Source organism: Triticum dicoccoides, chromosome 7A, assembly GCF_002162155.2.
Source record: "Triticum dicoccoides isolate Atlit2015 ecotype Zavitan chromosome 7A, WEW_v2.0, whole genome shotgun sequence".
NCBI classification, from domain to species: domain Eukaryota; kingdom Viridiplantae; phylum Streptophyta; class Magnoliopsida; order Poales; family Poaceae; genus Triticum; species Triticum dicoccoides.
This window is the reverse complement of record NC_041392.1, coordinates 661,824,772-661,882,359: the sequence shown is the minus strand read 5'-3', so window position 1 is coordinate 661,882,359 and position 57,588 is coordinate 661,824,772. Positions and strand designations below refer to the sequence as shown.

Sequence of the window (57,588 nt, the reverse complement as noted above, 5' to 3'; positions counted from 1 at the left end):
AGTTGATCCACGTGATCATATTCTTAGTCGTGTGCGGTGCCCCCTTCCACCATAGTCCTCGATAATATTGTAGCGGTGCTTAGGCGAAGTCCTGCGACGGTAGTACATCAAGATCGTCACCACGCCGTCGTGCTGACGGAACTCTTCCCCGACACTTTGCTGGATCGGAGTCCGGGGATCATCATCGAGCTGAACGTGTGCTAGAACTCGGAGGTGCCGTAGTTTCGGTGCTTGATCGGTCGGGCCGTGGAGACGTATGACTACATCAACCAAGTTAACGCTTCTGTTGTCGATCTACAAGGGTACGTAGATCACACTCTCCCCCTCTCGTTGCTATGCATCACCATGATCTTGCGTGTGCGTAGGAATTTTTTTGAAATTACTACGAAACCCAACAGTGGCATCCGAGCCTAGGTTTTATGTGTTGATGTTATATGCACGAGTAGAACACAAGTGAGTTGTGGGTGATATAAGTCATACTGCTTACCAGCATGTCATACTTTGGTTCGGCGGTATTGTTGGACGAAGCGGCCCGGACCGACATTAGGCGTACGCTTACGCGAGACCGGTTCTCCCGACATGCTTTGCACAAAGGTGGCTAGCGGGTGACAGTTTCTCCAACTTTAGTTGAACCGAGTGTGGCTACGCCCGGTCCTTGCGAAGGTTAAAACAACACCAACTTGACAAACTATCTTGTGGTTTTGATGTGTAGGTAAGATTGGTTCTTGCTTAAGCCCGTAGCAGCCACGTAAAACTTGCAACAACAAAGTAGAGGACGTCTAACTTGTTTTTGCAGGGCATGTTGTGATGTGATATGGTCAAGACATGATGCTAAATTTTATTGTATGAGATGATCATGTTTTGTAACCGAGTTATCGGCAACTGGCGGGAGCCATATGGTTGTCGCTTTATTGTATGCAATGCAATCACGCTGTAATGCTTTACTTTATCACTAAGCGGTAGTGATAGTCATGGAAGCATGAGATTGGCGAGACGACAACGATGCTACGATGGAGATCAAGGTGTCGCGCCGGTGACGATGGTGATCACGACGGTGCTTCGAGGATGGAGATCACAAGCACAAGATGATGATGGCCATATCATATCACTTATATTGATTGCATGTGATGTTTATCTTTTATGCATCTTATCTTGCTTTGATTGACGGTAGCATTATAAGATGATCTCTCACTAATTATCAAGAAGTGTTCTCCCTGAGTATGCACCGTTGCGAAAGTTCTTCGTGCTGAGACACCACGTGATGATCGGGTGTGATAGGCTCCATGTTCAAATACAACGGGTGCAAAACAGTTGAACACGCAGAATACTCAGGTTATACTTGACGAGCCAAGCATATACAGATATGGCCTCGGAACACGGAGATCGAAAGGTCGAGCGTGAATCATATAGTAGATATGATCAACATAGTGATGTTCACCAATGAAACTACTCCATCTCACGTGATGATCGGACATGGTTTAGTTGACTTGGATCACGTAATCACTTAGAGGATTAGAGGGATGTCTATCTAAGTGGGAGTTCTTTAAGTAATATGATTAATTGAACCTAAATTTATCATGAACTTAGTACCTGATAGTATCTTGCTTATGTATGTTTGATTGTAGATAGATGGCCCGTGTTGTTGTTCCGTTGAATTTTAATGCGTTCCTTGAGAAAGCAAAGTTGAAAGATAATGGTAGCAATTACACGGACTGGGTCCGTAACTTGAGAATTATCCTCATTGCTGCACAGAAGAATTACGTCCTGGAAGCACCGCTGGGTGCCAGGCCTGCTGCTGGAGCAACACCAGATGTTATGAACGTCTGGCAGAGCAAAGCTGATGACTACTCGATAGTTCAATGTGCCATGCTTTACGGCTTAGAACCGGGACTTCAACGACGTTTTGAACGTCATGGGGCATATGAGATGTTCCAGGAGTTGAAGTTAATATTTCAAGAAAATGCCCGGATTGAGAGATATGAAGTCTCCAATAAGTTCTATAGCTGCAAGATGGAGGAGAACATTTCTGTCAGTGAGCATATACTCAAGATGTCTGGGTATTGTAATCACTTGATTCAACTGGGAGTTAATCTTCCGGATGATAGTGTCATTGACAGAATTCTCCAATCACTTCCACCAAGCTACAAGAGCTTCGTGATGAACTATAATATGCAAGGGATGAATAAGACTATTCCCGAGCTCTTCGCAATGCTGAAAGCTGCGGAGGTAGAAATCAAGAAGGAGCATCAAGTGTTGATGGTCAACAAGACCACTAGTTTCAAGAAAAAGGGCAAAGGGAAGAAGAAGGGGAACTTCAAGAAGAACAGCAAGCAAGTTGCTGCTCAAGAGAAGAAACCCAAGTCTGGACCTAAGCCTGAAACTGAGTGCTTCTACTACAAGCAGACTGGCCACTGGAAGCGGAACTGCCCCAAGTATTTGGCGGATAAGAAGGATGGCAAGGTGGACAAAGGTATATGTGATATACATGTTATTGATGTGTACCTTACTAATGCTCGTAGTAGCACCTGGGTATTTGATACTGATTCTGTTGCTAATATTTGCAACTCAAAACAGGGACTACGGATTAAGCGAAGATTGGCTAAGGACGAGGTGACGATGCGCGTGGGAAACGGTTCCAAAGTCGATGTGATCGCAGTCGGCGCGCTACCTCTACATCTACCTTCGGGATTAATATTAGACCTAAATAATTGTTATTTGGTGCCAGCGTTAAGCATGAACATTATATCTGGATCTTGTTTGATGCGAGACGGTTATTCATCTAAATCAGAGAATAATGGTTGTTCTATTTATATGAGTAATATCTTTTATGGTCATGCACCCTTGAAGAATGGTCTATTCTTATTGAATCTCGATAGTAGTGACACACATATTCATAATGTTGAAGCCAAAAGATGCAGAGTTGATAATGATAGTGCAACTTATTTGTGGCACTGCCGTTTAGGTCATATCGGTGTAAAGCGCATGAAGAAACTCCATACTGATGGACTTTTGGAACCACTTGATTATGAATCACTTGGTACTTGCGAACCGTGCCTCATGGGCAAGATGGCTAAAACGCCGTTCTCCGATACTATGGAGAGAGCAACGGATTTGTTGGAAATCATACATACAGATGTATGTGGTCCGATGAATATTGAGGCTCGTGGCGGATATCGTTATTTTCTCACCTTCACAGATGACTTAAGCAGATATGGGTATATCTACTTAATGAAACATAAGTCTGAAACGTTTGAAAAGTTCAAAGAATTTTAGAGTGAAGTTGAAAATTATCGTAACAAGAAAATAAAGTTTCTATGATCTGATCGTGGAGGAGAATATTTGAGTTATGAGTTTGGTGTACATTTGAAACAATGCGGAATAGTTTCGCAACTCACGCCACTCGGAACACCACAGCGTAATGGTGTGTCCGAACGTCGTAATCGTACTTTACTAGATATGGTGCGATCTATGATGTCTCTTACTGATTTACCGCTATCGTTTTGGGGTTATGCTTTGGAGACAGCCGCATTCACGTTAAATAGGGCACCATCAAAATCCGTTGAGACGACGCCTTATGAACTATGGTTTGGCAAGAAACCAAAGTTGTCGTTTCTGAAAGTTTGGGGCTGCGATGCTTATGTGAAAAAGCTTCAACCTGATAAGCTCGAACCCAAATCGGAGAAATGTGTCTTCATAGGATATCCAAAGGAGACTATTGGATACACCTTCTATCACAGATCCGAAGGCAAGACTTTTGTTGCTAAGTTCGGAAACTTTCTGGAGAAGGAGTTTCTCTTGAAAGAAGTGAGTGGGAGGAAAGTAGAACTTGACGAGGTAACTATACCTGCTCCCTTATTGGAAAGTAGTGCATCACAGAAAACTGTTTCTGTGACACCTACACCAATTAGTGAGGAAGCTAATGATAATGATCATGAAACTTCAGAACAAGACACTACTGAACCTCGTAGATCAACCAGAGTGAGATCCGCGCCGGAGTGGTACGGTAATCCTGTTCTGGAAGTCATGCTACTAGATCATGATGAACCTATGAACTATGAAGAAGCGATGGTGAGCCCAGATTCCGCAAAATGGCTTGAAGCCATGAAATCTGAGATGGGATCCATGTATGAGAACAAAGTGTGGACTTTGGTTGACTTGCCCAATGATCGACAAGAAATTGAGAATAAATGGATCTTCAAGAAGAAGACTGACGCCGACGGTAATATTGCTGTCTACAAAGCTCGACTTGTCGCAAAAGGGTTTCGGCAAGTTCAAGGGATTGACTACGATGAGACCTTCTCACCCGTAGCGATGCTTAAGTCTGTCCGAATCATGTTAGCAATTGCCGCATTTTATGATTATGAAATTTGGCAGATGGATGTCAAAACTGCATTCCTGAATGGATTTCTGGAAGAAGAGTTGTATATGATGCAACCAGAGGGTTTTGTCGATCCAAAGGGAGCTAACAAAGTGTGCAAGCTCTAGCGATCCATTTATGGACTGGTGCAAGCCTCTCAGAATTGGAATAAACGCTTTGATAGTGTGATCAAAGCATTTGGTTTTATACAGACTTTCGGAGAAGCCTGTATTTACAAGAAAGTGAGTGCGAGCTCTGTAGCATTTCTGATATTATATGTGGATGACATATTACTGATTGGAAATGATATAGAATTTCTGGATAGCATAAAGTGATACTTGAATAAGAGTTTTTCAATGAAATACCTCGGTGAAGCTGCTTACATATTAGGCATTAAGATCTATAGAGATAGATCAAGACGCTTAATTGGACTTTCACAAAGCACATACCTTGACAAAGTTTTGAAGAAGTTCAAAATGGATCAAGCAAAGAAAGGGTTCTTGCCTGTGTTACAAGGTGTGAAGTTGAGTCAGACTCAATGCCCGACCACTGCAGAAGATAGAGAGAAAATGAAAGATGTTCCCTATGCTTCAGCCATAGGCTCTATCATGTATGCAATGTTGTGTACCAGACCTCATGTGTGCCTTGCTATAAGTCTAGCAGGGAGGTACCAAAGTAATCCAGGAGTGGATCACTGGACAGCGGTCAAGAACATCCTGAAGTACCTTAAAAGGACTAAGGATATGTTTCTCGTATATGGAGGTGACAAAGAGCTCATCGTAAACGGTTACGTGGATGCAAGCTTTGACACTGATCCGGACGATTCTAAATCGCAAACCGGATACGTGTTTACATTAAACGGTGGAGCTGTCAGTTGGTGCAGTTCTAAATAAAGCGTCGTGGCGGGATCTACATGTGAAGCAGAGTACATAGCTGCTTCGGAAGCAGCAAACGAAGGAGTCTGGATGAAGGAGTTCATATCCGATCTAGGTGTCATACCTAGTGCTTCGGGTCCAATGAAAATCTTTTGTGACAATACTGGTGCAATTGCCTTGGCGAAGGAATCCAGATTTCACAAGAGAACCAAGCACATCAAGAGACGCTTCAATTCCATCCAGGATCTAGTCCAGGTGGGAGACATAGAGATTTGCAAGATACATACGGCTCTGAATGTAGCAGACCCGTTGACTAAGCCTCTTCCACGAGCAAAACATGATCAGCACCAAGGCTCCATGGGTGTTAGAATCATTACATTATAATCTAGATTATTGACTCTAGTGCAAATGGGAGACTGAAGGAAATATGCCCTAGAGGAAATATGCCCTAAGGTCGTCCTCCTCACCCTAGGGTTTCCCCGCGCCCTCCTGCCCCCCCCCCTCGCTCTCTCCCTCGCTCCTCCCACCTCTCCCGACTCGGCCATGGCGGCGCCCCCGTAGATCGCGTGGCCACCGTCCTCGCCTCGCCTCGTCTCCATGCCCGAGCAAGTCGCCACCCTCGACTACGTCGCCTATGACCCTCTGTTGGAGTTCGGAGCCGCTGCATTGTCCTCGACGAGCTCTTCTTCAACCTACGGCCACCGCGACCTCGTCGTCGATTTCGTCGCCGTCAAGCCGTCCCCGCGCCCATTTTGCTCGCCTACCGGCTCCCGGTGAGCTTGCGCCCATTTCCCCTCTCTCCCCATGCTCTTCTCCGTGCCGTACCCGCCACTGCCATCGCGCGCCCGTGCCCTCCTCCGCCGCATAGCTCGCCGCCGTCGATGTGGTCGACGTCGTGGTCGTCCGAGCCCGTAGACACGCTCAGTGCGTCCGCGCGAGCCCAACGCCGCCTCTGGTGTGCCTCGCCGTGCCCCGTAGCCACGCGCCCCCCATACACGAGCTCCGGCGTACGCCCCGCTCGTCACCGACGTCGCTTCCGGCCACACCATCGCCACCACTCGATGCGGCTCGGAGTGCTCGTTCGAATGCCGCGGGAAACGCCTGAATTGATGCCCTGTGGGCAAATCCCGAGCTCGCCAGAGCTCTCGGCCGCGTCCGGCGGCCGGCGCCGACGTGACCGCCGCGGGCTCCACCCTGGGTCACTTGCCAGTGGGCCCCTGGCCCCAGTTGACCAGTTGACCTGGTCAACTGTGCTGACTGGGCTACCCCCAGTCAATGACACACAGGCCCCATCCCAATTAAACATTTAACAAATAAGTAAACTATTAATTAAAAAGGTAATTAATTAGTTAGTTAATTAATCCCAAATTAGACACTGACTAGTGGGGCCCGCGCTCTAACTAATCTGTAATTAGTTTAGTTATCCTAATTAGGCTACTCTCTCACTGACCAGTGGGACCCACTGATCGGGTTTGACTTTGGTCAGCCCCTGTTGACTACTGACGTCAACGCTTCGTCATGATGATGTCATCGTACACTGTCTAGGATAATTTGAATTTAATTAAATAAATAAATTCTAGAAAATCATTGAAACTTTAGAAAATCACATCTTTTAAACCGTAACTCGGATTAAAATATTTTCAACATGAAAGTTGCTCAGAACGATGAATCCGAATATGCGGCCTGTTCGTCCGCCACGCATCCCTAGCGTAGCGAACACACAACTTTCCCCTTCCGGTTCATCAGCCCGAAAACATGAAACACCGGGGATACTTTCCCGGATGTTTCTCCCCTTTGCCGGTATCACTTAGTACCACGTTAGGTCACCTCTAGCACAGTGTATTGTCCTCTTATGCTTTGTGATACTTTGATTGCTCTTTTATTTATTGTATTCCCCCTCCATTACTTCTTTCCGGTAGACCCCGAGACTACCGGCGACCCCAGTTCGACTACGGTGTCGATGACCCCTCCTTCTTGCCAGAGCAACCAGGCAAGCAAACCCTCCTTGAGCATTCCGATATCGCCCATTTCTTTCTCTCTCATGCTTGCATTAGAACTGCTACTGCTTTCTGTATGATCCTACTCTGATGCATAGCATGTTGTTGTTACCTGTTTTCATACCTTACCTGCTTATCCTAAACTGCTTAGTATAGGTTGGTTAGTGATCCATCAATGACCCCCACCTTGTCCCAGTTGCCCTGCTTTATGTTCGATGACTCGATCAACGTGATCGACGTCCAGGCCCCGACACCGCACATCACCCCCCTAGTTTTACGACTCTGCAGAGTTACCATCGAGTGCCGAGGGTGGAACCTCTTACATCACTCCTGATGAGATCTCTGTAGTGTAGCTATATGGTCGAGGTCATCGAGGGTGATTTCCTCCTTAACCACTCCCGTTACGGCTCTATCGTGTAACCCCTCAAGTGTGAACCTCGAGGGTGGATCCTCTTACGTTCACCTTAATGATAACATCGAGTGGAATTCACTAGGGGTGATTCCTCGGGTTTCCCCCCTTGGTGTTAGACGCATAGTTACTATGGTTACTATGACTTTACCCTGAGCCATGTTACTAAAGACGGGTCGACCCTGAGGGGTATCCGCGCGAGCTTAATAGCGAGTGATGTGGAGTCGGGTTGACCTAGAAGGTGCCCACGAGATACTTATGAGGCGTGGCCGGGCATTCTTAGCCCTTGCCGCAAGTACTCGAGACGGGGCGACGGGGTCACATCGATCGTGAGTCTCTGCTCGTTACCGCGTGCTCCTAATCCACTACGATTTGGATATTTGATCCGAGGGGCCTCTGGCCTGATAGCACTAACCATCACATGGGCATTGTATGGGCGTTCTGCGTTGTATGCATCAGCCGAAGCTTAATAGACGTCAGCGACTGAGCGGCGCGCGCCGGGTTGGACTGCGTAAGCACCTGCCTTTTTGAAGGAGGTAGCTAGGTCTGCTCACCGGCCGCCCATGCAACATGTAGGAGTTCCCGGGCGATGGCCCATGACCCCTGGGGCATAGGTTTAGTCCGGCATGCTGGCCTCTCTATTAAGCCTAGGTCGGGTTGTGACGTATTGTTTAGCCGTGGCCGGGCATGACCCAGGAAAGTGTGTCCAGCCGGAGTTAATCGAGCGTGGTGGGTAAGTTGGTGCACCCCTGCAGGGAAGAAAACATCTATCGATAGCCTGTCCTACGGTAACGAACACTTGGAGTTGTATCCCGATCGATACAACTAGAACTGGATACTTGTGATGAGAAATGGATTGTGAATGAGAAATGGATAGTATGGCTCTGGGATTGCTTTCTCGCAGGGAGTCAAGAAAGGATCTCTGGCCGAGGTTGATAACACTACTACTACTTTACATTATGTTGATCTGTACTCTTCGATATGTTGCAAGATGCTTGAAGATGCTTGAAGATGCTAGTCTTCGATAGGCTAGGCTTTCCCCTTCCCTTCTGGCATTCTGCAGTTTAGTCCACAGATACAACCCATTCGTTTGATACACATGCATACTTAGTTAGATCGGATGTAAGTCTTGCGAGTACTTTGGATGAGTACTCACGGTTGCTTTGCTACCTCTTTTTCCCCCATACCCGATTGTTGCGACCAGATGACAGATCCCAGGAGCCAGACGACACCACTGATGATTACTACTACCCCAAGGGTGCCTACTACTACGTGACGACCACTGACGACCTGGAGTAGTTAGGAGGCTCCCAGGCAGGAGGCCTTGCCTTTTCGATTGATGTTGCTTTTGTGCTAGCCTTCTTAAGGCAAACTTGTTTAACTCATGTTTGTACTCAGATATTGTTGCTTCCACTGACTCTTGTGTATTCGAGCTTATGTATTCGAGCCCTCGAGGCCCCTGGCTTGTAATATAAAAGCTTGTATTATTTTATTTTGTGTCTAGAGTTGTGTTGTGATATCTTCCCATGAGTCCTTGATCTTGATCGTACACATTTGCATGTATGATTAGTGTACGATTGAATCGAGGGCGTCACAAAGGGCAACAAAGAAAGCTAAAACTACAAGGACTGCAACTTCTATTGCTGGTGTTGGTCCAAGTTCCTCTACTGCTGCTGGGCCAAGAGGAAGAAACAAGTTCATCCCCCAAGAGTTGTAGGTAGTGGAAGAGTGAGGAAGCCATCCTTTAAGATGTCTGAGTGGTTCAACTGTTCTCAAGGGAGCAGGTGAAGTTGTGTTAATTTGTGGTGAGATGATGATGTTCAAAACATCTGCATTTTGGTTGTGATGACACCTTTCATGTAAGGTACCTAGTGGACTTGTTGGGCTATGATGAAAACTTGTGTTGCTTCTGGTTAGCTGTTGATGTTCTAAACATCTTTATTCTGGTTGTCATGAGTACTTTCATGTAAGGTACCTAGTGGACTTGTTGGGCTGTGATGAAAACTTGGTGTTGCTTATGGTTAGTTGTTCATGTTCAAAACATCTTTATTTTGGTTGAGTACTTTCTGGTTAGTTGTGGCTCCTAATTTTCTTATTGTTTGCTAATAAGTGTGATGAATGTGGCTACTACTGTGATCCAAGATAACCTAATTTGATCATCTAGGGTGCCTCGACATCGACGAAATCCAAGATAACTAATTTGATCATCTAGGGTGCCTCGGCGTCGACGGCATCCAAGATAACCTAATTTGATCATCTAGGGTGCCTCGGCGTCGACATTATCCAAGATAACCTAATTTGATCATCTAGGGTGCCTCGGCGTCGACGGTATCCAAGATAACCTAATTTGATCATCTAGGGTGCCTCGGCATCGACAGTATCCAAGATAACCTAATTTGATCATCTAGGGTGCCTTGGCATCAACGACATCCAAGATAACCTAATTTGATCATCTAGGGTGCCTCGGCGTCGATGGTATCCAAGATAACCTAATTTGATCATCTAGGGTGCCTCGACGTCGACGGTATCCAACATATCCTCATTCCATCATTTAGGGTGCCATAGTTAACATCAATGACATAGTTAACATCATACTTAACAACTCTAGTCACTAACATAGTTAACATCATACTTAACAACTCTAGTCACTAACATAGTTAACATCATACTTAACAACTCTATTCAACAACATAGTTAACATCATGACACCATAGTTAACATCATACTTAACAACATAGTTAACATCATGACACCATAGTTCAAAGCTTACAAGACATAGTTCAAGGCTACACCCTACTTCAAATACTACAAATTGCCACTAGTTCACACATTACAAGCCATAGTTCAATGCTTGAAACTTAAGATAATGACCCACATGGTCAGATTACAAATCACTCTTCATCACAAATATCCTTGATGTCCTTCAGCTTTCTCTTGTTCTTGTCACTAGCTTTGACAAGATCAGCAATGTGAAACTCCAAATTCCTCCTCTCAGTGCTCAACTTTTCCTTCTCCTTCAAATGAGCAAACTTCAGATTCCTAATCACATTACCTGGGGCAACCTGAATGCTCTTCAACTGGACAACCTTTTGCTTCAGTTCTTTGTTCTCAGCATCCATTACACCCAGTTGTTCCTTCAAAGCTGAAATATTGTTGTCCAAAGGAGGAGTGATGTCCTCATGTTCACCTTGTTGGACTTCATTTTCCTTGGGAATATTGTCATGGGTATCAAGTAGGTTGTTCACATCCTCAACAAGCTTCTCATAAGTCTCATGTAGCTTGTTCTTCTGTGATGTGAGATTGTGTACAAGTGATGAATGTTCCAGACATGCCATCCTATTAGCACGCTGGCAATCCTCATACAAAAGCCATAGTTTGTGAAGAGCATTCTGCAAATGCTCTGGCTACTCCTCATCTACCCACTGAACAACACCACAACTACTTGCTTCCTGCAAAACAACAAGTACAAATGCATTTACTTCCTTTTTCACTTCACTTCTATTCAGTCCAATTCAAAACAACTATAGTATACTGCACATGCACAATTCAGCTCAATTCTGAATTTATATCTGAATTTTTAACAGCATACTACATTGATTTTACTTCATTTATACCTTAATTTTTAACAGCTAAATACAATTCAGTTCAATTTATTTACTTCATTTATATCTATGAACAATGCACTATGATACTTTTTAACAGCACAATTTACTTCACTCAGTCACTATGGATACCTTAATTTTATATCTATGTACTTAATTTTTAACAGCACAGTTTAATTCATTTACTTCATTTATATCACTATGGTGTTGTTCATTTATATGTATGAACAATTCATTTACTTCACTCAGTCACTATGGTATGGTACATGACAGTACCTTTAACTAAACTGCTAGGTGAACAGTGAACATGAACAATAAACAATGAACAATGAACAATGAACCGTGCATATGAACAATTGATAGTTTCTTCACAAAATAAGCAAACTACAGATTTTTGCTAGCACTCACATCAAGTCCACAGGCAATGAACCTCCTCCCAGTGCTAATCCCTTCGAAGCAAACATGCCTCTTCGCCGGCTGGCCATGCTCACACATCACCATCACCTCATCGTCAACACCAGAGTAGTTCGGGTCCTCGATTGTAGCCGGGATCTACATCAACAAAAGAAACGCACAAAATCCATCTCACGGGTTCAAATCGAGTAGGAAAAACAAAATCCCCAAATCGAAACCCTAGCTCAAAGAACCCTAGCTACGAGTACACATCACTGACCTTGATAGGGGAGCCGCCTGAAGAGTACTCCTAGCCCGATTCCTCGATGTCGTCGCTCCACAAAACCATGGCGGACGACGGCGAGCTGGCTTCTCACCGACGGCGACCAGAGCCAGAGAGAGGGGGAGACAGAGGAGAGGGGCGAGAGAGAGAGAGGGGGGGGGGCTGTCTGGCGAGCACTGACAGGACCGACCGACGCGGCGTCTTGACCGTTTTGTTCCTAACGGCGCCGTTTGCCTGTCCATCATGCCACGTCAGCGTTTTCGGGGCCCACCTATCGGAAAAGAGATCAAACGAGGCTAAACGGCTGTTCAGTGCTTTTTGCAACGGGTTAAGAGATTTTATGGTGTTTTTTGCAACAGATTAACGAGTTGGTAGTTTTCTACAAACCTAGCCATAAATGTGATGGTTTCTTGCAATTGACTCCTGCACAAATATCAAGAAGCCCGCAACTATAAAAAGAACACACAACCAGGCCCGTGGGAGGCCATCCAGCCTGCCGACCACCGCTGCTGCATTCCGAATCTGGAGGAGCCCGAGTTGAAATGCATGATCAGGTCAGGTCCCTCTTGTGCCTTCGAAAAGAAGAGAAATGCGCACAATAATAGTAGTAGCGGAGTATACAAGCAAAGCTATTTGCATTGAGGTCAGAGGTACTCTAGCAACAGCACAAATATCAATTAACACTTGATCATAACAGTAGAATTTCTAGTCGGCCCAAACAGTAAGTACTACTCCAGCAACAGCATAAATATCAAAGTAGGAGTAACACTGTTTTCTAGGGTGTAGGAGTAACACTTTGATCATGTCGACCACCCATCGAGAATAGGTACGATGCATGCACTGGTCTCACCACCACAATGCAAATCGTCTCGTGAGGAAGGCACGTGTCCTTGTCCCCCACAAATATCTCGATCGAGAGGCACGTGAGCGACGCGAGTGGAGCTCCCTGATCATCACTAGTAAGGCCGACACTTTAAATACCGCATCGGCGCCACTTTGCCTCCGCACCAGGCCAGCACCACGACGTAAACAAACACAGATCCACAGCTTCGGACGCCATTCTCACCTTTCAGCATGGGCGCGCCGGACACATCATGGGTGTTCGCCGACCTCGCCGTCGCGGACAGCTCCAGGTACAGCACCCGCTCGCGGCTACTGCTCACGGGGCTCTCCTTCGCCATTGGCATCGTCACCCTCCTCCTCTACCTCGCCGTCTCCTACGCCTGCAGCCGCCGCCGCCGTTGCCGCCGTCAGCGCGACAGCGGTGCTGGTGCGGACGACCAGGAGGCCGGCATGGGCGACGCGGCGATCGTGTACGAGCAGGCCGACACCCTGGCGGCGCCCATGGACTGCGCGGTGTGCCTCGGGCAGGTGGAGGCCGGCGAGAAGCTGCGTCGGCTCCCCAAGTGCGCGCATCTGTTCCACGCCGACTGCGTCCACGCCTGGCTGCAAGCGCACTCCACCTGCCCCATGTGCCGCGCCGCCGCCACTGGCACCACCCCGGCCGCGGCAGCGGTGCTGCCCCCTGGCGTGGTTGCAGTTGCAGGCACGCCGCCTGCCTTGGAACCGATGGATTGAATCGCACCGACCGGAGAATAGCCACAGTGATGGATCGACTAGCGACGCTGACTGGAGAATAGCCGTAGTGTGGTCATGGCTGCAGCCACAGTGCGTGTACAGGAGTATCTGTCATGTCGAGTGTGCTTGTATTGCTGGCTCCGTTTCATAGTGCGCATAGATTTTTTTTTTCGCAAGCAAAAAACCCTTCATAAATCTTGACGAAGTTTATAGAGGAAAATATCTATCTTTACAATATCAAATAAATATAATATGCCGAGCGGCTCCACTGGATGTCTCGAACCCGTTTCAGCCTGACCGCCGTCATGGCCGCGTCGCCGCCTGGCCTCCCGAAAGCCCGGTCCAAACGACGAGGTGAAAGGCGTATAAACAAGTGAATAGCTTCAGCGAATTGTTTGTTCAGCCTACAAAATAACCTCTTAGAAGGACAATAGACCACAAAATAGCCTCACTACCAGGCACTGAACCACAAAATAGAGCACAAGAGCCTCACGACGGCAGCGCTTGCGTGGCGGGGCGTCTTGAGGAAGAAGGCGCAGCGCGAGCCAATGGTGCGTGGCCCGCCGCCCCGCGAAGGAGCAGTGGTAGGAACAAAAGGGCGGTCATCACGGCAGTGGCGTGTGAGCCCGAATAGTCAGCGAAAGAAGTGGGTTTTTTTTTTTTTTGAGACAAGCGAAAGAAGTGGGTGATCCTGCCGGGTTAATCTTTTTCCCCGATGCAACAAACAGACTGGTTGGCCCAGGTTGTGCTGCATGTATCAGTCCAATACGCACATGACATGCTATGCTGCATCTATCACTCCTGTAAAGGCTGGTCATAGTGGGGAGTAACTTATACTAGTGATCATAGTGGGAGTAATTTAGAAGTTACTATCTTCATAGTGTAAAGTATCTTAGTAGTAGTGTCATAAATTGTTTTATTTATTGCCTTATAGACTCATTTTACCTCGGAAAGTGCTATGTTACAGTAACATATTATGTTACTCCAAACACCTCTCTCCTTATTAAATACTTGCCACATAAGCAAAAATGTCTTGGGATATGTTAAGTTACTACCTAAGTTACCCCCACTATGGCTAGCCTAATGCCAACTCTAGCGCGCGACCCGTCCTGTCCGGGTGTGTCCGTTTGGGGCAAAGTGGATAAACCAGACGGCCCAGCGCGCGGACGCAAACGGACTTTTGTCCGTTTTCTGTCCGCTTTTGAACCATCATCAGCTCAAATTTGCGTAGCTTTTGGGGTGAAACGGACAGCGTGCAGATGGGCGGGACGCGCGCGTTTGTCCTCCCCTGGCCCGCCCGTCGGTGGCACATAGCAAAAAAACCCCGCGTCCCATTTGGCGCCATTTTTCCCCAAACCCTCCCATGTCCCGTCCCCACCCTCCACCGTCCATGGCCGACGCCTAGCCGAATTCCGGCGGCCTGGCCGTCGACCCGCCCGGAAAGGTGAAGAAGAAGGCGGCCAAGGGTGCAAGGAAGGCGCGGTCGAAATGCACGTCGAGGGAGCTTGCCAAGTTGGACGCGGAATCGGCGAAGAGGAGGAACCGAAGGGCGGCCGTCAAGGGCAAGACCGTCGCGACCAAGTTCGCTGCTGAGCGATATGCGATGGAGGCCGCGTGGCGCAAGGCCGAGGTCGAGGAGAAGGAGGCCATCGTCAACAAAGCGTACACCCTCCTCATACTTGGCATTTGTCGTCCGACGGGTTTCTTTGCAGCGGCCGTCGGCCCGGCGAGCACATGCTCGTCGGTCGCCAGGCCTCCGCACTGCCAGTCGCGGACCACGCCTATGTCGCCTAGCTTTCCCCCGCCAAGGCATGATGGCCAGACCCGTTTTTCGGGGTCGTCACCGGACGTTGGCGTGATCGCGCCGTCCACCCCGCGCCCCTCGGCCGTCATCGACCTCAACGTCACGCCGGGGTACAGCAGCGGCGGCCGGTCGGCCTTCAAGTTGCAAAGAAAGCAAGCACGGCCACCGTTTACGGGCACCATGCCGTCCCCCCGCGTCCTATTCAACGGAATGTCAACACCAACGCCAACGGTCGACGACCCCTTCTACAACCAGTTCATGGAGGATGTGATCTACGAGGGTCGGCATGGCGGTGCCTACGATCCCGAGGGGACCCAAAGTCAGGATGGCCGCGCCCAGTACGTTGCTGATGAAGAGGCCACGACCGTGCTGACTATGACCATGGTGACTCGTGGCATGAATACGATGACATCTATTGCGAAGGTGATGGTGATGAAGAAGAAGGCAATGCCATTGATATTGGGGGCAAGTCATTGTTCATCGGCAAGCTCACCCAAAGAGCGGAAGCACAAAAGAGGAGGAAGAGCATTCGCACGGGTTCATATTCACAAGACAAGGACAAGTTGATTTGCCAATGTTGGATGGAGATTGGCCAAGCTCCGAGGACAGGCGCGCAACAAAAGGGCCTTGTTTTTTGGACGAGATTCCACAAAACATTCCATGAAAGAAAGATGTTTGAGCCCTACCAAATTACAAGCGACCGTGGCATCACCTCAATTCAAAAGAGGTGGTTGTTCATCCAACAAAAGTGCAACAAGTATTGTGCCGCACTTGAGAGCGTTGAAGCACGGACCATGAGTGGTCTCGGCATTGGGGACATGGTATGCTCTCCTCATCCTAGTTCTTTCGTTGCTACGGCCATGAGACTTCAGCCTTGTATATGTTTGCATGCTCAATTGTTGTTGATCATGTGGTGTAGGTAATTTCAATCTTTGGAAGCATTCAAGGCCTGATACAATTACAAGCCATTCACTCTTACGCATTGTGGGACGATCATCAACAAATGCCCTCAGTTCAAGGATCAATACCGTGAACTTCAAAGGAAGAGAGGCAAGAAGATGGCTGTGTTGGCCGGAGGTGGAGATGACGAGGCGTTGAAGAGGTTGAGGGGCAAGACCAACTCCAAGGTGGACGACATACGTGATGCCTCATACATGGCCTTGCATGAGACTTTGCATGGCATGATGTCTCAAAAGGATGTAAGGGACGAGAAGACGCGACAAAGCAATGATGAGCAAATGAAGCGATATCTAGAGCTTCAAAGGAAGAAACTTGAGATGGAGGAGGCGGCCAAGAAGAGGAAGATCGACCTGGAGGAGGCGTCTCGGCAAAGGCAGCTCGACGTCGAGGCCGCCAATGTCACAGCCAGGCAGAGGCAGCTTGACATCGAGGCCACCAATGCCCTAACCAAAGCAAAGGAGGTGCCCCTTGCGATCATGAGCGTGGACTTGACCAAGATGAGCTATAAGACGAGAAGCTGGTTCAAGGCCAGGCAGAAGGAGATGTTCGACGCCGACGGCCTGAACTAGGTCGTCTGATTGGCCGTGGCCGTTCTTTTTTGGAGGCTGGCATGGGTGTCGGCCGCTGGCTGTGTGCCGGCGAGAAACGCATTCATTTTGGAGGTTGGTTGTGTTGCCGGCCGTTGCTGTGTTGTCGGCGATCAAAACTATTCATTTTGGAGGCTGGTTGTGTTGCCGGCGAGGACGTGTAAGCCGTTGGCTCTGTTGCCAGGGTGAACTAGGGCCGCTGGCCTGAACTAGGGCGTGGTATTTTGAAACTTGTTGTTTGAAAATGGAGGCGGACAGGATGGGGCCAAAGGATGAGTCTGCGCGTTGGGTGCATGGCCACCGCATCCCAGAATAGGTCCGGACACGACCCCATTGTCCTACCCAAACAGACAGAATCCGGGCAAAACGGACGTCTGTTTGTGGTCGTGCGCTGGAGTTGGCCTAACAACACACTGCTTACAAAAAAAAGATGGCACTATCTATATTTAGCTCTAAACACAACGGTAAAACCCTATATGCTCTTTATTTCTAATTGTAGACATCAATTTCGATCAAACATATTCATGGTTAGCTGAATGAAATGAAAAACTGAAGAGAAGTGGTGACATGCAGATGTACCAAAACTGCACTTGTAAATGTGCTTTGTGAAGAAATCATTCAGATTCTATGAATAAAACAGGCACTGAACATTATTGTTTGACATGGCACTGAACAATATTCATGGTTAGCTGAATGAAATAAAGCCTTCCAAGAATTATCATCTATATTTTGTGGATATTTTCATGTTAGGGTCATACTTATACTAAACATTATTGTTTGACATGGCACTGAACCATTGATTTGTAGATCACACATTTTCAAAGGTCTATTTTTTCTACTATTACACTAGCTATGCACCAACGAATTTATCTACAATTTTTTTATGCCAAAATTTCAGGATATCGATCGGATGCATAATTTGGTATAGTAATTTACATGTTAATTTGACACTTAGGTTGGTCGATTGTGAGCTTGGATGTACCATTAACGGGCACGTGGAGCATGTTTCAGTGAGACGAAGATAATCGGTCGACCAAGAAAAAGAAGCAAAAGAATAAGAAGAGTGATTTATACAGGTAATAAACCAATAATAGGCCAACAATTCTTCTTGATGTGCATAAGGATACTAATCGTATATTTGAACATATATTTTTCACTGGATTTGTGTTGAACAGGTGAAATGTTTATGCTCCCGTTGCAACGCACGAGCAATTACCTAGTAACAGTCACAAGAATGACATTACAAACAGGACCACGTACGTGGGCCAGCGAGGGTTCATAATGCACGAGCAGAACAAGAAGGATGCTTAGCCCTCATCACATCTCTACTCCTAATGGAGCAGTTGGTAGTTTCGCTTCCAGGTTTTTTTTCGTCCCACCACTTTCGTCCGGTTTTTTTCGTAGGTTAACCGTCGTAGATTTTTTTCGATGCTGGTTTCTTATTCACCGGTTTGTTTACCCCTCAGCTCTTTCCTTGCAAATCAGCACTTTCCAAACGTGCACGCAATCACGGATCTAAATTTACTAACTTATCCAAATCAACCGATACCTTTCATTATTGCAAATTTCTTTAGGAAACAAATAATAGATTTTAAGGAAACAAATAAAAGATTTTAAAGACGCATCATACTTTACTAACGATCACTAAAAATCAAATCTAAATTAATTAACCTTACCTTAAATCACTCAATCACTTTAATTAGAAAACATTTCCTTTCCTAACTGCACCCCGCTTAGTGTGCACATAACAATCCGAAGTAATTAGAGTCACATGATTGAATCCATTTATTTAGAGCGACATGATTGAATTCATTTATTAACAATAATCCTCACCAAAAGTGCGTTTAGCAATTTTAGAGGGCGGACCAAAACTCTGCCATCCGCTCGCCCACGTTTGTTTAGGTACAGGAAAAAATGGCATAATATATGGAAACAACACGACCGGGGCGGCAGCGCAATCTTCGGGGATAGGGGATCGGAGGAGAAGGATTGGCCTGGCAGCATGATCGGGGTGCTTCCCCACGGCCGCGGCCGTCCTCGCGATGCCACCTACCCGAAATCAACGCTGCTCCCTGCCGTCAGCCGAGGCGACGCCGCCTGCGCTCCTACCCATGGTCCGCTGCCGCGTGCAGCTACGGCGGGAGGAGTAGCGACGGGGCTGAGGTCCTTCATGCGTTCCGGGATGGAGGCCATGATTTCGTCGAGGTCGTTGCTGCCTCCTACACTCTGGGTGTGTCGCCGAGATTGAGGCGAGCATGAGGAGCTGTGGCCACCGCCATGGTCACCCCATCGCAGGGGATGGAGCACGCCGTCGGCCTACAGCTTGTGGAGATCACCATTGCTCTTCAGGTCGCGTGGTGACCGGATCTTGCCGATGTGTCCCTCCCCAACGACCTCCTCTTCGCCCGGTTGGCCGGCATGGATCTCGCCACTGCTGCCCTCAACTTCTCTGCCTCGAGCTCGACGGTCAGCCACCATGGATCCCCCAGCTGGAGGGTCACGTGAACCAGGCGTCCTCCCATGCTGCAGCGGCGAGAAGGTTTCATGGCTCTCCGTACACGAAGAGTGGAGTTCAGTCAAGTACTTATATACTTGGCCTCCACTGCTGATCCATGTACATGAAGAAGAACAGACAACCGCTCATTCATGCTTCGTTCCACTCCTTTGCGCTACATTACTGGAGGTGACATTTTCCTATCTCTCTATGTTGTAACAAGCCTGCTGCCTGCATAGTTAATGGATTTTTTATTTAAATTTATCGCTGCTTAGTGCTTTGTTGCAATTGTTCACCCAAGATTCTTATATATAATCTGAGCGTATGTAGGCATACTTAGCTTTGCTATTCCATTTTTTCTGGCGCATAGAAATAAGAGTATTGTCCAGGTTAGTTATTCAATTGAGTATGGTATTTGGATTGCTATCAGAATGTCTTTTCTATGCATGTGATTTCTCACATCTGGTTATAATATTTGTGAAGACGTGCATTGCACGTGCACTTGGAAGCGGGCCCGTGGCCCGCACTGGACGGCGCCGACGCCGACCTGAGCCACCTCGTCCGCGTATTCTTGGAGCTGTGGCTGGTCGATTTACATGAAATTAATTCCCTCAGTTCTGGTGACAAATATAATACACATAATCCATATTGTTATGCACTAGCGTGTATGTGTGAAATAGATGAATTATGGTCCCGTACCCAATAAGATGGATATGTGTGTGTGTTAGAGAGAGAGGGAGAGGGGGATAGAGAGTGAGGAAGAGGAAGGGAGTGTGTGTCTATGTGTGTGAGGATTTGATGGTAAAAAAGATCGCCAATGTCGTAATATTGAACTCTTAAAGTTAATGTGGCCCCGTTGCAACGCACGGGCGTTCTTCTAGTGTGATTAACTCTCAAGTGATAGTCAACTTGATAGATCTAAGGCTTCTTCCCTCCTCCTTCAGAAAAGTCTTCTTCCGCCGGATTGTTTTGAGGAGCCTATGAATGATATTGTACCTTTTCTTATTAATGATGAAGCTGTTATTTCCAATTAATAAAGTTGATGCTTTTATAAAAAAGAAAGTCTTCTTCCGCTGGCGCCTCGAGCGGTCCATCCCGCCTCCGATGGCCTTTGGGCCATGAAGGTGCAGAGGATCTCGGCTCCCCACTGGCGGGGTCATTTTGTTAGGTTCAACGTCTTGTTTGAGGCTGTGTGGCGATGGGTGGCGATCTCTCTCAGTAAAAATAATGTCTCCCACGCCCGATCCCCGCCCCGGTAGTGCGTCTGGCATCGTCGGAGGGTGTGTGGAGGTGTGTCTTTGTTGGATCTCATGGGATTCGATTGGTGCTGGTCTTCGATGGATATATTTGGATCCAATTTTCATTCATATTTGTTCGTGTGGCTATAGTTTGATCATCTATGACTCTTCACCGAAGATGGTTGTTGCTCTGGTGCGCTGGTCCTTTGTGGCCTTAGCACGATGACTTCTCGATTGTGCTACAATCAGGTTTGCCCGGCTTCGAAGAGGGAGGGGTGCTGACGTCAGCGCGCCTTCGCCTCGCTCCAGTGCTTGTAGTTGTCGCTAGGTGGTCCATGAACCTGGTTGTAATTTTTATTACCTCTAGTCTTCTTTGTATTGCCATGATTGATAATGAGTAGATTGGAAAGTTCTCTCGCAAAAAAAATCTTAAGTGATAGCATCATGACACCCTTGACACCAGCACGAGGCCATAGGTGTGACTCCTCCTTGTGATAAGAAAATAGGTAGTTTTTCGATTAAATTAATCTATGAATAAATCATGAGCATGACATTGACAGTATTGATAACACACTGGTTACGATCTAACAGAGCATGTACTACGCATATAGTAGAAACATCTACGCATATCGCTAGTACTGCTACAACAGAAAGAAACATGAGAGGGATAAACGATGTATACCCTCCAATCGGCCATGCAGCAGCGGTGGCGGCGGCAGTAGCCGCGGCATCCTCGGCGGCCTTCTTGTCGGCCTCGGCCTTCTCAGCGGCGGCACGGTCGGCGTCAGTCGACATGGTGATGACAAAGGTGATGTGGACGTAGATGAACAGAAGCGAGCAGTCGCGTAGTCGCTACCCAAAAACCTAATCGCCCCTCTCCTGTACAAGATCCGGAGAGGCGGGGTTTCGGAGGCCTGCTCTCCCGTCAACCGTGTACGCGGTGAACGGGACGGAGTCACCGGCGGCAGTAGCAGCAGAGGAACGACGCGGGCGTGGAGGCGGAGATGCATTTTGTTTCGTGGCGGCTAGGGTTGGCAGCGCCCCACATATATATGTGCGGCTGCGCATGGAGAGACGTGGGCTGAATCCACGTCCAAGTCGGTAGCCCACGATCCAACGTCTCAGATCGTGGCCCCACTTGTCAAAGACTCTCCGTTCCTGACCGGCAAAAAGAAGCGCATAGGAGTGAGCTCGGCTCGGCTCAATCTCGTAACCCGCGGCGCGTCGTGGCGAGGCGTGGCGTGGCGTGGCGAGGCGAGCGGAGGAGGAGGAGTGCGCGAGGGCCTCATCTCTTCTCAAGCTCCAATAGCATGAGGAAGAGAATCCCTTATAAACCACTCCAACTCTCCTTCCACTTCCAGGGTAAATTATTTTTTGAAATATATAATATTTCCGAAATGTAAACAAAAGTAAAAAAACAAGAGGAAAAGAAGGAAAATCGAACGTACTTGGGCCGGCCAACTGTACGTTCGCTTGAGTCGAAGCTACGGCGGATGTGGCCATAAAACCTGGCCCAGTGGAACCCGCGCCACCCGGGTCGACCCGGCCCAAACCACGCGTACTCTCCACGGCGCACGTACCCGTCTCTCCCCTTCGCTGCCATTCCTCTCTCTCTCTCACTCGCTGGCCGTCCTTCCACCCCCGGCCCCTCCCCCCGTCCCTTCCTCGTCGCTTCCTCGGCGGAAGCAGAGCGCGACAGCGCGGGCGGCGACGACGGGGCCTCCCTCCCCGTCCCCTCCCGGAACCCGCCTCGAAGGACCCCGCTGCGCCGCGCCCGTCTCCTCCCCGTCCAACCCTACCCCGACGCAGGTGCGCGCTCGGAACCCCCCTCCCTCCTCCCCCCGATTCGGGCGCCGCGCCGTAGCCGCGATTCGGGCCTCGCACCAGCGCCGCCGCCGCTGCCGCCGTGATTCCCTCGCTTCGCGGAAGGGCCCTGTGCTTTTTATATTTTTATTCCTGCTCGCCCTGCGGATTGGATTCGTGCGCAAGTGGTAGGCAGGTTAGTCACGGGGCCGTGCTGGTGCCGTGACGCATTGCTTGGCTGAGAAATGCCAGTTTTGGAGCTAGATTTTTTTTATGTCCTGTGTTAGGTGGTATGCGATGTTTGCTGGCTCTTGATCGTCGGGTGGACGTCGTTTGGGGTTTGGAAACGAAATTGATTCTAGAAACAGGTGCCTGGGAATTGAGGAAGAAATTATATGGTGGTTGTAGGGCTCAATGTTATCTCTGGCCTGTGTTAGATGGTATGTGATGTTCGTTGGGCCGTGATCGTCCAGGGTGAACTTCGTTTGGAGTTTGAAATTTTGGATTCCATAAGCAGGTGCCTGGGAATAGAGGAAGAAATTATGGGAGGTTTAATGCCTTGCTTTGCCGGTCATTGGACGCGAAGGGATATTTGGTTGTTTGACACCCATGTAGAAGTTCAAAAAACGATTGGTTGTCTGGTAGTCTGTGCATGTGATTTTTGTTCAGGTTGGAGTATTTAGGGATCGTCCAGTTAGGTTTGGTCAGGTTAATGTCTTTGCGACCTTGTAAGCGCGCAATTTCCACATGTGTTTGTGTCGTGTGATTGTCAAGGCTGGTGCTCTCATCTTCTAAAGGAGCTGCCTCCCCTGATTTGGGTGCGCCGTAGCTGTGATTCGGCTTTGCACGGGTGCCAGCGCAGCTTTGATTTCCCGCTTCATGGAAGGGTCATGTGCTTTTCTTTCCGCTTGCCCTACAGATTTGGTTCGTGCGCGAGTACTTGGTAGGGAGGTTAGTCATGGGGCCGTGCTGGTGCTGTGATGCATTGCTTGGCTGAGAAATGTTGGTTTTGGAGCTCGATGTTTGTTGGGCCGTGATAGTCGCGTGAACATTGTCTGGAGTTTGGATAAATGATTCTAGAAACAGGTGCTTGGGAATCGAGGAAGAAATTATATGTTAGTTTTGGAGCTCAATTTTTTCTCTGGTCAACTTGAGATTGTATGCAATATTGTTGGTTCATGATCATCAAGTGAGTGCTGTTTGGAGTTTGAAAATTTGTATTCCAGAAACAGGTGCTTGGGAATAGAGGAAGAAATCATGGGAGGTTTAATGCCTTGCTTTACCGGTCCATTGGGAGCGAAAGACTATTTGATTGTTTGATACCCATGTAGAAGTTCAAACGTTGCTTGGTTGTCTGTGTAGCTGTGCATGTGATTTTTTTTTAGGTTAGACTCTTAAGGAACATCCAGTTTGGTTTCGTTAGGTTAACATGGTGATCTCATCTTGTATAGGAGGATCACGGGAGGAGAATATGCGAGATCCATTCGATGCCCCTGTTGATTTCATTGGCGCAGGTCATCGTCCAGGGAATGAGCTTACCAGCTTGTCTGTTAGGGACTATGGCTTGCAAAATGGTGATGCTAAACCCTTCATTCCGAACTCCGACACTCTAGTCAGGTCCTTTACTCGTGGGAAAGTTAACTATTCTAGGTGCATTATTAGATTGTATTCCATTTTCTGAGAAATGAGGCTATGTCGTGTGCTGGCAGGCATCCGCTCCAGGGCGCATCCCTCCGCAATGACTTAATTGCAGAAGATCCTAATACTCGTTTGATGGATCCTGAAACTAAGGTAACTGTGTGGGATCCTTCTATTTACCGCATCTTCTGAACTTGCTCCAATTTCTCAACCAGATGATGTTTTCTTGCAGGAGCTTTACATTAGATCACGGACACAGGAAGAAGAGATCCTGTTGCTTCGCAAACAAATTGCTGATGCATCTCTCAAGGTATGATGTTAAAGGTTATGAATCAGTTAACCATATTTGTAAGCAAAAGTGCCTTGTCCTTCCCTTTTGATTTACCACCTCTGTGTAACCCATAACTGCAGTTATTATTTTCTGTGTTGGTAGGAGCTGCAGCTGCTGAGCGAAAAACATATTCTGGAGAGGAAGCTTTCAGACTTGAGGATGGTCTATATGAATGATACGATTTACATTTGCTGCATGACCAATTTGTAAAGTCTTGTGCTAATAAAAGTATATTACTATGACAGGCTGTTGACGAGAGGCAGGAAGATGCTATATCTGGTGCTTTGAAGCAACTGAATGAGAAAAAAAACCACATTGAAGAAAATATGAGATTGGCAAATGAACTAAAAGTATGGTGCTATTGTACATTTCAAGAATGTATGCTCAAGCCTCTTTATGATATATCCATTTTTGCCACTACTACCACCAATATGCTTAGTCATCCAGGTGGCCCTTTTTATAAAGGGTTGGGTGTTGCGTGTAATTGACTATTTATTACTGTATTAAATACAGCATTATAAACATATAAATAATGTGGCAAAATTATACAAATGCGTGCATTACTTTCTTTAGATGCTGTAGCCCCTTTACTGTTGCTGTTGCATGATTGCATATCTTTAGTTGCATTGCATCCGACCAAAATATTTTGTGATCTAGATAAATGCTAAGTGGGTCCTGATTCCCTGGCCTGCATTTCAGGGAGTTGTTGAGTGGCATTTATTCTATGCAACTGACTTTACAGTGGCATATGCAGTGGTAGTCCTAGTTTGTTGCATGAGGCAACTTCAGTTCATTGTTATCTACCATTTAATATGAACTAGATTATGTAGTACATGATTTTTTATTGTCACTAAGAATTCAGAAACATACGGTTGAAACCTTGTAGGGTGAGGAAGAAGAGCTTTACTTGTTCACTTCTTCATTGCTTGGTATGTTAGCAGAATACGATGTTCGCCCACCTCAAATATATCCTTCAACCATTACAACGGTTACAAAGGTAACTCTTATTTGGTCAGTTACTTTTAAATTGTTCTTGCCAGGAAGTACATACATACTTTTGTATTTGCCCAAATTAGTTTCTTTGTTACTTGGATGGTAATAATAATGATTTGGTTCATAAGGATTGATTTACTTGTATGAGCTAGAGCTGTATTAGCTATGTTTTGCTAATGCCCAGTATAATGTATGATGTTTACTGGACATGGTAGGAAATATTATTGATGTCAATGCAGACTTAATATGGACATAACGGATCCACTCCTTATCAAAGGCTCGACAATAGATTCCCCCAAATTGTCTGATAGATACCTTCACATCTTTACATAAACTTTATCCAAGTTTTATCCCTTTTATTGAGTATAATGTACTGTCGACTTGAGACACAACAGGGTAATTAGTGGCTGCGTGCTATATTATTTACAAAAAATATTTTCATTACAAGGTTTGACTTTAAAGGCCTGTTTGTCGGTGAAGAATTCAGTTCTATCTGTTAAGCGTCAAGTGAAACATATTCTGCATCTTTGATATGTATGCGATTTTAACTGCCATCATAATAGCTCTATGGGACTGGAGTTTTATTTTGCTATCTTAGTTAAGATATCTGTTATACTACCATGTTTTTCTGGTTTGCTCAGTTATTTTTCAATTGCTTGATGCAGAATGCCTAGTCTAGTATTTATGATGGAGTCATTTACCAGTGTCTTTTTTAAACTCTGTGCCCAGTGGTTAACATGGATATGTAACATCTTTCTTTTGACCACAATTTTCAGCGCTTGTACCAACAGATGCAATGGAAGATCAGATCGTTAAATGTAAGTGACCTCAGCTCAGCTATGCATCTTCAAGCCGGTGAAGTATTCAACTCTGAATTATTTTGACTATTCGAAGTCCCGTGTTGGCACATATGGATTGTGTGTGTGTGTCACCAAGATTGCTAAAACTTCTCAAGTTTGGATAAGTTGGCACAAAAAACCCAGATTATAGTCAATACTACTTACATTTGAACAAATGCTTATTGAAGTATTTTGGTTTGCTGAATAGCTTTGTGTATGACTCTGCATGACTGAATATGTAGTTGTGTCTTTAATTGCTGATTATCACCAAAGAACTAGCTATGGACAGGGGTGTGTGGAAGCTTGCTATCCATGTGCCAGAGCCATGAGTTGGTTGCGAGATCTTATGGGTTTCACCTCTAGCCTACCCCAACTTGTTTGGGACTAAAGGCTTTGTTGTTGTTGTCTTTAATTGCTGATTACGAGCCTTTTTACCTTCTATGTTACTGAAGCCTATTAATAGTAATTTTAGTATCTACTAAAATATTTGTTTTTTAAGGCACTCAGTTGATTGATTATACTGATTCAGGACAGTTTAGGCGATATAAGTCAACCTGGAAACATATATAATCCCAATCCTCAACAAGCAACTCCGTTGAGAAATGACACTTCCTCATCTTACAATATGGTATGATAACATGAACCTGCAAATAGCTTGTTTAACATTGTAGCTTGACATATAATTGTTTCCTATTTACAGGTTGCGAACAGGAACAATTTCCCTCAGTATGCTCAAGATCCAAATGATCGACATGCTGAGCAAATGTACAATGGATCCACTTTTAATCAGTATGCTTAGTTTAGATTTTGAAATAGTGTTACTGACTATCCAGTCAAATATGTCATCGACATGGAAGAATGTTGACCTCTGTTTCTGGCACTGCCTTTCAGGGATATGGTAGCTCCTACTCACTCTAATTATTTTGAAGAAAATCCTGGTCCTAGAGAAGCAAGATTAGATGATGACTCACAGTTCTATAGGAATGATACTCAAGAGTACTCAGCTGATGGTAAATTAATAGCTAATATTTTAACCAAAAAAGATTCTAGATCATATCCTTTGATATATACATACTTTTAACCTAGGTGATCCATTACCTGGTATTGAGGGATTTCAAATTGTCGGCGATCCTAGGCCAGGATCTACTTTAAGAGCATGTGGTTTCCCTACAAATGGTACTACACTTTGTAATTTCCAGGTATGTTGTGTTCTGACTCTGGATTCTGATTCTTTTATCTTTGCTGGGAATTTCGAAATGCTGCAATAAAACTTCTCTCTTGGAAATGTTGTTTTCAGTGGGTTCGCTGTCATGAAGATGGCACCAGGTATTCTATTGAAGGTAAAGAAGGAAATTTGTCCTACAAGCCATGTGATAATGTTCAGAGAAAAAGTAGCTACACTGACTAGTTCTATATTTTCTGCAATTCAGGTGCTACGATGTATGACTATGTGGTTACTGCAGATGATGTTGGCACTCTTCTTGCTGTAGACTGCACTCCTATGGATGATAGTGGCCGCCAGGTTGTTAACAAGTATTAATTTAGGGTAATTTTGTATTGTAGACTACAAGCTCATGTGATGTAGTACTCAAGTCTCGAAGATACCAGACACATTATAGAACAACAGTTGTTTGCAAATGGAGGAACCAAAGACACAACGTTTGATAGAAAAAGTTTGTCCAAGGACCCACTTAGGAAGATACTATTTCTCCCAGCGGCAACTTGGCTATTCTGTTGAAACTAGGAAAGTTATTAAAGGTTTTTTTTTTTTGCAGTACATTGAAAAAACCTAAAGCTACACAGTTTTTGCAACTTTGGTAAATTGTGATTTACTAAAAGATTGACCAAACTGACTATGGAGGACCAGTTCTTCCTTGATTTACTAAAATGCTGGTCTTGCGATTTGAAATGTTCAACTTTTTACCACTATGTTTGATTTGAACCTGATTTGGTACCCTCAGGTTTTGAAGCATTTTGTGGCTTCTCTTATTATAAATATACTTGCTAAGTCTCCCCCATCCATTGTTATAAACTAGTTTTGGTATTTTTGACACTCTTGGTGTCCTGATGTGCTGATTTTGTTTTGTTATTTTTGTTTCACCATTTGATGCATCAGTGTGTGAACTATTTGCCTACTGAACAGCCTGTAAAGCACAACCCTATCAATTAAGTGCTATTTCTTGATTTGATATAGGCATAAGCCCATGACCATCTGGCTTTACAAAACCTGTTTATCCGAGTGTTTCTTGATTCTTTTTTCTAAAACTGATAGTTTGCACAGGAAGTTCCCATCTTAATTTCCATTTGTAGTTCTTTTAGCTTGCAGACTATCATATTTATTATGTAGGTGATAGAATGTGCAAATTGTTTCTAAATGCTTTGGTCTGAAATAAAATTTTGTACAACACTGACACATGAATCTTTAAGCTGATAGTTCTGAATTTGTTTTACTCACAGTGCACTTTTTTGCGATTTGAGTTTGATGAGTTGCTCCGCTTGATTGTAGGGTGATTTGGTGAGGGAGTTTGCTAACAATGAGAACAAGATAACTTGTGGTAAGTTTATGATGTATATACCGTTGCCTCTTTTGCATCCCTGATAGAATGTATTGTTATATTGTCATGCTGTGCTCTAATATTATTGGATCAACGTTTGCAATTGATGTATTCTCACTTCCATATTTTGAATATAGAAAATGTCGAGACACTACTCTTTTTTTGCGGGATCTCGAGACACTACTATTAATTAGTAGTCCATTGTATCCTGTTGGTAAAGTGGAAGTTCATCTACATGAAATGCCTTTTTCTATGTTTTATCATGTTTGATAAATCAACCCCTTAATATTAATTTAATTTAAATTAACCATAGACTATATTTTAGCCTTTCCTGCTGTTGCGTGCTTGCCACGGTACATACCATCTTCCATGGCAGGGTCGTGATACACTGATACTCCCTCCCATCCGTATTAGTTGTCGCTGAAACGGATGTATCTAGATGTATTTCAGTGCTAGATACATCCGTTTGAGCGGCAAGTAATATGAATAGGAGGGAGTGCTAATTTTTTGAATAACACTATTACTCTAGACATAATTAAAATTCTTTGCATTTTTTTTCTTGAAAACAAAAACTGAATGCTCGTAATGATGGTACATGCTTGTGGGAAAGTGCATTTTGTAGAAAATGAGTTACAGACTTGTACTCAACTTATGGATAGGAAACATGTATGTTTGTGTCATTATTTTGCTCATCTGAAAGAACTTGAAGGGGATGGCAATGCTTACTTACACATACTCCTGAAGACCACCAAAGTTAGTGAACTCATTTTCAAGTTTTGTGGTAATATAGGGTATTAGGGATTGGGATTTGGTTCTATGGGTAATATAGGGTTTTGTGGTAATTTTCCATACCTTATTGCACATGATAATATAGGGTTTAGTTCTTTGGGTAATGTAGGTTTTTTTTGGTAATTTTCCATACCTTGTCACACATGATAATATAGGGTTTAGTTCTTTGGGTTTTCTCGAAAAAGATGAGGTATAGTGTACATACATTTTCAAGTTTTGTGGACTATTCTTAGAATAGCTCTGCAGTTGATTTACACTTCATTTTCTTAGAATTATCCAAGTTCTGCTCTATATTATGCAGATCAAGAAATGCAGAATGACATCAATATATGTATTTCAAGGGGGAGAGCCGACTTTGATGTTTATGTCCTGGTATGCCACGAAGTATTTATTATTCTGCCTGAAGTAAAATTCGATACCCTTTGAAGTAAACAGAATGTTCACTTGGAAGGCTTCTTGATGATGCCATCAATCATATTTTACAAGTTATGTGTTGTTGTTGATGTAGCTTAAACTTGTGACCCTCCATATGCTTACAATATTCTTCTGTTACATTTTGTGTCTGATAAACTACAGAGTTAGCACTTCAAATTGAAGAAATGGACGGCATCTTTCTAGCTATTTTTTTAATTAGAACCATAGACTTAAAACAGTTGCTCGATTTGATTAAGGGTATTCTGTACAATAGAAGGGTCACGAGTAGGGCTGGCAGAAATGATTGTTAATGTGATTTGTTCAAAACTGACAGCATTAAGCTCAGAATATTCTCGGTTTGTTAGCTTGTTGACGATGCATCTAGTTTACCAAGATGGTTGTGCTCAAAATAGGCTCTCGTTAGTTCGATAGCAAAATTGCTCCTAAACTATTAGTGGGGGCTTACATCTACGTTCCTTTCACAGCAGGGGTATTCTCCTGAAGAATGGGAACATGCCACGTTGGTCCTTAGACGAACTGGATATCAAATAAACTTCAGCCACAAGGATGAAGCTGTAATTGACGAGAAATATTCACCAAATCTACAGGTACATTGTTTGACAGGCACATTTATTCACTCAGTATTTATGTTTGCTCCTGAGAGATATTATATGATTTTTCTTTGCAGACGAAAATTCCCAATGGACGAACTACTCAATTTGTTTTAGTAAGTTCTGGTGGTGTAAATCTACCATTTAATACACAGGGAATAACGGAGCCCAATAATGAGGATAACGACGTTAGGTGCCAACTGTTACCTTACCTTCTCAAACTTCTAACCTTTTGTTTAATGTTTTTTTCTACAAAGGGTGAAAAAAATCATATATCTGACTGAGTGATACTTCTGCAGGCTACGCGATCTAATCGTATTGGTCATGCGAACTTTCCAGAATAAGGTATCTCTTCTGTAGGATATTTTGCCTTCCTTTGTACGATGTATGGCTCCTTAAATCTTATTGTTACTTTATTATGACTGACTGAAACTGAATTCAATGCAGGCATTAGATGCTAAAAGGAAAGGCAAGGCTTAGACGTGTCGAACCAGAGATTCCCGTCTAGAGGAGTTCTTCTCATTGGTTTGTGCAGTGTTCAACATTTTTTTGCCAGAAGGTGGAAGGCGTTCTTGATTATACCATGCATTCTAAAGATTTGTGTAGAGGCGTTAAGCAACAGAAAAAGGCTGGGTGGTCCTCCTAGGTTATTTTGTGTATAATACTGTAATTTTCTGTAGTGTCTTTTTTTGTTCCCCTCCGATTTTCTCTTCTTTACATTTTTTTTATCTCTTTACTGCCCCCTCTAGGTTATTAATTAGACCTGGGACTGCACTTGCTGGTAAACCTTGAGCAAGTCGATTAATGTAATCAATTTCTGAGTTATTCGATAGCGGAGATAGTTTGCCAGTACAGCTGCTGATAACGGTTGCAACTCCCATAATGTAACGTGTGCATTGTTTGTTGCTGCTATTAAACTCCCAATGCGTTTCGAAGAACTAAAGTACCTTCCACTTATTTGAAGAAAGATAGAAGCTGCCTGAGTATATATGTGAAATAGTAGAAAATGGTACTCCCTCTGTCCCATAATGTAAGACGTTTTTTAACACTAGTGTTAAAAAACGTCTTACACTATGGGACGGAGGGAGTATGTTATTGTAGATCTTTATTAAATATGCGCAAGGACGGTAGGTTGCTTAGCTAGCCGAGATATCTCCGAACCTTTGTAGTGGTTAAACTTTGTACTTGGACCTACCCACAAAGGAAGGAAAATAACTTGCTACTTGGACCTGACCGCAGGTTTCATTTGCGTAACGGAGCCAGGGAGTACCATGCCGTTGAGTACGAACCAACCATGCCGTTGAGTACGTTCAACTACCAAAACAACCAATCCGAACAACGGTATATCTTTATTCAGAGGATGCCTGAGCCTAATCCCCTGGCCTTTTGCTTGTAGGCTGTAGCAGGCAATCAGAAGAAGACACTTCTTTTCAATAGCTCGTTATCCCCTGGCCCTTTGAAGTAACTGTTTTTTTTCTTTCCTTTTGCGGGGAAAGTCACCGTTGAACACTTAAACTAACCCATCCAATTTCCCAACGGCGCCACCAAACTGCCACCAGAGCTACTACCATACCAACAAACACAACTTCGCTGAACCTCCAAAACCACCACCACACTGGCACACTCATACACGGCCAACAGTTGGAGGCTTAGAGCTAGCTCTTAGCTCACCGCCATCCTCCTTCTGGCAGCCCGGCCAAATCATAAACACACGGTGAAAAATGCACACCGGCCGCCTCCTCCCTCTCCTCCTGCTGCTCGCCGCCGCTGGCCGCTCGCTGGCCCGCGGCGGCATCTTCGGGGCAGCGTCGCCGCCGTCCAGCCCCGACGGCGACCAGAAGTGCAGCCGGACGTGCGAGTCCGCGTACTGCACGGGCACCTTAGGTACGTACGCCGTCCGTGCCTGCCGCCGACCGGTTGCGATATGCACCGCCATCTCTCTGTATCTCTCGCTCATACCGGAGGGTACGCATGCTTGTACCAGAGGCTCCGCTGATGCGGTACGGCAAGTACTGCGGCGTGTCCTACACGGGGTGCCCCGGCGAGCCCCCCTGCGACGCCCTCGACGCCTGCTGCATGCTCCACGACGCCTGCGTCCAGGCCACCGACGACTACCTCAACATGTGGTGCAACCAGAGCCTGCTGGACTGCGTGGCCGCCGTGAGGACCGCGGCCGCGGCGGCGGGCGGCGGCGTGGAGGCCGTGCTGACGACGTTCGAGGGGAACAGCTGCAACGCCACGGACGTCGCCGACGAGATCACCTCCATCCTCGAGGCCGCCGTGTACGCCGGGAGCATCCTGCGCAGAGCGCCGGCGCCGGCCCCGGCGAAGTAGCTCGCTTGCTAGTCGCTACTGTTGATGCGCGTTTGATTTGGAGGTCCGTGGAGGAGGTGTGGTCCGGTTGAAGTCGATCGGTGGCCTAGCAACCAGTAAAATGGTGGACCGGTGTCCAGATGGTGGATTATTTATTGAATGGATTTTTGTGTGGTTCTACTACTACTCTGGATTCCCTCCGGTTTTTTGACATCCTTGTTACTACCCCTGTTCCGTCTGGTTGCACTTCCGCTCCATTTCCGTCTGGCGGCAATTTGTGGACGGGTTTGTGTAAGAGCACACGAAGAGAGATGGGAGTATACCTGGCCATGGGCAGCCCGGCCCGACCCGGTCCGAAAAAGCCCGACCCGGCCTGGTCCAACCTTGTCCATGGGCTGGGCTCGGGCCTAGGTTTTGAGCCCGAAGCCCGGGCCGGGCCGAGCCCGTTGATTTCACCATTTAAGGAAGAGGCCCGGCCCGTGGCCCGATGCCCGACGGGCTTTTAGTGTGATGGGCCGGGCTCGGGCCCGATTTTTAGGCCCGACGGCCAGACCGGGCCGGGCTCGGGCCTGGGTTTTTTGTGTCGGGCTTTGGTTGGCCCGGCCCGGCCCGAAGAATGGCCAGGTATAGATGGGAGTCACACAAGCTGCACTAGAGTAATGGTACACCTACTTAAACTTACGTAGAGTTTTTACGTAAAAGTTAACGCGTAGACATGGGATTGAATCGATGGGGGAGGAAGGGCCCACCCCCTTCAAAATCAAGGGGGGGGGGGAAGAGTATTGGTTAGAAAAGTTACGTATGATTAAGTAACTTGTACGTAGATGTAGGATTATTGAGCTGCACTGCATCGTGCCTCCTCTCCCTTCGGTTGTGTTTCTAATTCTAACTAAAAGAACACCTGTGCGTTGCAACGGGGCCACATTAACTTAAAGAGTTCAATATTAATATTCTCATACATATCAAGTTACATTGGCGACCTTTTTTACCATCAAATCCTCACACACACACTCTCTCCCTCCCTCTTCCTCCCTCTCTCCCCCCTCTCCCTCTCTCTCTCTAACACACACACACATATCCATCTTATTGGGTACGGGATCATAATTCATCTATTTCACACACACGCTAGTGCATAACAATATGGATTATGTGTATTATATTTGCCACCACAACTGAGGGAATTAATTTCATGTAATTCGGCCAGCCACAGCTCCAAGAATACGCGGAGGAGGTGGCCCTGGTCGGCGTCGGCGCCGTCCGGCACGGGCCACAGGCCCGCTTCCAAGTGCGTCTGCACGTCGGCCACTCACGCCGGGTCCTTCAAGTGCCGCTTCCACCGCACCAACTCCCAGGGCCACGGCCACAGCCAGGTCCAGGGAAGCCGCCCTTCTTCCGCCCCTTCACCGGCCGCGGCCAACGCGGTGCCGCGGCACCCGGCCTCGCCGTCCTCGTCCTCCGGCACCGTTGCGACCCAGTGACGCAGCCCAAGCATCGGTCTCGAGAATCAAGAACGCTTGACAACGGAGAGGGAAGGAAAGATCATATACATGTCATAAGAAAGGGAGTTTATTTACTGCTCCCTCTATGTATTGTTTCCTTTGTTTGGAGATTGATTACCATCCGTGAGTTAAGGTAAGGTTAATGTGATTGAGCAGTTTTTCTGAAAATCAAATATTTGCTTTCTAATTAATGTGATTGAGTGATGTAATGTAAGGTTAATTAATTTAGATTTTATTTTTAGAGATTGTTTGTGATTGATTCTATATTACTAAATAACTTGCGCCAGTATGGAAATTTCTGATCTATTCAGATTTCTTTTGTTGTATGAGAGGGTGACGCGAAAATAAACCAATGAGGTGGAGGAAGGGGACAAAAAAATCTACGAAAAAAACCAGCGAAGGTGGGAGGAGGTACCAAAAAAAACCATGGGAGGTGGGAAGCCGCCCTTCTTCGCCCCCTTCACCGGCCGCGGCCAACGCGGTGCCGCGGCACCCGACCTCGCCGTCCTCATCCTCTGGCACCGTTGCGACCCAGTGACGCAGCCCAAGCATCGGTCTCGAGAATCAAGAACGCTCGACAACGGAGAGGGAAGGAAAGATCATACATGTCATAAGAAAGGGAGTTTATTTACTGCTCCCTCTATGTATTGTTTCCTTTGTTTGGAGATTGATTACCATCCGTGAGTTAAGGTAAGGTTAATGTGATTGAGCAGTTTTTCTGAAAATCAAATATTTGCTTTCTAATTAATGTGATTGAGTGATTTAATGTAAGGTTAATTAATTTAGATTTTATTTTTAGAGATTGTTTGTGATTGATTCTATATTACTAAATAACTTGCGCCAGTATGGAAATTTCTGATCTATTCAGATTTCTTTCGTTGTATGAGAGGGTGACGCGAAAATAAACCAATGAGGTGGAGGAAGGGGACAAAAAAAATCTACGAAAAAAACCAGCGAAGGTGGGAGGAGGTACCAAAAAAAACCATGGGAGGTGGGAAGCCGCCCTTCTTTGCCCCCTTCACCGGCCGCGGCCAACGCGGTGCCGCGGCACCCGGCCTCACCGTCCTCGTCCTCCGGCACCGTTGTGACCCAGTGACGCAGCCCAAGCATCGGTCTCGAGAATCAGGAACGCTCGACAACAAAGAGGGAAGGGAAGATCATATACATGTCATAAGAAAGGGAGTTTATTTACTGCTCCCTCTATGTATTGTTTCCTTTGTTTGGAGATTGATTACCATCCGTGAGTTAAGGTAAGATTAATGTGATTGAGCGATTTTTCTGAAAATCAAATATTTGCTTTCTAATTAATGTGATTGAGTGATTTAAGGTAAGGTTAATTAATTTAGATTTTATTTTTAGAGATTATTCGTGATTGATTCTACATTACTAAATAACTTGCGCCAGTATGGAAAGTTCCGATCTGTTCAATTTTTTTCATTGTGTGAGAGGGTGACGCGAAAGTAAACCAATGAGGTGGAGGGAGGGGACAAAAAAATCTACGAAAAAACCCAGCGAAGGTGGGAGGAGGTACCAAAAAAACTATGGGAGGTGGGAAGCCGCCCTTCTTCGCCCCCTTCACCGGCCGCGGCCAACGCGGTGCCGCAGCACCCGGCCTCGCCGTCCTCGTCCTCCGGCACCGTCGCGGCCCAGTGACGCATCCCAAGCAACGGTCTCAAGAATCAAGAACGCTCGACAACGGAGAGGGAAGGGAAGATCATATATATGTCATAAGAAAGGGAGTTTATTTACTGCTCCCTCTATGTATTGTTTTCTTTGTTTGGAGATTGATTACCATCCGTGAGTTAAGGTAAGGTTAATGTGATTGAGCAGTTTTTCTAAAAATCAAATATTTGCTTTCTAATTAATGTGATTGAGTGATTGTAAGGGCATATTTATCCCTAAGGTGTTTTGGTGATTGATGACAATGCATTTGCGGACTAATCGTGTGTCTCGAGTATTTCAGATATTTCATGACTAGGCACGAGACGGTTAGGAACCCCTCAAAGATTATTGAAGACGGTGTTTTTCTACGTTCCTTTTTCGGTGGATTTTAGTCGTAGGAAAGCCGTACTATTAAGAGGGGGTACGCTTTGGAAAGGTTTGGGTGGAATCGTCACGTACACGTTTACTCCTCTTTGCACCGCCTTTCCTTTAGCACCTTGGAGCATCCTTCATTTCTTCTTGTCTGTGCAAAAAAAGTCTTCCTATATGTTGCTGTTCTGAGGCTTGCGGTAGTACTGCTCTTCGAAGCGGTAGTACCGCATGCCTTTGCGGTAGTACCGCTCTTTGGGAGCCGTAGTACCGTGAGCCCTGGTCCGGCACAACACCAGTAGCGGAAGTAGGAGCGGATGTAATTTTTGACATCCACTCCCCGTGCGGTAGTACCGCTTGCCTTCAGCGGTAGTACTGTGTCGGATTTTTGCACTATTTTGTCATGAGCGGAACTAGCCACGGACGTTTATCTGTCCACGGCCTTCCCAGGCTGGTCCAACCCTGCCTTGCGGTAGTACCGCAAGGGTGTGCGGTAGTACCGTAAGGCCTTGTGGTAGTACCACTTATCGCGGGCTGGTTAAGTGGATAACGGTTGGATTTCTCTCTCCACTATATAAGGGGTATCTTCTTCTCCGAGTTGATCACCTCTTCCAACCCTAAGCTCCATTGTTGCTCCAAGCTCCATTTTCGCCCGATCTCTCTCCGTAGCCACTCAAACTTGTTGATTTTCTAGGGATTGGTTGAGAAGGCCTCGATCTACACTTCCACCAAGAGAAATTCGATTCCCCCCACTAATCCCTTGTGGATCTTGTTACTCTTGGGTGTTTGAGCACCCTAGACGGTTGAGGTCACCGCGAAGCCATATTCCATTGTGGTGAAGCTTCGTGGTGTTGTAGGGAGCCTCCAATTAAGTTGTGGAGATTGCCCTAACCTTGTTTATAAAGGTCCGGTCGCTGCCTTCAAGGGCACCAATAGTGGAATCACGGCATCTCGCATTGTGTGAGGGCGTGAGGAGAATACGGTGGCCCTAGTGGCTTCTTGGGGAGCATTGTGCCTCCACACCGCTCCAATGGAGACGTACTTCCCCTCAAAAGGAAGGAACTTCGGTAACACATCCTCGTCTCACCGGCTCCACTCTTGGTTATCTCGTACCTTTACTTGTGCAAGCTTATTTATGTTATCTCCCTTGCTTGCTGGTGTGCTTGTTGTTGTTGCATCAGATAGGTTGCTCACATAGTTGCATGTCTAGACAACCCACTTTGATGCAAAGTTTAATTTGGTAAAGAAAAGTTAAAAATTGTTAGTTGCCTATTCACCCCCCTCTAGTCAACCATATCGGTCCTTTCAATTGGTATCAGAGCCTCGTCTCTTTACTAAGGACTTTGTCGTCCGAAGAGTATGGTTGACACTGTAGACAGTGTGGAGGAGCACTCCGGTGTGAATTCGATCTTGTCTACGGGCGATGGGGGAACCTCGGTCTCTCATGAGGAATTGAATGTGGCCTTGGAGACATTGAAAACCTCCATGACGACCGAGGTTGAAAGCATGTTTACTAAATTCATAGAAGGGCTTAAATTATCCACCGCACCGTTGAAAGTGGGTGATCCCACTAACAAGGTGACGGATGCTAACTCTGACAAGGGGGAAGCTACTAGTGAAAAGGCTCCTTCCTCTAGTGATAAAAATGGCACCGACATCTTTGCCCATGTGGAACCTCTACTTGTTTATGGTGGACCGATTCCTTCCACTCATTTGAATCATGCCGGTCCTCCCCCTAAGATTGTGAAAAATGAGGACTTTGATTCTTGGGTCTATCGGTTTAAGCATCATTTAAATCATGTGAATACTAATCTTTGGAGAATCATTGAAGAAGGTTTCTATCCACATGACTGAAGCAACTTCACTCCAAGAGAAGCCGCGGATAATCAATTCAATGAGAATGCTCTCTTCATCATCCAAGATGCAATTCCACTCGAAGATCTTCCTCACCTCCGGCCCTACGCCATAGCCAAAGATGCATGGCACCAAGTTGTTTCTCTCTACCGGGGAAGCGCAAGCATTCAACGCTCCAACCTTGAAGTGGTGCAAGATGAAGATGATGAGTTTGCTATGAAGGAAGATGAAGAACCTCGTGAGCTTTATCGAAGAGTAACCAAACTCGCGGTTTCACTCCGAGATCATGGGAGCAAGGACACGGATGACAATTGAATCAAGCGTAAATTCCTCAAGGCAATGATGCCTTACCACAAGGCTATGTCCTCTGTCATTCGTCAAAGGCCGGACTTCCACACCTTGTCCTCAAGTGAAGTGTTGGATGAGTTTGTGGCTATGAGCATCTTGGACAAGACTGCTGACAATGCGGTGCTTCACTCTCAAAGGGCAAAGAAGCCCAACCTTGCATTGAAGGCCAAGGTTTGTGTTGAAGAAGAAGAAGAAGAAGAAGAAGAAGAAGAAGAAGAAGAAGAAAGCAACCCCGAAGATACAAAGTATGCCTATCATGAACACATGGCACTTGCTTCAAGGAAATTTTGGAGCAAGAAAAACTCAAGGCCAAACTTCAACAAGAACATCTCAAGTGGCACGAAGAGCAAGCAATGTGTGAGGACTTGCTATAATTGTGGCAATGTGAGCCATTTTGTTGCGGAGTGCCCGTATGAGAAGAGGGAAGACAATGGTGGCAAGCTCATCCGAAAGGACAAAGCCAAGTCTTTCCCAAACAAGAGCAACTTCACCAAGAAGACTCCTCACAAGGCGTTGGTGGTTCAAGAAGAATACCATGAGGATGATGAAGATGGTGAGTCGGTTGACATGGCCTCCGTTGCCATTGCAACAACTCTACGAGTGTCTCTCTTCGACTCACCCAATGAGAACATCACCGCCAAGTGCCTCATGGCTAAAGCCACCAACAAGGTAACCCCCAACATCAAAACTACCGTCATTAATAATCCTTCCTTGACGGACTGCATTGATGAATTTGAGGGATCTAGTGTGGAGAAAAATGAGTTTGAGTCCTTTATGGGTAAACTCAAGGGTAAATCCAAGAAGCATTTCGTTGCTCTCTTGGAACAACTTGGTGAAGCCAATGACATGATCGAGGCTCACGAAGATACTATCTCCAAGATGGAGGGGCATAGTCATGACTATGCGGATGAGATTTCGGATCTTTCCAATGCTCTTGAGGAAGAGCGTGGTCTTCGTTTGGCTCTTGAGGAGTCACACAACATTGATCACGCTAAGTTAAAGAAAGATTTTGATCATGCTCTTGTTGATTCTTGTGTGCTAAACTCTGAGAAGGCCAAGCTTGGGGTTGATCTTGCTAGAGTCAAAGAGGAGTTTGACCTACTTGACAAGGCTCACAAGGTCTTGAAGGGTGCTCATGCTAGCCTCAAAGAGTCTCATGATCAACTTCAAGTAAAGCTAACCAAGGAGAAAGCCACTTTTCCTCGTATGATGTTAATTGATAATGCAAATGCTACTAACCCATGTTGTGAGCATGTGCATCTTGTTGAGGAGAACGCTAAGTTAAAGGTGCAACTTGAGAAAGGTCTTGTGTCTTGCATACAAGGCGAGAAGAACCTCAACGACCTTTTAACCAACCAAAAGGGAGTTGTGGCCAAGGAAGGGATTGGGTACATGCCCAAGTCCAAGAACAAGAAGAAGAATGACAAGGCCAAACGACCTCCTCCTCTCAAGCAAACCTTTGTGAAGGAGGGAGAGGGTGCTACAAAGGAGAAGGAGAAGAACACTGTGAGGGGTAGTGATTCCAAGAAGGGCAACGCTTCCCTTCCCAACAAAGCCGGTGACTTTACCCTTCCTATGTGTTGTGCCGTGCTAGAGATGGGCATGTTTATGCCAAATTTGTTGGTTCTCCTTATGAGTACATTGAATGGTCTATTTGGGTTCCTAAGACCCTTGTTACTAACATTAAAGGACCCATTACAAAATGGGTACCTAAAACCAAGCATTGATCTCTTGTAGGTGTTTGCTTCCGGTGGGAGTTCATGGTTGCTTGATAGTGGAGCTACTAATCATATGACCGGAAGTAAGGACTTGGTGGTGGACGTGCAAAAGATTCCATCCATGCTCACCAACGTCGAGTGGGGTGACGCCTCATCCTCTAAGGTATTGGGACTCGGCAAGGTTGTCATTTCTCACGATCTTACAATCGAGAAGGTCATGCTTGTTGAGTCCCTTGCATATAATTTACTTTCCGTTTGTCAACTAGCACTCATGGGTTTTGCCACCTTCTTTGATGTTGATACCGTAGCCCTCTTGTGGAGCAAGACTCTTAAAGTAGCCTTTGTTGGGCATGTCGAAAATGGTCTCTATGTGATCAACTTTTCGGAGCGACTCACAAAGACCGCGACATGCCTAATGGCTAAAGTTGACGTGGTATGGCTTTGGCATCGCCGTCTAGCCCATGTCAATATGATATCTTTGCAAAGTCTTCTCAAGGGGGACCATGTCTGTGGACTAACAAATGTTAGTTTTGCCAAAGATCATGCTTGCAGTGCTTGTATCGAAGGAAAGCTACATGAAAAGGCTCACCCTCCCACGATTATCATTTTCTCGAAAAGGCCTTTGGAGCTCCTTCACACGGATCTCTTTGGGCCTCCATATTTTGATAGTCTTGGGGGTAGGAAGTATTGCTTGGTGATTGTGGATGATTATTCAAGATACACTTGGGTATACTTCTTCAAGAGGAAGAGTGAGACCCAAAAAACCGTCATCGACTTTGCAAATGAGGCTCAACGTCAACACAATGCAAAGATCTTGACAATAAGAAGTGACAACGACACCGAGTTCAAGAACTACACCTTGGATGAGTTTCTTAGTGATGAGGGGATCAAGCATCAATATTCCGCACCATACACCCCTCAACAAAATGGTGTAGCAGAGAGGAAGAACCAGACGTTGATGGATGCGGCAAGGACCATGATGGCGGAGTTCAAGTCTCCATACAACTTTTGGGCCGAAGCCATTAACACCGCGTGTCATGCATCAAATCGGCTCTACCTCCGCAAAGGCTTGAACACGACTCCATATGAGATACTCACCGGGAACAAGCCCAATCTCAAGTACTTCCGGGTGTTCGGGTGTAAGTGTTTCATTCTCAAGAAATGTGTTCGTTTGTCTAAATTTGAGGCAAGAGCTCATGAGGGAATATTTGTTGGTTATGCTACAAACTCCCATGCTTACTGTGTCCTCAATAAGTCCACGGGACTTATTGAGGAGACATGTAACGTGGAGTTTGATGAGAATAACGGCTCCCAAGTGGAGCAAAGTGGCACTTGTGATGTAGGTGATGAAATTCCTCCCCAAGCCATAAGAAGAATGGGTGTTGGTTTTATCCTACCCATTGAGGAACCCCTTGTGGCCGAAGGAGAAGGACAATGCTCCACTCTTGTGGAGCCATCACCAACCCAAGGCCCACACACTTCCGAAAAACAAAGTGAAGGCCCTCAACCTCAAGAACAAGACCAAGGGAAAGGTCAATCTCAAGATGGTGTTGTAACATCAAGTGATGCCCAAGGTCAAGTTCTCTCCTCCGAGCAAGTTCAAGATCAAGAGCTTCTTCGAGATCAAGAACAAGCTCAAGACGGTGCTCAAGATGATCAAGTGACCACTCCTCGTCTCACCCCCGAGGAGGAATTGGAGCGTCGTGCCGCCAAGATTGCTTCCAAGCTCTCCACCAAGGATCATCTCATGAAAAATGTGCTTGGAAGCTTAAGAAAGGGGGTAAGCACTCGTAGACAATTAGAAAACTATTGTGAACATCACGCGTTTGTCTCTTGTGTTGAACCCCAAAAGGTCTATGAGGCGCTTGAAGATTCGGATTGGCTCAATGCCATGCATGAAGAACTCAACAACTTCGAGCGCAACAAGATGTGGAGATTGGTGCCAAGGCCAACGGAGAACCACAATGTCATTGGAACCAAGTGGATATTCAAGAACAAGCAAGATGCTCATGGGATTATCATTCGCAACAAGACTTGGTTGGTTGCACAAGGATACTCCCAAGTCGAGGGTATCGACTACGGTGAAACCTTTGCCCCCGTTGCTCGTCTTGAATCCATTCACATGTTGATTGCATATGCTTCTCATCATAACTTTAAGTTACAACAAATGGATGTGAAGAGTGCTTTTCTTAATGGTCCCATTAATGAGTTCGTTTATGTCAAGCAACCCCCCGGGTTCGAGGATCCCTACTTTCCCGATCATGTGTATCAACTCGATAAGGCACTCTATGGCCATAAACAAGCCCCATGTGCGTGGTATGACCACCTTACCGAGTTGTTACAAGACTGAGGGAGTCCTGGATTAGGGGGTGTTCGGGTAGCCGGACTATACCTTCAGCCGGACTCCTGGACTATGAAGATACAAGATTGAAGACTTCGTCCCGTGTCCGGATGGGACTTTCCTTGGCGTGGAAGGCAAGCTTGGCGATGCGGATATTCAAGATCTCCTACCATTGTAACAGACTCTATGTAACCCTAACCCTATCCGGTGTCTATATAAACCGGAGGGTTGTAGTCCGTAGGCAATCAACTCCATATACAACAATCATACCATAGGCTAGCTTCTAGGGTTTAGCCTCCTTGATCTCGTGGTAGATCTACTCTTGTACTACCCATATCATCAATATTAATCAAGAAGGACGTAGGGTTTTACCTCCATCAAGAGGGCCCGAACCTTGGTAAAACATCGTGCTCCCCGCCTCCTATTACCATCCGGCCTAGACGCACAGTTCGGGACCCACTACCCGAGATCCGCCGGTTTTGACACCGACATTGGTGCTTTCATTGAGAGTTCCTTTGTGTCGCCGCCTTTAGGCCCGATGGCTCCTTTGATCATGAACAACGATACGGTCCAGGGTGAGACTTTTCTCCCCGGACAGATCTTCGTCTTTGGCGGCTTCGCTCTGCGGGCCAATTCGCTCGTCCACCTGGAGCAGATCGAAAGCTACGCCCCTGGCCATCAAGTCAGGTTTGGAAGCTTAAACTACACGGCTGACATCCGCGGAGACTTGATCTTCGATGGGTTCGAGCCACGGCCAAGCGCGCCTCACTATCTCAAGGGGCATGATCTAGCTCTGCCTCCGGACAGTGTCCTGGAGGCTGCACATGCATCAGTTCCGACCCCCAACTCGGAGCCTATTGCGCCAATCGAGGATGAGCGGTTGGACGTCACCTCGGGGGCTTCAATCTCAAAGGCGATCGAGTCAAACGCTAGCCCTGCACTTTGCATGATCCGTGACTCCGAGGATCCGGACTCCTTTCCGAACTCCGAACCCCCCGCGCCCCTGCCGACCGAATCCGATTGGGCGCCGATAATGGAGTTCACCGCCGCAGACATCTTTCAGCACTCGCCTTTTGGCGATATCCTGAACTCTCTCAAGTCTCTCTCTTTATCAGGAGAGCCCTGGCCAAACTACGGTCAGCGAGGATGGGATACGGACAATGAAGAAATTCAAAGCCCACCCACCACCCACTTTGTAGCCACTGTCGACGATCTAACCGACATGCTTGACTTCGGCTCCGAAGACATCGACGGCATGGATGACGATGTAGGAGACAAACAGGAACCAGCACCTGTAGGGCGCTGGAAGGCCACCTCATCATATGACATATATATGGTGGATACTCCAAAAGATGGAGATGGCGATGGAACAGTGGGGGATGACGCCCCCAAGAAACAGCCAAAGCGCCGGCGTCAGCGGCGCCGCTCTAAATCCCGCCAAAGCAAAAATGGTGATTCCGGCACGGGAGATAATACTACCCCGGATAGCGCCGAAGAACACCCACCTCAGCAAGATTCGGCACAGGAAGATGGAGAAGCCAGCCCTCATGAGAGAGCGGCAGACCAAGAGGTCGAGGATGATAACTATACGCCTCCCTTCGAAGACGAGGCAAGCCTCGATGACGACAAATTCGTCATACCATCAGACCCTGCCGAACAAGTGCCTTTTAAACGCAGGCTTTTAGCCACGGCAAGCAGCCTCAAGAAAAAAGCAGCAACAACTTAGAGCTGCCCAAGATTTGCTAGCTGACAGATGGACTGAAGTCCTTGCGGCCGAAGAGTATGAACTCGAATGCCCCTCCAAGAGTTACCCGAAGCGCAGGCCGCTACCCGATCAGAGGAAGAAGCACCTACATCACCAGCGCATGACATGGCAGACCGGCCACCTCGCGGCCGCGACAGAGAGGCCTCTCGGCCCTCCACCCAAGCCATGCCCCGACGCCGCTCAACTAAGGCACGGGAAAATGCGCCCGACCTGCGAGACATACTGGAGGATAAGGCAAGACAAACAAGATCGATCTATGGATCACGCAGGCGCCCTACGGCATGTGACAATGATCTTCACTCTGGATACAACAAATCTGGCCGGGCCGAACACAACAGACATAGCTCTTCCAAGCTGCGTCGTGATATAGCCCAGTACAGAGGCGCCGCACACCCGCTATGCTTCACGAATGAAGTAATGGATCATAAAATCCTAGAGGTTTCAAACCCGTAAACATCGAATCATACGATGGCACAACAGATCCGGCGGTATGGATCGAGGATTATCTCCTTCACATCCACATGGCACGCGACGATGATCTACACGCCATCAAATACCTCCCGCTCAAACTTAAAGGACCGGCCCGGCATTGGCTTAATAGCTTGCCATCAGACTCAATCGGTTCTTGGGAGGACCTGGAAGCCGCATTCCTCGACAACTTCCAGGGCACTTACGTGCGACCACCGGATGCCGACGACTTAAGCCACATAATTCAGCAGCCAGAGGAATCGGCCAGACAATTCTGGACACGGTTCCTAACAAAGAAAAACCAGATAGTCGACTGTCCGGTCGCAGAGGCCCTAGCAGCCTTCAAGCATAACATCCGCGATGAGTGGCTTGCCCGGCACCTAGGATAGGAAAAGCCGAAATCCATGGCAGCCCTCACGACACTCATGACCCGCTTTTGCGCGGGAGAAGACAGCTGGCTAGCTCACAGTAAAAACTTATCAAAGAACCCTGGTAATTCGGATACCAAGGACAAAAGTGGCAGGACACGTCGGAATAAGCAAAAACGCCGCGTTAGCAGCGACAGCAATGAAGACACGACAGTCAATGCCGGATTCAAAGGCTATAAATCCGGTCAGCGGAAAAAGCCATTCAAAAAGAATACTGAGGGCCCGTCCAGTTTGGACCGAATACTCGATCGCTTGTGCCAGATACATGGCACCCCCGAAAGGCCAGCCAATCACACTAACAGGGCTTGTTGGGTGTTCAAGCAGGCAGGCAAGTTAAGGGCCGAAAACAGAGACAAGGGGCTGCACAACGACGACGAGGAGCCCAAGCCGCCGAACAACAATGGACAGAAGGGCTTTCCCCCACAAGTGCGGACAGTGAACATGATATACGCAACCCACATTCCCAAGCGGGAGCGGAAGCGTGCGCTACGGGACGTATACGCGATGGAGCCAGTCGCCCCAAAGTTCAACCCATGGTCCTCCTGCCCGATCACTTTTGATCGAAGGGACCATCCCACTAGCATCTGTCATGGCGGCTTCACCGCATTGGTTATCGACCCAATCATCGACGGATTTCATCTCACAAGAGTCCTCATGGACGGCGGCAGTAGCCTGAACCTGCTTTATCAGGATATAGTGCGGAAAATGGGCATAGATCCCTCAAGGATTAAGCCCACAAGAACAACCTTTAAAGGCATTATACCAGGTGTAGAAGCCAACTGTACAGGCTCAGTAACACTTGACATGGTCTTCAGATCCCAGACAGTTTCCGAAGCGAAGAGTTAATCTTCGATATAGTTCCGTTTCGCAGTGGCTATCACGCCCTGCTCGGACGAACCGCATTCGCAAAGTTCAATGCGGTGCCGCACTATGCATATCTCAAGCTCAAGATGCCAGGCCCTTGAGGAGTAATTACGGTCAACGGAAACACCGAACGCTCCCTCCGTACGGAGGAGCATATGGCGGCTCTCGCAGCGGAGGTACAAAGTAGCCTTCTCAGGCAATTCTCCAGTCCGGCCATTAAAAAGCCAGACACTGCCAAGCGCGCCCGGAGTAACCCACAGCAGGACCGCCTGGCACACTCTGAGCAAGCGTAGCAATGCGGCCCCAACCCCAGCTTTCGCGACATAGCGAAACCAGTACCTCGCATACATAACTACACCCTTGAGATACCATGGGCACAGGGGAAGGGGCACAATAACGACACGCCCAAAATACGGCTTAAAACGTACTAGGGGCTACCGGATTCTTTTTTTAATTTTTTCTTACTTTCAGGACTCCATACTTCGGACGACCTGTTCGGCAATTCGACTGCCGCACAAACGATGCAAGATCTAGGGAGGCAGACAAGCCATGCCGCATTATGGAACTCCCAGGTGGTCTCTGTTACGAGCGGTATACCTGTTTTAAATACAATTCCGCGGCCTGCCCCTGGTCAGGACATACTGAATAGTCCAATATCTTTTGCTTACCGCACTATTTTGTATCGTTCGGCTTTGATAAATAGCCTCTCTATAAACAATGCTTAGCTTCTTGTCTATTTTTTGCATTATCTTCTTTTCACATTTATGTTTATTAAATGACATGATTGCACCCGTACACCATGGTACGGCAAACACGCCAGGGGCTTCAGTACCCCTCATAATGGTGTGAGAAGTCCGTACACTTTCACAAGTGCGGCACCCCGAACTTATAGCACTATATGCATCGGCTCCGAATCATGATTTGGGTCAATAGTTGGGTTTGCCCGGCTCCTATGTTTTGGTGCCTTACGTTCCGCTCTATCGGCTAAGGTAGCACTAGGAGAACCACTGCGATTGTGCCCCGGTTCAGCTGGGTTAAGCACCTCAGTGGAGAAAGCTAAAACTGACTGTCATGATGTGGCGAGAGACCGGTCGCTGTTCAAGAGGTTTTTCGAGTCCCTAAAGGCTTATGCCGCTTCGAGCGAGGAGCTGGCTTTGTCCGGCCAAGGCGTGGATAGCGCCCCGAACTCGGTCTTCCGAACTAGGGCTTCGCTGAAATTTAAAATTATAGAGTTCTATGGCTAAGTGAGAGTGTTCAAGCATTATAGTCCGATTTCCTGGTTCGTTGTGCTGAGCGCCTCCCTCGAAGGACCCAACTATGGGAAAAAGAGCACTTAGGTTTATGCCGAACACCCCAGCACTAGTGGCACGGGGGCAGAAGCCGACGACTGCCATCTCTCAATTTTTGATAAACGGCCGCACAGAAAGTAATATTTTAAATTCAATAAGCATTTCTTAGCGCATATGAACAAGTTTTCAGCGCATAGGATAAACACGAGCGAGTTCATTCAAACATCACATCCTTGGTACATTCATCCGCCACAAGGCGGGCACCTGCAAGAACATCCTTGTAGTAGTTCTCGGGCTTGCGATGCTCCTTCCCTGGTGGCGGCCCGTCCTTCAGAAGCTTCTCACCGTCCAGCTTACCCCAGTGCACCTTCGCACGGGCAAGGGCCCGACGGGCACCTTCGATGTAGACGGAGCGCTTGATGACCTCAAGCCTCGGACATGCCTCCACCAGCCGCCGCACCAGCCCTAAATAGCTCCCAGGCAGGGCCTCTCCGGGCCACAGCCGAACTATGAAGCCCTTCATGGCCTGCTCGGCCGCCTTGTGGAGCTCGACCAGCTGTTTCAGCTGGTCGCTCAAGGGCACAGGGTGTCCGGCCTCAGAATACTGAGACCAGAACACCTTCTCCGTCGAGCTACCCTCTTCAGCTCGGTATAATGCGGCGGCGTCGGATACGCTGCGGGGAAGATCTGCGAATGCCCCTAGAGAGCTCCAGATTCGGGTAAGTAACAGGTAGTTCACTTTTATATTTCTGCTTTGCATAAAGAATGCCTTACCCGCTGCTATCTTCCTCATCTCCTCCAACTCTTGGAGGGCCTTTTGGGCTTCGGCCTTGGCAGACTTGGCAGCCTCTAGGGCCGTTGCAAGCTCGGATGCTTGCGCCTTCGACTCCAGCTCCAAACTCTCATGTTTTTTCATGAGAGCCTGAAGCTCTTGCTGCACCTCGCCGACCTGAGCCCCAAGTCTGTCTCGCTCGGTGCGCTCCGCGGCCGTTTTCTTTTCGGCCTCAGACAGTGCCTGCTTAAGGGTCGCCACCTCAGTCGTGGCCCCTACAATAAGCAGTACAATCCTGTTACTCTTTTTGCAATCAAGCCTTTTTATAGGCACTTTTCCTGTAAGGTATTTCTCACCTTCTTCCTCCTCGAGCCGCCGCTTGGCAGGGCCGAGCTCTTGCTCGGTCCGCTCGAGGTCCTGCTTCAGGACACCCACCTCCGCAGTCAGTGCGGCGGTGGATAGCAGCGAAGCCTGCATATGCATATTGACTCTTTTATTTTAGACTCCTGCGAAATTTAATAGATCCTCTATTCGGCTTTTCTTTCCGAACGCCAAACAGAGCATCAGGGGCTACTGTCTATGCGGTAATATTTTTACATATTTTTACTTACCTCGAAGCCTGTTAGAAGGCTAGCGCAAGCTTCAGTCAGTCCGCTCTCGGCGGACTGAACCTTCTGGATCACCGTACTCATAATAGTACGGTGCCCCTCGTCGATGGAGGCGTCGTCAAGCACCTCCAGCAGATTGTCTGGCACCTCCGGTTGGACGGAGGCCGCTGGCTCAGAAGGCTTGCTCCTCTTGGAAGGAGTTCGCCTACCGCGGTCCGGAACTGTGGAAGATTCCGGCGTGGTGTCCGGCGCAAAGCCGGACTGAGAGCCCTGGGGAGCCTTATCCCCTTCACTCCTGGAGTCCGGGAGGTTGCCTTGCGGCTCCTCCGGGACCACCTCCTCCTGCCCCGGAGCTTGTCGCGACGCCACTTCGGCGTCGTCTGCAGTGCGGGGGGAGACAGCGGGCGGAACTAAGTTCACATCCGATGAGTCCAGGGAGCCGCCCGATGATTCGTCGAATTCGGCCCGGGGCGGACTGCATAATTACATTCGACATTAGGAAAGCTGTGCAACAAAGGAACATCATGAGTTACTCTGATATCCGAACTTACGATTTCACCGGACGCTTGGCCCTGTTTGGCCACTCCTCTTTGCCCTCTTCGGCGTTGGGGGCGTAGTCCGGCGAAGGGGTCTTCCTTTTCCTAGACCCCTCGGCCTCCCCCGTTGGGGCGGCCTTCCTCTTCTCTCCTCCCTCCGCTGGGGGGGAGGAGAGTTTTCTTCTTCCTCCTCCTCGTTTTCGCGGGAGGAAGGCGTCTCGGACTTGTCAGATGACGAGTCCGACACCACCATGTTGCGGGCACTCTTTTGAGTCCCCGTGGTCTTCTTCTTCTTGGCCTTCTTCTCCGGCACCACATAAGGCGCCGTAACCAGCAGCTTCGCTAGTAGAGCTGGGGCTGGGTCTTCGGGCAGCGGAGCCGGATAGTTAATCGGTCCGGATATCGCCCGCCAAGCCTGTCAAAGGTAAGGGAGTTTAGATCCCGCATAGAGTCAAACTATGAAAAAAGCTTAGCATCCTGTAAAAGGTGTAGATGGCATGCCTCGCTAGCGTGACGCTGCGAGCTGTATCCGCGGTCCTCGGAAGCGGATGCGGGAGCCTCGGCACCCTTGAATAGCATCTTCCAGGCATCTTCGTACATCGTGTCGAAGAGCCTGCTGAGGGTTTGATGCTGCGCCGGGTCGAACTCCCACAGATTAAAATCCCGTTGTTGGCATGGGAGGATCCGGCGGACGAGCATAACCTAGATTACATTAACAAGCCGGACTGGCTTGTTCACCAGGGACTGGATGCATGTTTGCAATCCGGTCACCTCTTTTTCGTCACCCCACGACAGGCCCGTCTCTTTCCATTACATAAGCCGCGTGGGGGGTCCGGATCGGAACTCGGGGGCTGCGGTCCATTTCGGATCGCGCGGCTCGGTGATATAAAACCACCCGGATTGCCATCCCTTTAGGGTCTCCACGAAAGAGCCCTCGAACCATAGGACGTTGGCCATCTTGCCCGCCATGGCGCCTCCGCACTCCGCCTGGCTGCCGCGCACCACCTTGGGCTTGACGTTGAAGGTCTTGAGCCAGAGGCCGAAATGAGGGCGGACGCGGAGAAAAGCCTCGCACACGACGATAAGCGCCGAGATGTTGAGGATGAAGTTCGGAGCCAGATCATGGAAATCCAGGCTGTAGTAGAACATGAGCCCCCGGACAAATGGGTGGAGTGGAAAACCCAGTCCGCGGAGGAAGTGGGGGAGAAATACTACCCTCTCATGGGGCCTTGGGGTGGAGAGAAGCTGCCCCTCTTCGGGAAGCCGGTGCGCGATGTCCTTGGACAGGTATCCGGCCTTCCTTAGCTTCTTGACTTTACCCTCCATGGCGGAGGAGACCATCGACTTGCCTCCCGCTCCGGACATTGCTGGAGAAGGTTGAGGTGGGAAGTGCGGGCTTGGGTGCTGGAGCTCGGGTGCGCAAGAGATGGATAGGCAAAGGAGGAAGAAGGCGTAGGTAAAAAGGTGGATCCTTGTCCCCTTATATGGGCGGATGTGGTTGTGCATCCCCACCTGCCTAGTAAAACTCGCTTGCCTCCCAAGCGTCGTGATAAGTGGCGCGGTTGGGTTACCCACGTCCGTATTGATGAGAATCCCGTAAAAGGGGGGTACACGATCTCTGCTTTGACAAGACGTGCCAAGGAAACCGCCTCGCAAAACACGCTGAGGTGGAAAAGTGAAAACGATTCGAGTGAAGGACTTGGCTGTAGTGTGATGACGCACTGCGGAATACGTCAGCAGATTTGATTTGTGTTAATATTATTCTCTCTATGGCAATATGTGGAAGCTTATTTTGCAGAGCCGGACACTACTCTTGGTGTTTACAATCTTCTATGAAGGACTTGGAGGAGGAACCCGCCTTGCAATGCCGAAGACAATTTGCGCGCCGGACTCGTCGTCATTGAAGCCTGGTTCAGGGGCTACTGAGGGAGTCCTGGATTAGGGGGTGTTCGGGTAGCCGGACTATACCTTCGGCCGGACTCCTGGACTATGAAGATACAAGATTGAAGACTTCGTCCCGTGTCCGGATGGGACTTTCCTTGGCGTGGAAGGCAAGCTTGGCAATGCGGATATCCAAGATGTCCTACCATTGTAACCGACTCTATGTAACCCTAACCCTATCCGGTGTCTATATAAACTGGAGGGTTGTAGTCCGTAGGCAATCAACTCCATATACAACAATCATACCATAGGCTAGCTTCTAGGGTTTAGCCTCCTTGATCTCGTGGTAGATCTACTCTTGTACTACCCATATCATCAATATTAATCAAGCAGGACGTAGGGTTTTACCTCCATCAAGAGGGCCCAAACCTGGGTAAAACATCATGCTCCCTGCCTCCTGTTACCATCCGACCTAGACGCACAGTTCGGGACCCACTACCCGAGATCCGCCGGTTTTGACACCGACAAAGACTGTGGTTTTGAAGTAGCGCTAATCGACCCCCACTCTTTTTACTAAGAAGGTCAAAGGGGAGTTGTTTGTGTGCCAATTATATGTTGATGATATTATCTTTGGTTCCCCTAACAAAGCTTTCAATGAGGAATTTGCCGCTCTCATGACCTCAAAGTTCGAGATGTCTTCCATGGGAGAGTTGAAGTTCTTTCTCGGGTTCAAAGTGAAGCAAAGAAGAGAATTGAGGAACCTTCATCAACCAAGCCAAATACACTCAAGACATGCTCAAGAGATTCAAGCTAAGTGGTGTCCACTCCTATGCCCGTCAAATGCCAACTTGACATAGATCCCAATGGTAAAGCGGTGGATCAAAAGGTATATCGCTCCATGATTGGCTCTTTGGTTTACCTTTGTGCATCTAGACCGGATATCATGTTGAGTGTGGGAATTTGTGCACGATTTGAAGCCGCACCTAAGGAAAGTCACTTCGTGGCGGTCAAGCGAATCCTTCGATATTTGGCTCATACCCCAAACTTTGGCCTATGGTACCCAAGAGGAGCAAACTTCAAGCTTGTAGGTTATTCGGACTCGGATTGGGCGGGAGACAAAGTGGATAGGAAGTCCACTTCCGGAGGGTGCCAATTTCTCGGTTGCTCTTTGGTGAGTTGGTATTCCAAGAAGAAAAGTTGTGTGTCTCTCTCGTCCACCAAAGCGGAGTATGTGGCGGCCGGTAGTTGTTGTGCACAACTCTTATGGATGAGGCAAACTTTAAAGGATTACGGTGTCATTTGTGACAAAGTGCCTCTTTGGTGTGACAATGAAAGTGAAATCAAGATTTCTCTCAACCCGGTGCAACACTTCAAGATGAAGCATATTGAGATCTGGTATCACTTCATCCGGGATCATATTAGGCGAGGAGAGATCGAGCTCAACTATGTCAACACTCTTGATAACCTTGCAGACATCTTCACGAAGCCCTTGGATGAAGCAAGATTTCACGAGTTAAGGCATGAGCTAAATATCATTTATTCAAGCAATGTTGCTTGAACCCGTGCACACCCCACCATACTCAACTTGTTATCTTTGTTTAGGTGTAGGCATGGACACAGAGGGAGTGTTGTTCTCTCAATGAACTCTCCCTCCCCCCATTATGCATAAATTGATCAACTCTTTCACATTAGTCATTTTTTATGGCACTTGTGCTTCAAAGACGAGTTTTGGTCATGGGCCCAAGGATAATTCTTCGCGGTGCCATACCAATTGACTCAAACATAGGTGGCTCCGGCCACCGCCCTCTCCTTGGAGAGATTCTGATGGTTGGTCCTTGTTCTTGAGGTGTCTCGTTCGCTTGTCGTTTTTTCCCGCATAGCCCCTTTCTTTTGTTTGAAACTTGCATCGTTTTGAGCTCACAGTACTACCGCGGCCTGCCACGGTACTACCGCTTGTGGAGTGCGCGGTACTTCCGCACCCAGCGCGGCAGTAATTTTTTACTGTCGCCTGGGGGAGCGGTACTACCGCTCTGGTGCGGCTCTTCCACCCGAGAGGTACTACCGTGATGAGATGCGGTACTACCGCGCTGCCGAGGGCGCGTGGGGTTAAGACTCGGGCAGGGGGAGTTCCAACTCCCCCATACCCATTCGTTTGTCTCTCTCCCCACTGCCTCTCTCTCTTCTGCTCAAGAACGGCGCCAGAGAGCCTCGTCGGATCTCCGTCCCCGGCTACTCTCCTCGGATTCCGACCGGTGGGATCGTTCCCCACCACTTCCTCTTGCCATGGATCAAGGTCTCTCCCCAAATCCCTCTCTCTTTTGTTCGTGCTTTCGCTTCTAGGTTTTGGGGAGATGCATGTTGATTCTTTAGATTTTAGGCTAAATCTTTGCAAGAGTAGGATGTAGGAGAGTAGTGATGCGTAGAAAGTGTACTTGATATGTTGTCCCGTGGTAGATTTGATCAACCGTAGTACCGCCTCGTTATCGCGGTTGTTCTCAGATTCATCTGTTCGGATCTGATGTCGTGCGGTACTACCGCTCGTATGGTACTACCACCCCTCAGGCGTGGTACTACCGCACGGGCCGCGGTACTAAAGCTCTACTGCCGCTCCGAGCCCCGGTACTACCGTGCCACCGCGCGGTACTACCACGACTAGGAGCGGCACTAATTTTTTAGTACCGCGTGACTAGGCCGTACTACCGCTGCTGTTAAATCTTCCTCATGGCAATTAACATATGCATTTTCTACTGGTTTCTTGTGTTTTGCTGTGGTCTTTGTTTTGACCCGTCTCGCTTCTCGTGTGTGTTTGTGCTTTGTGTGTGTCTTAGGTGGTGGCTCCGGTGTCCCTGCTCGTCGTTCCAATCCAAGCCGAGACACGGGTTCCAAGCGTCTGCGCAACCAAGAGGATGTTCCAGAGGGCCCCAATGCCCCCAAGCGCAATGTCAAGACCACTGCTAGCAAGGTCAAGGAACCAACAAGGGACATGAATGAGATACCTCTTGCTGAGTTTGTCTCTCTCAGGAAGACCAACCCCTATGCGCATCCTCACGCAAACTTTAGAGGGAATGAACTGTTTTGGACCAAGCAGCAGAATCTCATTTACTTGGATGTGATCAAGGCCAAGCAGAATCTGTATGTGGATGTGCACTGGATCGACATGCATCACATGAGGGAGGATAAGCATCGTCACTACTTTGGTGAGGCCTTGGACCTTATTGAGCAGTTTTCCATTGAGAACGTGATCTCTTTTCATCTGGACTATGACCCCGAGCTGGTGGCCCAGTTCTTTGCCTCGGTCCACTTCCACTCTGGGGAGGATCGGAGGATGACCTGGATGACCAATGGACGCCAGTTGACTGCTACTTGGAAGGAGTTCATGTATTTGCTCAGAGTGCCTGATGAGGGGCTCCACACGCCTGTTGGTGTTCGCCCTCATGCCAACTCCGAGTCAGCAAGCAGGGACAAGCTTATGCCATTCTACGTTGAGAAGAAGCTGGCCAGTGGCAAGTCGACGTGGGTGCTCAACTCGTTTCTTGACATCATGCACCGGATCTTCCGCCACTCCCTCTTTCCTCACATTGGAGACAAGGACAAGGTGCATGCCTTTCTTGTGGACATATTGCTCATTTGTGAGGAGGCCCGAGTTTCTCATACTCAACCACTTGATGTCTCACATATCATGTGGTGTGAGCTTCGGTTCACGGTATTCACCCGCAAGGTACCCATCTATGGTCCATATCTGTTCCTCCTGATCTCGAAGACTTGGGAGAAGATCTATCCCAATGAGGAGTTTCTGGCCCCTGACTGGATTCGTCATGACTCCATCAAACTCCGCATCAAGCCCAGTGGGCTAACACTACTACTCGTGCCGAGGCTAAGGCTGCTAAGAGGGCAGCTGATGAGGAGGAGATTGAGGAGGAGAGTGCGTCTGAGGACAGTCTGCGGAATATGCACCTCCCTCCACTGAGCCCTCATGGGCGAAGAAGCTGAAGGCCAAGATGAAGGCCTTGTTCTGCATGCAAGCCAAGGGGCAGTATCAGACTCACGTGGTCTCCAAGGGGAGTCGCCGCCGCGACAAGAAGATCATGAGGGTGTTTGGAGAGGATGTTTCTGGCGGCTCTGAGGAGCACATCACTCCAGAGGCTGAATGGATGGCAAAACAAGGCTACAGGTGGACTGATTCTGAGGAGGAGCACATTCCCACTGTCGAGTCTGACGAGGAGCGTGCGAGCGACTACTCCGCTTGAGCCACCACTTGTGTTCTAGGTGTCCTCTCTGCCTTTTTAGCGTCTCGATGCCAAAGGGGGAGAGAGTGTAGGGATTTGTCGTGTCGTGTCGTGTTTGGTTTGTTGGACCGTGTTTGCTTTGGTTTGCTTTGAGTTTATTTGAGCGTGTGAGACTTATCTATCATATGGTGTAAGACATATGCACTCTATCTATCACACCTTACTGAGCTTATGATATATTGTGCTACTTAGTTCTTGCTCTTATCTACTATCATGCTTAGTGTTAGCATTGTTATTGCAAGATATGCCATGTCTATAAAATATAGGGGGAGTGTTGATCCTAGTATGTGTGCCGTGCAGTCCAAAGCACTCATCTAACTAGCACACATCTAGGGGGAGCCCGTCTATATTTTAGAGATGTATGGTTTCTTCATGTTCTATTCTTTCTCCATTGTGCAAATCCCGTATTATCATCAATCCACCAAAAAGGGGGAGATTGTAAGGGCATATTTATCCCTAAGGTGTTTTGGTGATTGATGACAATGCATTTGCGGACTAATCGTGTGTCTCGAGTATTTTAGATATTTCATGACTAGGCACGAGACGGTTAGGAGCCCCTCAAAGATTATTGAAGACAACGTTTTTCTACGTTCCTTTTTCGATGGATTTGAGTCGTAGGAAAGCCGTACTATTAAGAGGGGTTCCACTTTGGAAAGGTTTGGGTGGAATCGTCACATACACGTTTACTCCTCTTTGCACTGCCTTTCCTTTAGCACCTTGGAGCATCCTTCGTTTCTTCTTGTCTGTGCAAAAAAAAGTCTTCCTATCTGTTGCTGTTCTGAGGCTTGCGGTAGTACTGCTCTTCGGAGCGGTAGTACCGCAGGCCCCTGCGGTAGTACCGCATGCCTTTGCGGTAGTACCGCTCCTTGGGAGCCATAGTATCGTGAGCCCTGGTTCGGCACAGCACGAGTAGCGGAAGTAGGAGTGGGTGTAATTTTTTACATCCGGTCCCCGCGCGGTAGTACCGCTTGCCTTCAGCGGTAGTACCGTGTCGGACTTTTTGCACTATTTTGTAATCAGCAGAACTAGCCACGGACGTTTATCTGTCCACGGCCTTCCCAGGCTGGTCCAACCCTGCCTTGCGATAGTACCGCAAGGGTGTGCAGTAGTACCGTAAGGCCTTGCGGTAGTACCGCTTATCGCGGGCTGGTTAAGTGGATAACGGTTGGATTTCTCTCTCCACTATATAAGGGGTATCTTCTTCTCCGAGTTGAGCACCTCTTCCAACCCTAAGCTCCATTGTTGCTCCAAGCTCCATTTTCGCCCGATCTCTCTCCCTAGCCAATCAAACTTGTTGATTTTCTAGGGATTGGTTGAGAAGGCCTCGATCTACACTTCCACCAAGAGAAATTCGATTCCCCCACTAATCCCTTGCGGATCTTGTTACTCTTGGGTGTTTGAGCATCCTAGACAGTTGAGGTCACCACGGAGCCATATTCCATTGTGGCGAAGCTTCGTGGTGTTGTTGGGAGCCTCCGATTAAGTTGTGGAGATTGCCCCAACCTTGTTTGTAAAGGTTCGGTCGCCGCCTCCAAGGGCACCAATAGTGGAATCACGGCATCTCGCATTGTGTGAGGGCGTGAGGAGAATACGGTGACCCTAGTGGCTTCTTGGGGAGCATTGTGCCTCCACACCGCTCCAATGGAGACATACTTCCCCTCAAAAGGAAGGAACTTCAGTAACACATCCTCGTCTCCACCGGCTCCACTCTTGGTTATCTCGTACCTTTACTTGTGCAAGCTTATTTGTGTTATCTCCCTTGCTTGCTTGTGTGCTTGTCGTTGTTGCATTATATAGGTTGCTCACATAGTTGCATGTCTAGACAACCCACTTTGATGCAAAGTTTAATTTGGTAAAGAAAAGTTAAAAATTGTTAGTTGCCTATTCACCCCCCTCTAGTCAACCATATCGGTCCTTTCAGTGATTTAAGGTAAGGTTAATTAATTTAGATTTTATTTTTAGAGATTGTTCGTGATTGATTCTATATTACTAAGTAGCTTGCGCCAGTATGGAAAGTTCCGATCTATTCAGATTTCT

The 57,588-nt window shown here is 47.5% G+C and overlaps 3 protein-coding genes across 6 annotated transcripts; all 3 read left to right on the top strand.

Annotated features, from left to right (window-relative positions):
- The first annotated feature begins 12,940 nt into the window (after positions 1-12,940).
- Positions 12,941-13,494, top strand: LOC119328904 (RING-H2 finger protein ATL39-like). Its single transcript, XM_037601900.1, has one exon. The coding sequence runs from the start codon at positions 12,991-12,993 to the stop codon at positions 13,492-13,494; it is 504 nt and encodes a 167-aa protein (XP_037457797.1). The 5' UTR covers positions 12,941-12,990.
- An 8,683-nt stretch (positions 13,495-22,177) lies between these two features.
- On the top strand, positions 22,178-31,488 carry LOC119329144. 4 transcript variants are annotated; one of them, XM_037602145.1, is made up of 20 exons: positions 22,178-22,386; positions 23,832-23,997; positions 24,090-24,171; positions 24,251-24,328; positions 24,452-24,511; positions 24,595-24,699; positions 25,236-25,346; positions 26,119-26,160; positions 26,711-26,809; positions 26,882-26,970; positions 27,073-27,191; positions 27,268-27,380; positions 27,479-27,521; positions 27,612-27,703; positions 28,688-28,736; positions 29,827-29,897; positions 30,428-30,547; positions 30,628-30,743; positions 30,850-30,895; positions 30,998-31,488. In XM_037602145.1, the coding sequence occupies exons 2-20, from the start codon at positions 23,852-23,854 to the stop codon at positions 31,028-31,030; spliced, it is 1,614 nt and encodes a 537-aa protein (XP_037458042.1). In that variant the 5' UTR covers positions 22,178-22,386; positions 23,832-23,851; the 3' UTR covers positions 31,031-31,488. The 4 variants fall into 4 exon arrangements, with proteins under 4 accessions (XP_037458042.1, XP_037458040.1, XP_037458043.1 ...); XM_037602143.1 differs by having other exon boundaries at positions 22,179-22,386; positions 30,425-30,547; XM_037602146.1 differs by having other exon boundaries at positions 22,180-22,386; positions 26,882-26,946; positions 30,425-30,547.
- Positions 31,489-31,989: 501 nt separating this feature from the next.
- LOC119329145 (probable phospholipase A2 homolog 2) lies at positions 31,990-33,046 on the top strand. The gene is made up of 2 exons (XM_037602147.1): positions 31,990-32,434; positions 32,535-33,046. Exons 1-2 carry the CDS (start codon positions 32,272-32,274, stop codon positions 32,882-32,884), a joined length of 513 nt encoding a protein of 170 aa, XP_037458044.1. The 5' UTR covers positions 31,990-32,271; the 3' UTR covers positions 32,885-33,046.
- Positions 33,047-57,588: the final 24,542 nt, after the last annotated feature.

Coding starts and splice junctions, on each gene's coding strand:
- LOC119329145 (XM_037602147.1), top strand. CDS start 32,272: ATGCACACCGGCCGCCTCCTCCCTCTCCTCCTGCTGCTCGCCGCCGCT. Junction 32,435..32,534: donor GTACTGCACGGGCACCTTAG/GTACGTACGCCG, acceptor TGCTTGTACCAG/AGGCTCCGCTGATGCGGTAC.
- LOC119328904 (XM_037601900.1), top strand. CDS start 12,991: ATGGGCGCGCCGGACACATCATGGGTGTTCGCCGACCTCGCCGTCGCG.
- LOC119329144 (XM_037602143.1), top strand. CDS start 23,852: ATGCGAGATCCATTCGATGCCCCTGTTGATTTCATTGGCGCAGGTCAT. Junction 27,192..27,267: donor TCAAGAGTACTCAGCTGATG/GTAAATTAATAG, acceptor CTTTTAACCTAG/GTGATCCATTACCTGGTATT. Junction 30,744..30,849: donor AATGAGGATAACGACGTTAG/GTGCCAACTGTT, acceptor ATACTTCTGCAG/GCTACGCGATCTAATCGTAT.